The sequence below is a fragment of the Helianthus annuus genome, chromosome 4 (genome assembly GCF_002127325.2).
Source record: "Helianthus annuus cultivar XRQ/B chromosome 4, HanXRQr2.0-SUNRISE, whole genome shotgun sequence".
NCBI lineage: Eukaryota > Viridiplantae > Streptophyta > Magnoliopsida > Asterales > Asteraceae > Helianthus > Helianthus annuus.
Genome location: NC_035436.2, coordinates 201220772 through 201292860, shown reverse-complemented (window position 1 = coordinate 201292860; position 72089 = coordinate 201220772). Strand labels below are relative to the sequence as shown.

The window sequence follows — 72089 nt, the reverse complement described above, 5'->3', positions numbered from 1 at the left end:
GTTTGGTTGTTTCGGTGGTGGTGGAAAGTTGAAATGTTGGAGGTTGCGTGTACGGAGTGAACAAGTTGTACAGAGATAACAAGCTGTACAGATGGAAAAAGGTCAAGCGAGCCAAGTATAATCTAACCGTTGGGTAACATAACATTGGAGTGTAAACGAGTCCATACTCGACTAAGTTTAAGGTTGAAGAGATATGGTCCTAGACCCCCGCAGAAGCATGGCAAATCCAGACCTAACCTATATCTCAATAGCGTATTAAAATAAAGGATCCGTGAGGACCACATGCCACCTTGGAAACGCCAAACAAAGAAGCCTAGAAGGACATCCTGAAAGCGACATTTGGCCAATGATGTTCAGTATCTTTGTTCACCTTAGTCTCTAGTAGCAATTATCATAAAGGAGACCAGAATGACATCTAGATAGTGGCATATGACCAATGACGTTCCGCAGATCCCTGTTGGCCTCAGCCACCGCTAGCGGTTATCATAGAGGAAACCAAAAGGATGTCGGGTGGCGGGGTGGCGACGTCTGCCCAATGACATTCCGCGAGTATCTGTCTTCTTGTGTTATCACTAATGGTTACACAGATGGGACCACAAGGACATCATGATAGCGACGTCTAGCCAATGACGTTCCGCGAATTCACGTACTCTTTTTCTACCACTAATAGTACAAAAGGGACAAAAAGTGACGTCTCCTATAAGTACTAGACTTCTCTTTTCCAGGTAATCAATTCCATGCTTCCCACTTTCACTCACTCTCACTCACTCTATATTTATACTAAAAAGGTATTTATTGTCACGACGGGAGGTGGTTACAAGTAGAACCCCGACCTGTCCTTCTCGTAACGAGTCTAACGACATCTTAGTTTTGTAGATCAGATTTTTCCCAAGAACTCAAGGAGATTGGAAGAATCTCCTACTGGTCGAACCTAGTCTAAATATCGTTTAGTTTGTTGTTTCTTTATAGGTCATCTCATTTAACAAGCGTACATGTGATCCCTATTATATTCATTGTTAAGCTTGAGCTCGTGTATATAGTAATATTACAAGCTCTAGATTGATTTGATTTTATAAGCTCTCCCTTATATTATATTTTACTTGTAACGGGGCTTGTGTAAGTTGAAAAAATGGGCCCCTAAATATAAACTTACTAGGTTATAACCCCGTGTAATACACGGGTTGAATAAATGAATTTTATATACTAAATAATAAAATAATATATCTTTAAAAACCTCCTTTATTGCACGGATTGAATAAATATAATTTTATATATTAAATAATAAAAAGTTATATCTATAAGAACCATATTGTACGGGTTGAATAAATTTAATTTTATATACCAAATAAAAAAATTATATCTTTAAAACAACATGTATTACACGGGTTGAATAATGTAATATTGTTTACCAAATAATAAAATAATGCATCTTTAAAAAAACCTCATTTATTACATAGGTTGAATAAATGTAATTTTCTATACTAAATAACAAAAAAATATATAATTTTTTTAGTAATGAAAATTTAAATATTTCATATATTAATACAAAGTTTGGTTTTCGTGATAAATAATTTGTTTTATTTAAAAATATCTTAAATTAACAATTTAAATTTTAGAATAATATTTTAAATTTAACCTTTTATTTAAAACTTGTAAATGTAACGAAGTCTCAATAAATTTAACCATTTATTTAAAACTTGTAAATGTAGAAATGATAAATAATATTAGTTAATTTTATTTTAAGTTTCGTAAAATCTATTTGATACCAAACTAAACAAAACGTTCAAATATATAGTTAATATCAAGAGTAAATTACGATTTTGGCCCCTGTGGTTATATAACTTTTACCCTTTTAGCCAAAAAATGAATCTTTTAACATCCGAGCCCCCAACATGTTTTTTTTTTTCTAACCCTTTTGGCCCCTAACACTAACCTCATCCATTTACTTTTAGGGGCCAAAAGGGTTAGAAAAAAAGACGTTGGGGTTCAAAAGGGTTAGAAAAATAGACGTTGATGGCTCATATGTTAAAAAATTCCTTTTGGGGCTAAAAAGGTAAAAGTGATATAATCACAGGGGTCAAAATTGTAATTTACTCTAATAACAAATTAGATAACTAAGTTTGAATTTGAAGTAAATAGATAAATATAAAAGTAATAATTAAACTAAATAATATTTAGTAGGAGAATTATCTATAATTAATTAAAAGAGATTAAACTAAAATAATAATTATTTATAAAACATGGCCTAATATGATGACACGTGTCCCAAAGTTGGTTTCTTTTATTATAGTAGATAGATGTGTTTTGGTAATGGAAATACAAGTAATGGTTAGCAAACTGGTAAGACGACTACAATAATATTGACAAGGAAAGGCTAACTAGTAACACAACTACAAAAGTTGTCTACAATCATCAAAACAATCGCACTTGCCCATATATTTAAAAAAGTGCACATTTAGGGTACTATTAATAACTGGTTCTGAGTATGGAACTGGTTTTGTTATTTTTATGAGATGGAACCGGGTATTGGTACAACTGGTTTCAGTTCCGGTTATTGAGCAAATAATCATATAGGGTATAGAATCTGTTTTCAAAAAAAAAAAGAAAGAAAAAAAGAAAAGAAACGGGTACAAAAATACCATGTTTTTAGGTTTTCTAACACCCTATGTTTTCAGATACCCTATTTTCAGTTTTTTTTAATATTATTAAATATGCATCGTACAATGTAAAAAAAATTAGAATTAAATGTACTAAACGGGTATAAATCGGGTATAGTTCCGGTTCCATGTGTTGAAATAAAAATGCATACCCTATCTATACCCTATGGGTAAGGTCGATTCTAGTTTCGGGTAAAGAATACCCAGGTATAAAAACGGTTCTGGATTATCTTACAGGGTACAGTTTTTTTTGTGCACCTCTATATTTACATGATTTTGTTACCTTTAGACCACCTTAAGTTATTTCGGACTTTGAAAGAGACTCCTTTGAGCCAAGATTTAAGTCATGAGAGCTCTTATGGTTTCTTGATTAGTTGTTCGAGATTGAGGAATCTAGAGTTTACTGAAACTCCCGAAATCGGGGGTCTCACACGTTGGAGTTCTCAAGCATCCTAAACATTAACTTAACGTGTATACTAAAAGTCAACTATACTGAGTGAATTCTAGTTTTCATAAGCAACAATAAAAGAATCACATATCATAACATAACATCACGTATTGTAATACTATTTCATTCCACATGTGTTTTAGGACCAATTATGTTTCACATGTCCCGTAGGACCCTTTACGTTCCCCACGTCCCATAGGACCCATTCCATACGTCTCGTAGGACAACGATCGTTGTCATTACATTCCATAAGTCCCGTAAGATGAGTGATCATCATCACTCCATTCCACTTGTCTCGTAGGGCATGCATGTTTCCTATCATACATACCACAACAAACATCGTACATAGTTATACCGTTAGTTGTAACTAACACCCATTCATCCACATGACCATTACGTTATTTTACCGTTACATTTACATTAATCGATTTGATGTTAATCAATTCATTCATTAAGTGATTACGTTGATCATTAACAAACATTAAATATAATTGTTATGGCTATAAGCTAAAAGTATTCTTAATCATTGAACCATGCTTTACTTTAAACATTCTATTGTTCATTAAAACCTTTATGCAGTATGCACATCACCCCAAAACAGTTTAAAACTGGGAATTCTAGAAGGGTGTGCCTATTGGCACACCAAACCCTAGTAAAATTAGGGTTTATCTACGCAGTGTATTGGTCAATACGCAGCGTATAGGGTTAACACTCTATGCTGCGTATTGACCAATACGCTGCGTAGATAAACCATGGATCTCAGTGCCTGATAACCAATCATTGCACAGAAAACAAGGGTCATATACGCTGCGTATAGGTCTATACGCAGCGTATATAAACCATTAGATTTTTTTGGTCATTTTGGTAGGTTTGAGGGATCATTTTTTCACAAAGTTTAAATACGCTGCGTATTGACCTCTAAGCAGCGTATATAAAGGTCTGAAAATGTCTTTTATACCCTTGTGTTGAGGCTATACGAAGCCAACTACAAGGGCAGTTGTGTCATTTTTGTCTCATACGTTGCGTAGGGACCTCTAAGGAGCGTATATAAAGCTCCATTTTTGTATTTTTTTATTGTGTATTCCTTTGTTTATTTATAAAAAAAAGAAAATTATTTATAAAAAAACAATATTATTGGTAAATAATACAAATATAAATTATAAAAATAAAAAATAATATAAATATTATGAATTATAAAAATTAGAAAAGAAAATTATTTATAAAAAAACAATATTATTGGTAAATATACAAATATATTGTTTTGTTGTCGTTTAAATTAAATTATCGTATTCCATTGTTTATTTATAAAAAAAGAAAATTATTTATAAAAAAACAATATTATTCGTAAATAATACAAATATATTATATTGTTATCGTCTAAATTAAATTATCTTATCGTATTGCATCGTATCGCATCGTATTGCATCAAATCGTATCGTATAGTGTATAGTATATAAGTCTCGTATAGAGGCCTATACGGGTGTTATTGTATAGTATAGTATCGTATCGTATCGTATCGTATAGTGTAGTATAAGTCTCGTATAGGTTTCCTATAGGTCTTGTATATGCATATAGTATTAGACGGGACCTAAACCACACCTATACGATACGATATCACACTTATAGGCTTATACGAGGTTAATACGTGACCTAAACTACACCTATACGATACGATATCACACTTATAGGCTTATACGAGGTCAATACGCGACCTATACTACGTTATATGAAATGATATCACACTTATAGGCTTATGCAAGGTCAATACGTGACCTATACGACGCTATACGATACGATATAACACTTATAGGCTTATACGAGGTCAATACGTGACCTATGCTACATTATATGATACGATATCACACTTATAGGCTTATACGAGGTCAATACGTGACCTATACGCCGCTATACGATACGATATCACACTTATAGGCTTATACGAGGCCAATACGTGACCTATACGACGCTATATGATAAGATATCACACTTATAGGCTTATACGAGGTCAATACGTGACATAAACCACACCTATAGGCCTACACGGGACATATATATACCTATAGACCTATACAGGTGTTATATCGTATCGTATAGTAGCGTATCATGTTGCATCGTATTGTATAGTGTAGTAGCGTATAGGTTCCATGTAGGTCTTGTATAGGTTCTATTTAGGTGATGTATATGCCTATAGGCCTACACGGGACCTCAACCACACCTATCGGCCCATACGGGACATATATATACACCTATAAACAGTGTTATATCGTATCGTATAGTAGCGTATCGTGTTGCATTGTATCGTATCGTATCGTATAGTGTATAGTATAAGTCTCGTATAGGTGATGTATATGCCTATACGGGACATATACTACGCTATACGATACGATATCACACTTATAGGCTTATACGAGGTCAATACGTGACATATACTACGCTATACGATACGATATAACACTTATAGGCTTATACGAGGCTAATTCGTGACCTATACTACACCTATACGATTCGATATAACCTTTAAAAAAAACCTTCATATACGCTGCGTATAGGTCTATACGCAGCGTATATAAAGGGTCAAAAAGACCATTTAGCCCTTCATTTGGGGCTATACGAAGCCAAATGCAAGGGTAAAAATGTCTTTTGACCCTTTATATACGCTGCGTATGGGTCTATACGCAGCGTATAGTGGGAAAGACCATTTTACCCCTGCATTTGGGGCTATACGCAGCCATATGCAAGGGTAAAATTGTCTTTTTGACACTTTATATACGCTGCGTATGGGTCTATACGCAGCGTATATAAAGGGTAATTTTTATTTTTAACCACAAACTTGTGGTAAAAATATACTTTTTGACCCTTTATATACGCTGCGTATAGGCCTATACGCAGCGTATATAAAGGGTGAATTTAAAAAAAAATATTTTTAAGTATCGTATCGTATCGTATAGTATAAGTCTCGTATAAACCTCGTATAAGTCTCATATATGTCTTGTATCTGCCTATAGGCCTATACGTGACCTATACTATAGTGTCGTACCGTATTGTATCGTATCGTATCGTATAGTGTATAGTATAAGGCTTGTATAGGTTCCATGTAGGTCTTGTATATGCCTATACGCCTACACGGGACCTAAACCACACCTATAGTCCTATACGGGACATATATACACCTATAGACCTATACAGGTGTTATATCGTATCGTATAGTAGCGTATCGTGTTGCATCGTATCGTATAGTGTATAGTATAAGTCTCGTATAGGTTCCATGTAGATCTTGTATATGCCTATAGGCCTACACGGGACCTAAACCACACCTATAGACCTATACGGGACATATATACACCTATAGACCTATACGGGTGTTATATCATATCGTATAGTAGCGTATCATGTTGCATCGTATTGTATAGTGTAATAGCGTATAGGTTCCATGTAGGTCTTGCATAGGTTCTATGTAGGTCTTGTATACACCTATAGGCCTACATGGGACCTAAACCACACCAGTGGCGGAGTAGTAGCGTATTGTGTTGCATCGTATTGTATAATATATTTGTATTATTTACCAATAATATTGTTTTTTTATAAATAATTTTCTTTTTTAATTTTTATAATTCATAATAGTTGTATTATTTTTAATTTTTATAATTTATATTTGTATTATTTACCAATAATATTGTTTTTTTAAATAATTTTCTTTTTTAATTTTTATAATTAATAGTAGTTGTATTATTTTTAATTTTTATAATTTATATTTGTATTATTTACCAATAATATTATTTTTTATAAATAATTTTCTTTTTTAGTTCTTATAATTAATAGTAGTTGTATTATTTTTTATTTTTATAATTTATATTTGTATTATTTACCAATAATATTTTTTATAAATAATTTTCTTTTTTAATTTTTATAATTTATAATAGTTGTATTTTTTTTATTTTTTATAATTTATATTTGTATTATTTACCAATAATATTGTTTTTTTATAAATAATTTTCTTTTTCAATAAATAAACAAAGGAATACATAAAAAAAATATAAAAATTGAGTTTTATATACGCTGCGTATAGGTCCATACGCAGCGTATATAAACCCTTGTTTTCTGTGCAATGATTGCTGATAAGGCTCTGAAATCCGTGGTTTATATACGCTGAGTATAGGTCTATACGCAGCTTATAGGGTTAACCCTATACGCTGCGTATTGTCCAATACGCTGCGTAGGTAAACCCTAAGTGTGCAGATAGGCAAACAGGGTGTGTAGATAGTTAGAGCCTTCTAGAAACTCAGGTGCATGATTGCCTTAACACTTAACTTGCCGGTTGATCCCAACCCGAGAATCACCTAGTCAATCTGATCAAACGCCATGAGAAAATGTCATCTTTTTTTTTGTGTGAGATATGTAAGCAAAACCCTTACAACGTTTCGCGACTTAAAGCATTCGGGCAACATCACCTTTCACGTGAAGCGAAATGTACAACTAAACATTTTATGTGAAGAGTCTACATTTCATGTGTAGGATACATTTTGCGTGAAAAGTCTGCATTTCGTGTAGAAAATACTTTTTGCGAAAAGTCACATGAAATATTATCTTCTTCTCCATGAAGAAACACTAATCGGCTGCCGTTGATGGCTACACATTGCAGGCCTGGAACCACATCAAGATTTCAACTTTATGAACCCTTATGCCTCGAATAACAATCCTTGTGTGATCTCATGCATATCTATTTTTTCAAATCATGAACTTTTTGAGAGTCCTACCTAGAAACCAATGTAGTCGAGAACTTAAACTTACAACCTTGAACCCAACCAAGAATTCAACTCCTTTTCACCTTATGAGTACTTGATGATGGTGTGAAACAAGACCGTAAAGCTCCTCCTCGATCCATTTTTGTGAAAAAAGTTAAATCCACACCAAAACCCAACTTTCTAACCCCCCCCCCCCTCTAATATTTCAAATCTAAAGTTGCAAATTGAGGGCTGAACTTGATTACCTTTTCAAGTTAGGGTTTTTCATAAAAATGTACCATAATGCCCTCATATGTCTTGCATGCCCCTTCAATTCTCATTGGACTTGATATAACTATAAGTCCAAAATTATATAAAATTTTTGGGGTGTTACATTTATCCAAAGATGGCAATGGTACGGATTCAGGTAATCCTAACTCTAAACCTGATTAGATAAGCTTGTTCCAAAACCGTCGGCTTCTATTGAGTATCAGGTATACCCCGGGTTTCGGGTAAACACGTTAATAAAGTTATTATACAACCTCTAAACTTTAATAAAATTGTTGGAATAAATTCAATGTCATCTACATTTTACATCACCTGAATCACTTGGTGTTAGAAATTCGTGTTTTTGTTTTACGTTTTTCCCTAGGTTTTATGCCCCTACCCCACAACGCATGGGGCTTAAAAGTAGTTTTCATGAAAAACAAGTGATAAAAATTCATGAGCGATGATTACACCGACTTGTAAAAGAGAGTGGAGCAGAGAGAAAATGTTGTTTAATTTGGAGCCTATTTTGGAGCTGAGAGAAAAGCTTGTTCAGAGCATTCATTGAGGATGTTCTAGTATAGCAACTTATACAGACTAACCTCCTCAAAAACTAAAATTAGTTAGCTTTCATTTTAATGCTTAAAGCTAAACACTGATAACTATTTATGCAAGACAAAATTTTAGTTTCTCAAAATTAGAAGAAAAAAAAAGGGAATTGGCTTGTAATAATCCCAACTAGACCTTATTGGCCATTAATAATCCCACCTCAGAATATTCCCCCCACCAGTCCCACCTTTCACATATTTTTCCTACAATGGTCCCCTGTTAAAAAACCTTAACGAAGTTAAGCTTTTTTCCAAATTACAAACATATTTTTTAGGGCTTTTGATCAGAACGATGATACGAGTCCATTGATGTAAAACTTACTTCGAAATGGTGCTCCAAGTGACTTGATTTTGGTTAATTGGAAATTTAAACACCCGAATTAAAGCACCGTTTTCATCGTTTGGAGCACCGTTTCAAGGCAAGTTTTACATAAATGGACTCGTATCGTCGTTCTAATCAAAAGCCCTAAAAAATCTGTTAGTAATTTGGACAATAGCTTAACTCCGTTAAGTTTTTTTTAACGGGGGACCATTGGAGGAAAAATAGGTGAAAGGTGGGAATAGTGGGGGGAATATTCTGAGGTGGGATTATTAATGGCCAATAAGGTCTAGGTTGGATTATTACAGGCCAATTTCCCAAAAAAAAAACAGGTGATGTGTTTTGTTATTTTTTTTTTAAATATACATTATCATGAGAGTGCAACCACAAAACTCACAAAAACCACCAATACTCAACTAACCAGTAAGATGAGATAAATTATATCTGCAGACCACAGATAAATTTTGTTCTAGAGTATATAATAAAACTTCATATATAACTATATAAGGACTTTTCTTACATGTTTTGCCCAAATAAATGTCAACTTTGGGCTTCAAATTACAGAACTAAGTCCTAGCAATTAGCCAAGTGTAGTTGATCTTTTCCCTTTGTACAAGGACACTGCCACTAGTGTAAATTAATGTCTTTATTTAGTTACTAGTCATTTACCAAATATAGTAAGACGAAGGTTTAATCTGAATCGGATGATATTGTTTAGTTATAAATGCACGCATGCGATTAATTAACTTCATAATTAACAAATGTAATCACTCATATTCGATTAAATCTTCTCAACCATGGCAAAACCTAATCTATTATCTCTTTATTTCATCGTTTCATTGCTTTCTTTGATCATCGCGTGCAATGCCGATGCATCCAAAGGTACATTATATGCATTGTTTTGGTTAATTACCCAAAAGATGTAAAATCTGCTAACCCAAAAGAAATGCAATGGAAAATCTAGGTTAATATTTTCAAAAAAAAGTCAAACCAAGGTTTCATTTATGTTTAGTTGTTTACCATCTCTATTGATTGCAATTAGTGTCATGAAATCAGATTACATAGAAAAAAAGGTTTCTTGATATACAATTATTTACAATTGTGTGTGTGTGTGTGTATATATATATATATACTTGTTATGTTTTTCAAACTCGCAACAATTATTCGGGAGATTGTATGTGTTTTATTAACGTTATAAACTTACAAGGATTCAATGGACGCAAACAGGCAACCATGAATTCAGCTACCTAAAAGATTCGTTGAATGGACCAACGAAATGGGGATCTCTTGGTGCGCAATTCAAATCTTGCTCGGATGGGGAGTCACAGTCTCCGATTAATATCGAAGCAAAAAAAGCAAAAGATCAACCATATGACTTGAAAAAGTCTTACAAAGAAGCCCCTGCCAAACTTTTCAATAGAGACCACGCTATCACGGTATATAAGCTGATCGCCACTACCTAATAAGCTCGGAAACTGTATGTACATGATCTTCAGTGGCGGATCTAGCCCAAAAATTCAGGGGTATCCCATTTTTTTGGATCAAGGGTATCTTTTGTATAAAACCGAAAAAAAATTATATTACGTAAACAGAGTTGAAGGGTATTTTTACACTACAAAGATGGAGTTGAGGGGTAGCTCCGCCCCTGATGGTCTTACAGTTGTTTGTCGATATTGTTATTGTTTAGTTGCATTTGTATTGTGTTTAGGTTGAATGGCAAGGTGATGCAGGAGGAATAGAGGTAAATGGTACAGCATACCAGCTATTTCAATGCCATTGGCATATACCTTCTGAGCACACTATTAACGGGAAGAAGTATGTTGAATCGCCTTCGATATATACACATTTTGTTCGGTGTTAATATTCACACACCCCTCCCATCTGTCTCTCTCTACATATACATAGATATATAGAGAGAGAGACTGAGTGAAAAGGATGTGGGAATAGAATAAACCTTTGTTCACAAGTTGATTAAGTTAATTGTTGTGCATGTTTGGTTTTGTTTTTATAGGCATGATGCAGAAATACATTTTGTTCATATAGATGGCAACGATCAAAAAGCAGTTATTGGCTATCTTTACACCATCGGAAAGGCTGATCCCTTTATTGAAAAAGTACACTTTTTCTTTAAATTTTTATAAGTGAAGTACTTAAAAAAAGTACTTTTATATATTTTTAACAATCTATAAAAGATCACCTAATATGCGCCACTAAAAAGCTGTTGCGCTAACGACCAAAATTTTCGTTTGAAATTCGTGGAAAACAAACATTTTGACGAATTTCCAACTAAACTTATTTCGTCGAAAATTCCAATCATTTTCCTACAAACTTTTATTTAAAAAAAAAAGATAAAACTTTTCTTCGGAAACTTCTTACCATTTCCTGACGAACATATTTATCTAAAAAACGTGTATTGGAAGCTTCGGACAAAGGTTTATTTTGTTGGGGTTTTTTTCGTAGGAAAATCGTCGGTTTTCAAGTAGTGATGACAATGTGTCACGACATTTGAAGTAGCTTCTATTAGTACATAAAATGAACTTGCATATGAATGCTACGAATTTGATAGGTTAATTTAGAAGTTCATCATATATATTGGATTATGATCATTTAATGGTATGCAGTTATCTGAGAGCAAATTAGAAGCGATCGATAGTAATGGTAATGCTTTAGGGAAAATAAGTGCAAGTAGTGCCACAAGTGGTAGCAAAAAGTATTATAGATATCGGGGTTCCCTTACAACTCCTCCATGCTCTGAAGGTGTCACTTGGACAGTTGCAGATACAACTAAATCAATTTCAAAGGAGCAAATCGAATTGCTCAAAGGTCCTCTTGATCATGTAAGCCTTGATTTATGTAATAACTTGTGTTAGTTAACTTATTATATACCACTACCCGTAGTGGTGTGGTGCCTCTCCCATTTGGAGGGTTCTCGTTGGCCTATGAGCTGACACACAAGGTCCACACCTCATCTTCACTCTCGCGCCCGTCAAGTCGTAATGGTGTTTAACATGCGGGTGCGGACGAAGATGATGATGTGACGTGGGGGCGTGACTCAACTACACATAGCCTATAAAAAGATTGTAAAGAAAAAAATGAACAGTCAGGATTTGGTGTTTTCCTATGTATTTGTTTAGCTAACTACTTTTTTCTGGTGGTTCTAGGGATTTAAAGAAAACGCCAGGCCTGTTCAAGAACTTAGAGGGAGAACAGTTACAAAATTTGAAGACAAAGAGTAAGCCCTCTTATATTATTAATACTAGTATTAAGGCCCCTCGCGTTGCAACTGAGACGTTAACCATATCAAGTAGCACCAATGCCACTCAGAAAAACAAAATAAATAAAATGAAAAAATAACACCAAATGAAAAACAGACGTAAAACCGTTGAACCACGCATGCCTGTTGCGGCGTGTTAATGCGAATAAATTAGACTGAAACGTAAAACATAGAAAACAATAACTAAGTCGATATAGGGCCTTACGCGTTACGACAAACCTGTCAAACATAGAAAAATAGACACGTTGAGATGGGTCCGTCAATCGGGGAAAATAGACGAAAAAACGTTGAACCCCACACGCACGTTGCGGCGTGTTCACTCGCAAAATTTAGAACGAAACGTAAAACGAAAATTTTGCAAAAGATAGAAAAGTATAGGGATCAAAGTTGAAAATAAAAAAAGTGTTGGGTTAAGTTGCAAAGATAAAAAGCTTTGGGTTAAAAGTAAAAAAAAAAACAAAGGGGTTAAAATGCAAAAAATGAAAACTTTTAAATTAGAAGTAAAAAGTTAATTTTTTTTGGAAAACTCCCCATGCTTAAAATACTACTTCATGAAACAAATATATGTTTTTAATTAATAACTAGAATTACCACCCGCCCCAACACGACGGGGATTCTTTAGTTATATATCGTATTAGATGAAATGCAAATGTTTCGTACATGACCACGAGCCTGTGTGTAAAACAGAGAAAATAATAACTAAGTCGATTTCTGACCCGCGCGTTGCGACAGACCTATTAAACTGGAAAAACAGACGCGCTGCGATGGGCAATTCAAACAGGAAAAGTAGATGAAAAAACATTGAACCTCACACGCACATTGCGACGTGTTAACTCGGAAAATTTAGAACGAAACGTTAAACGGAAAATTTACGAAAGATGAAAAGTCTAAGGGATCAAAATTGAAAGTAAAAAAGTGTTGGGTTAAATTGTAAAAGATGAAAACTTTGTGTTAAAAGCAAAAAAGAAAATCAAAGGGGTTAATTGCAAAAGATGAAAACTTTAGAATTAAAAGTGAAATATCAAATAAATCAAAGGGTTAAATTACTTAACATTGAAACTTTAAACCTAATTTGCCAAATATGTAAACTTTAGAGGTAGAAATGAAAATTTCAAAATTATTTTTGAAAAACTCCCAAAGCATCATGTACAACACATATATGCATAAGTAACTTGCTAATTTATAGTATTTAAATACCATGGACAAAGTAAAATTGTTTTATTTTTAAATAATATTTGGGATTTCGTAAACCAAGAACGTGACGTTGGCAAAGTTTGATTTTTGTAAATTGCCAAAATGGTCCCTAAGGTTTGGGCATGTTTGTAATTTTCATCCAAAACAACTTTTTTGTACCACATAGTCTTTCATTTTTTGGATTTTTTTTTTGCCATTTTCATTCAAACGTCTAACTTTTTTTTTTTTGCCAAAATCGTACATGAGATTTGAGATTTTTTGTTATTTTCATCGAAATATTTGATAGAAAAAATAAAGCAAATTAGAAGTTTGGATGAAAATGACAAAAAATCCTAAAAATGAAGGACTATATTGTAAAAAAAATCTGTTTCGGATGAAATTTACAAATATAACCAAACCTCAGGGACGATTTTAGCAATTTACTCGTGATTTTTTCTTTTCAATTTTTTTTTGTATTGGTACAAATGAAATATGATATTTATTTTACATTTTCCTAAATAAGTTGAAAATAACTTGTTATCATTTATCATTATTTTTGTCATCAACGTCTTCATGATGTTTTCGTGATGGCTTTGTAGGGAAACAGGAGAGGGGAAACAATGTGGAAAGGATTCATCATCATCAATAATACATCCAAGGAATGGGATCATCATCATCTTAATTCATATATATGTTTTACTTTTATTTTATGTGGTGGCGTTCTAAGATATGATAAAAAGGTTGCAGATCAATGCCTTACATTTAAGGGGCCCAAATTTATTGTATACTAAGAGGAAGTTTAAAATACAAACTCTTCTTGACCTAGGAAATATAGGAAGATTTTTGGACTATTGAGTCAAGAAATCAATAGATAAGATAATACGTCAAAACCAAAGGAGAATTCAAGCATGAAATCAGCTGGGGCTATAATCTACCATTGTTGAACCCATTGCTTATAGCTCAGTAATTATGAAAATGAGGGAAAGACTCTTGACCGAATGGTCTCGAGTTCGATTCCTGATCCATCCGGGTTTTATCGGCTCTGCATTGTCGTGCCCTCGGGCGGGGGCAGGGTCGGGTTTTCCCCGGAACTAGCGGCATGGTGGGCTAGGGGCTCCGTGCGTGCAGGTTGGGCTGCCGCAGGCTACCTTTCGGCCAATAGGTGCCGCGTACAAAGTACCCGGCGATTCTTATGTTGGACGTTAAAAAAAAAATCTACCATTGTTGACTTTTTTTAAGTTTCTCATCCTTTTTAATGTTTATAACTATTTTATATAACATTAAAAAATGAATCACAAAAACAAACATTTTATTCTCTTTAATTTAAATATAGTTTTGCTATAGATGTTGTATTTAGGTGCCCAATTAGCAATTACTTAACGTTGCTATTAGACCATAGGTAATGGTTAATGCCCACTAAGGGGCATTTTTCACCACATCATCATCATAATGCCCTTTTAAAAAGGTGTAATGGTTAATGCTCATTTCATTTATTACTTTCCATTATTTTTCTTCTCTTTGGGCATTATTATAGAAATGCCCCTCACTCTTCATGCCCCTATAATGCCCATGAGTAATGGTGTAAGGGCATTATCAAAATCTTTCATTCCCTTATAAAGCCCCATTACATATGGTCTTAAAGTATAATCCAAAGAGTTACACTTTAAACGACGAACGAGTAACTAGTGAAATACTAGAGATATTAATTGTTTGCGAACAATTAATTTAATGAAAATAATTGGTGTCGTTTAAAAAGTTGCACGGCTAATAATTTATTATTTAGATAATAAATTAAAGGCAAATTGAATTTAAATAATCCTAACTTTCTCAATTTTTCCGATAATAATCCAAACTCAGTTATTGGCCGATAATAATCCGAACTGGTCCATTTTTGGCCGATAATAGTCCGCCGTTAAAAATAGCTTAACGGAGTTAATTTTTTTTCTGAATTACACACCGATGTTTTATGGATTTTGATCAGAACGAGGATACGAGTCAATTTATGTAAAACTTACCTCGAAACGGTGCTTCAAACGGGTTGATTTTTGTTAACTGGAAATTTAAACACCCGAATTGAAGCACCGTTTTCGTCGTTTGGGACAGTATTTCGAGGTAAATTTTACATCAATCAACTCGTATCCTCGTTCTAATCAAAAGCCCTAGAACATCGGTTTGTAATTCGGAAAAAAACTTAATTCCGTTAAGCTATATTTAATGTAGACTATTATCGGCCAAAAGTGGACCAGTTCGGATTATTATCGGCCAATAACTGAGTTGGGATTATTGTCGGCCAAATTGAGAAAGTTAGGATTATTCAGATCCAATTTTCCTAAATTAAAAGGTTATTTTATCGAATATAAAATACATTCAAAGCGTTTTGACTAATGGTTTAATTTAGCGGAGAACAATTGTTATTTGATAGAAAAGAGGAGTGATTATTATTGGATAATAATTAAAGAGAGTTGGTTTTATCATTGGATAAGAGGTCAAATGATTGGCTGGTAATTAGAAATTAATCTAAGATTAATTACTTGGAGGTAAAGTCAAAGGTTGATGGGTTAAAGTGTAATTAGTGGTTCTTTAAATAGATCTTAAACTTGAAACCCTAATTGCACAAGATACCAAACAATAGAGCTTACCCTAAAACCCTAGCCCTCTCTCCCTCTTTCCCTCTCTCCCATGCGTCGCTGACCACTCCCCATAGTCCGACCGCCGCCGTCGCCATCCGGTATGTGACATTTGTGCACTTTCAATCGTTGTACAATTTCGAACATTTTCGTGTTTAATAAAATCTTGTATTTTATAAGCGAGAATGTATAAATTGTCAATCACTATACAATTCCGGACATTTTTATTCAATAAATCCTGTATTTTATTGGTAAGAATGCAAAAAAATTCAATCGTTGCACAATTTCGGTTATTTTCATGTTCGATAAAGTCTTGTACGTTATTTGCGAAACGCGTAACCGTACAACCGAACAAACCGACATTCACGACATTTTCTGTCACACCCCAACCAATGGCGGAAACATCGGGATGAGACGAAGTGTGAAGATTGCTAGAGACATCATAACGCTATTTGTGACAATATTTAAATAATCCCATTTTCAATTCATAACTTCAAATAGTCAACATTACATAAACTCGAATGACAACAAGTTCCAAAAGTAATACATAACAACATAAGCAAAATTGACACGACATATTAAACCTAAACGTCTATATGTGTATCTAGGCATCAACGCTACTTCTTTTCATAGCATCGTCATCATCAACCTGTAACATGTTTAAAAATACAATTCAATGCAAAAGCAAAGGCGAGTATACAAGTTTGATACATACATAGCAAAAGATAAGTTGTGAACAATTCCTCATAGCAAGCATGTGATTCAAGATAAACATTTAAACATGGTATGTGTCTAACATATCAAACCAAGGAAACGCAATATGCTCATGACATTACCGAGATAAAGGGGCGGGTCGTTAATCCTATAGCGCTACATATGTCACGGTTTGGCTCGTACGAAGTTAATGATAAATTCAACACATAAGATAAATCCAAGTTTAAAGCATCAAGCCATCACGTATACAAGCATGTTATAGGATTGTTCATGTGTTTAAGCAAAATGTTCATGTGTAAGTTTGTTGATAGATAAACATGTTACACCCCAAAAGTGATAAAGAGTAAAAAGGGGGAATACGAGTATACTCACGGTGGTTGCAAGCTTTCCTACTTGAAATCCCGCGAGTGAGTTGGTGGATGGATTAATTTGGAGCACCTTGTCCTTCTACACGAGGCAAACAAGGTGTGTGAGTTTGGCGTTTACGGAAGATTATAGATTCGGAGTTTAATTTGTATAGAAAATAACATAAGTAAAAATAATCCTCTTGTACACATAACCCTTGTTCTTGACACTATTAGAACTCAAGAGAGTTGGTATGATTTCATGGATTCAAAGATCCATTAGAGTCGTAACAAGAGCATGGTCATAGATGATGTAACATATTCTTGACAAGTAACTATTAAGTTACCATCAAGTTTAGTTACTTAGGTATATATGTATGTACATAGAATAGCTTAGTTATTATATTGGTTACAAGTCTTATAATTCAAGCATGAGGTAGGAGATCAATGTCTCCATTTAGGCACCTCTTTGTGTCATAGAGTTCATACATGAAGTAGGAAGAACAAGCTTCCATTTAGGCACCTCTATTGTTCACCACTACACTTGTTGTTATAAACAACAAGGAGGGTCATGAACATACAAGTATTATAGTATTAACAACAACTAATCTATAGCAAAACATCAAGTAATGAGTGGATTCTTATGAAGGATAGCCCAAGCTAGTCCAACCATCACACATTCATCAAGTTTCATACTTGAACACTACTTGTGGGTAAAACCCTAATTAAAAACAGAAAGTTTATGAGGTTTTAACCTCTAATTTAGATGTCTCAACCATGTTTTTAAGCTTAACCAACCATAAGAGGGGTTGTAAGCATTAGGACATTGGCTTGAGTTGTGTTAAACACAAGTTGGATGAAGTTTGCATAAGATGTAACAAAACAGAAAGTTTTTGGCCAATTTCGGAGCAATTCCAGGTCTGATTTCTCCAAGGAGAAGTCAAGGAATCAAACTCCATGATTAACCAAGCAAATAGGAAGAAGAATCAAGTGTTTTCATCAAGAAATGAGCAAGTTATACCAAGTTTAGTGTAGGAGTATGAATCTGTCCGAAAATGCAGATTCTTGCCTGAATTTGGGAGTGTTTTGGTGAGATTTGAGAGTGGTGAAAGTGTCCAAGTGTTTGGGGGAGCTTGGGTATTTATAGGGAGGTAATTAGGGTTGTTTAGAGGTGTTTACAAGAGCCTAAACTCGGTTTAAACTCAAGATCCCGCTCAAAAATTGGTGCGGTCGCGACTGTTCGGGCTTCTGCCGACCAGGGACCTTACGCGGGCCGCGTAAGGCCACCGCAAGTTTATGCGGGCCGCGCGCGCACCCTTGGTTCCGGATTCATGTTTCACTTTATTACAATTTTGGCCCCTTGAGTTGCATGATTGATGATTTAAGGTGTTTTAGGGACCATATTTGCCACAAAGGCATAGATTAAGATATGATCAAGTATGAGGAGTATAAACCAAGTATAATAAAGCGTATAAGCATTAAATCAAGTGTCGTTCTTGTTCAAAACACGTTCAAAGCATAAGTTTTGTTTGATCACAAGTTTCACGCATAGTTTCCAAGAATAATGATTAAACATCGATTGATTCACAAGTTGAACATACGAGTATAATTAGAGTGTACGTAACAAAATACCCGTTTCATTAATCATCCAAGTCTCGATTTGAGAAAGATCACAAAGAAAGGAACGATTACAAGATTACAAGGTTTCAAAAAAAAATAGAATTACGAACGAAACTTCCTATAAATGGAAAGTACAAAACAGCCGGGCGTTACAGTCTCCCCTCCTTTAGGAAATTTCGTCCCGAAATTTAGGAAGACGTAGGCTTGAAAAAGTCTTGGCAATAAGGTGATTATTAAGAAATGAGTCTTTGAAAATTTGAAATGTTTTGAAAAGTAGGAAGTTTTGGAGAACGACAAGGCCTAGTACTTTGAATAAAGTGATAAAGGTCTACTAAGTACGTCTACATAAGAAATAAGAATAGGAAGACGGTTTAACAGACTTGACTGTCAATGAGGTTCGTATAAAAGACCAATATAATGAAGAATACTAGAAGTATAGAAGTGGACGATTGATTCTTAATAAACGAATGCATGTATAAGAATGATATAAGCATTAGATAGACGAAAGTAGCGTGTTAAAGATGAAGTCTCGTCATGGATAATCGGATATAATGTGTTTGTGAGTTGTCTAAGGTTGTAACAGGGCTAAATGGTCTGTAAAACACTGAATTTCTCGTAGCACGCTTTATGAAATTTTGGCAACATGGTGAAAACACTTATATATAGGAAGTACCAGCGGCGTATCCACCACGTTTTAACCACGTTGCATCTGTTTCATATTTCGTGCAATGTTACGTTCTGTGCCTTACCATACACAGTAGTACACTCTATGGTTCTCATACGGCCATTACTATAATCCCGTGTGCACCCGCGATTATACCAATCGTCGCATGATCCGCATATCTTGTACTAGTTGCGTATGAATCAAGGTATGCATAAATTTTGAAAATAAGATTGCGTGTATAGAGATATAGCATATAAGCACGCTTGTGTTCCAAATAGCATGAGCATAGTATAAGTTTAAATACGAATACGCACGAGAGCATAAACACAAAACGCATGCCATGAGTAAAAGTATAAGCATGGCGTGTATGAAAAATGAGTATATATGTGAGTACAAATTTGAGCATAAACGAATGAGCATGAGCATAAACGTAAATCGTATAAATGAGAGTATATATATAAGTACGTTGTGAAAGAAGGAAATGTTATTCTTGTTTTAAAAAGGATTTGCATTCGTTGAAGATGGTTGGCTCTTATGAAGTTTCCTTGCCCACACATTTTAAATTAAATTGACGTATTGAATAATGGTTGAAAAGGTTCTAGAAGTAAATAAGTTTGCATCGTTTTACATGATCTTGCATTTAAGAAGAAATCCGAAGTCTAGAGATTTTTTGCGACAACGTTGATTCGTAAGAAAAGGATTTTGGTATACGATCTTAGTGATTGTTGAAAAAACATCTTTAATAAAACATTTTACTGATTTTGAAAGAAATTTTAGTAAACGATTGAATACCATTGGTAGTATTTCATAGGTGTTTGCGAAAAGTTGATTTGATTCCTAATTGAAATTAGAAAATCTCTAGTTTAAGAATATGAGGTGAGCCTTTTTCAATAGTTACATTGATTACAAAATTTCATGGGCAATGGATTTATTAAACCAACCAGGTTGATAAGTAGCATTTCGTAAATTTTGAAAATCGAGGTATAAGCGTTTATGGTGAAGGTTAAGAATTTTGTGTGTATGAGCTATATAAAATAGATTGTAGAATAAGAAATTCGTTTATATAAACAGTGCATGTTGAAATAAATAGGGATTTGGCTAATGATAAACGATTTAGATATAAACGTGATCATGTTTACGTAATATAGTCTATTAAGGAAAATATTGGTAACGATCACCTAGGTAAGGGAATCACCCCTAATTCGTTGGCGAGGTCGTTGTAAGACGAGTAAAGAAACGAAGTTAGTCGTCAAGGTAAGGAAATCACCCTCATCTTGATGATGTGGCTCCATTTATTGTTACAATGGGCATAAATAAAATTATGTGAAATCATGTATGTGAGTAATGTATAAATGTATGATAATGTATTTGTACGATATATGTGTAAAAGTGAAATTTCAAAAATAATTCGAATTTGAAAAGAGGGAATAGGTGAGACTTGGTCATAATGTTTGTTTAAGAAAATGAAATTGATCACATAGCATAAAGGGTCACATAGCATAAAGATTCAAGTTGATTCGCATAGCATAAAAGTTTAAACGTCTCATATGGCACAATCATGAATTTCACATAGCATAACATGAATAAATGAAAGCATTGTAAATTTAGTTTGTTCACGAGGGATTATTATTGTTTGTGATTGCGATAACGTGCGAAATGATTAAAACGGCATTTCGAAATGAATGAACGTTCAAGTATAAAATCACATAAAAACTGAGATTCATAAAAGAGAGGCTCAATAAAACATAGGATTGTTTCGGGTAGAGAAACGTCGATAATTCCAAAGTGGGTCGAAAGTCCTTTCGATTTAGAGATATTGTGCTTTGGCCTATAAGTAAGATACTCTCGTCGAGAAGCGATTAACGGTATCTTACCCTTCCGGTTACTACACATCTCTAAATGATTGGAACATTCGGGACTTTGGCGAGAATAAAAATCAAGGAATGGGACTTAATCGACAAGATGCGGGTTTCACCCCTAATTGGCGATCTCGTACCCTAAATGTGGTTGGTACTTGTCGGCCAAAAATAAAATTTTGACACTTTGACAAGGTCCACTAGAGTTGAAATGGAAATTACCATTAAGTTGTGGATGTCACTCCTAGCTTAATGGTGAAATTTGGTGCAAAAATAGATTAAAGGTAGAGTGAGAGTCGTTTACCAAATTGTGGGTTTCACGCCTATTTTGGTAAAGTTGTCTCGTTGATGTTACAAGAGTATAAAATAGCATAAGTGTATTCGTGTTAGCCTTAGGAAGCATGCATGGTAGAGTACAAAATTTTTAAACAACAAATAAGAGACAAAGTTCCTAAAACTATAGACTAGGGCAAAAGCATAGCAATTTTCCTAATTCCCTATAGTTACCGCTCTGATACCAATCTGTCACACCCCAACCAATGGCGGAAACATCGGGATGAGACGAAGTGTGAAGATTGCTAGAGACATCATAACGCTATTTGTGACAATATTTAAAAAATCCCATTTTCATTTTATAACTTCAAATAGTCAACATTACATAAACTCGAATGACAACAAGTTCCAAAAGTAATACATAACAACATAAGCAAAATTGACACGACATATTAAACCTAAACGTCTATATGTGTATCTAGGCATCAACGCTACTTCTTTTCATAGCATCGTCATCATCAACCTGTAACATGTTTAAAAATACAATTCAATGCAAAAGCAAAGGTGAGTATACAAGTTTGATACATACATAGCAAAAGATAAGTTGTGAACAATTCCTCATAGCAAGCATGTGATTCAAGATAAACATTTAAACATGGTATGTGTCTAACATATCAAAAACGCTACTTCTTTTCATAGCATCGTCATCATCAACCTGTAACATGTTTAAAAATACAATTCAATGCAAAAGCAAAGGTGAGTATACAAGTTTGATACATACATAGCAAAAGATAAGTTGTGAACAATTCCTCATAGCAAGCATGTGATTCAAGATAAACATTTAAACATGGTATGTGTCTAACATATCAAACCAAGGAAACGCAATATGCTCATGACATTACCGAGATAAAGGGGCGGGTCGTTAATCCTATAGCGCTACATATGTCACGGTTTGGCTCGTACGAAGTTAATGATAAATTCAACACATAAGATAAATCCAAGTTTAAAGCATCAAGCCATCACGTATACAAGCATGTTATAGGATTGTTCATGTGTTTAAGCAAAATGTTCATGTGTAAGTTCGTTGATAGATAAACATGTTACACCCCAAAAGTGATAAAGAGTAAAAAGGGGGAATACGAGTATACTCACGGTGGTTGCAAGCTTTCCTACTTGAAATCCCGCGAGTGAGTTGGTGGATGGATTAATTCGAAGCACCTTGTCCTTCTACACGAGGCAAACAAGGTGTGTGAGTTTGGCGTTTACGGAAGATTATAGATTCGGAGTTTAATTTGTATAGAAAATAACATAAGTAAAAATAATCCTCTTGTACACATAACCCTTGTTCTTGACACTATTAGAACTCAAGAGAGTTGGTATGATTTCATGGATTCAAAGATCCATTAGAGTCGTAACAAGAGCATGGTCATAGATGATGTAACATATTCTTGACAAGTAACTATTAAGTTACCATCAAGTTTAGTTACTTAGGTATATATGTATGTACATAGAATAGCTTAGTTATTATATTGGTTACAAGTCTTATAATTCAAGCATGAGGTAGGAGATCAATGTCTCCATTTAGGCACCTCTTTGTGTCATAGAGTTCATACATGAGGTAGGAAGAACAAGCTTCCATTTAGGCACCTCTATTGTTCACCACTACACTTGTTGTTATAAACAACAAGGAGGGTCATGAACATACAAGTATTATAGTATTAACAACAACTAATCTATAGCAAAACATCAAGTAATGAGTGGATTCTTATGAAGGATAGCCCAAGCTAGTCCAACCATCACACATTCATCAAGTTTCATACTTGAACACTACTTGTGGGTAAACCCCTAATTAAAAACAGAAAGTTTATGAGGTTTTAACCTCTGATTTAGATGTCTCAACCATGTTTTTAAGCTTAACCAACCATAAGAGGGGTTGTAAGCATTAGGACATTGGCTTGAGTTGTGTTAAACACAAGTTGGATGAAGTTTGCATAAGATGTAACAAAACAGAAAGTTTTTGGCCAATTTCGGAGCAATTCCAGGTCTGATTTCTCCAAGGAGAAGTCAAGGAATCAAACTCCATGATTAACCAAGCAAATAGGAAGAAGAATCAAGTGTTTTCATCAAGAAATGAGCAAGTTATACCAAGTTTAGTGTAGGAGTATGAATCTGTCCGAAAATGCAGATTCTTGCCTGAATTTGGGAGTGTTTTGGTGAGATTTGAGAGTGGTGAAAGTGTCCAAGTGTTTGGGGGAGCTTGAGTATTTATAGGGAGGTAATTAGGGTTGTTTAGAGGTGTTTACAAGAGCCTAAACTCGGTTTAAACTCAAGATCCCGCTCAAAAATTGGTGCTGGTCGCGACTGTTCGGGCTTCTGCCGACCACGTAAGGCCACCGCAAGTTTATGCGGGCCACGCGCGCACCCTTGGTTCCGGATTCATGTTTCACTTTATTACAATTTTGGCCCCTTGAGTTGCATGATTGATGATTTAAGGTGTTTTAGGGACCATATTTGCCACAAAGGCATAGATTAAGATATGATCAAGTATGAGGAGTATAAACCAAGTATAATAAAGCGTATAAGCATTAAATCAAGTGTCGTTCTTGTTCAAAACACGTTCAAAGCGTAAGTTTAGTTTGATCACAAGTTTCACGCATAGTTTCCAAGAATAATGATTAAACATCGATTGATTCACAAGTTGAACATACGAGTATAATTAGAGTGTACGTAACAAAATACCCGTTTCATTAATGATCCAAGTCTCGATTTGAGAAAGATCACAAAGAAAGGAACGATTACAAGATTACAAGGTTTCCAAAAAAAAAAAATAGAATTACGAACGAAACTTCCTATAAATGGAAAGTACAAAACAGCCGGGCGTTACATTTTCAAACAAAATCCAAGTAACACCTGCCTTAACACCTTTATATAACCTAAAATTGGGTTAAAAAGGGGTTAAAAGTGAAAAAACGAGACAATACAAATCCAGGGTCCAAATCTGCCAAAATGCAAAAGTTTCTGCCCCTGCCCATGCTATACGGGCCGCAAAGGGACATCCTTACGGTCCGTAAGGAGTCCTCAGCTCAGCTGTTTTGTTGGCAGCTTCTTGTTCCATCTCTTGCTCCCCAAGTCGCGATTTTTCCAATATTTAACCTCTATTTGACATGTGTTAACACCCTCCCCTGATCATGACACATGTTGGACACTTGGATTGATCTTAGGAACTCAAAATCACTATAAATAGCTAAGAATTTCATTCGCTTTCACTTGCTCAATTCTCATTTATTTCTCCCACACAATTGGAGCTTATTTCCAGTCATTGGAAGCATCCTACTATGAGTTCTTATATTGTTCTTCAACACAAGTAAGCACTTTTCCTAGTTCTTTCATGATTTTGGCATTTTTAAGCCAAAAGTCAAACAGTTTGATTTTATGTTTGACTTTCGGTTCTGACCATTTTTGGTCAAGTCAAAGTTCAATTGAACTTTGCAACATGATCGTAATAACAAAGGTTATAATCCCTTGCGATTGCACCTTCTGATTACCACGTTTACTAGGCGAAGTGACGAATCAAAGTTTTGGTCAAAGATGCGCATAAGTGCATTTTACGACGAAATGGTTTTCGGGTTTTAAACCTTAAAGTTTTGACACCAAATCAGTTTTTATAACTTAGTTAGACATGTTTCAACATGTCTAACTCGTCACTTCTAGTTTAGTGCTTTATTTGGGTCGTAAGTCGAGCAGTTTGACCACCGCTTTGACTTTCGAATCCGACCCGTTTGGTCGATCTTAGGATTCGACCAAGCGCATTTTTATGACCATAGTTATACAGGGAATAACCCTCTGAGGTTTATACCTTATGGTCATAAGGTTTGGTTAGTTATATGATGAGTCGATTGCTATATACTTTAAAACGACCAAAACGCCCTTTTTGCGCATAAATTGAATTTTAGTATATGTAACCAAAGTTTTGACATCTAAACTGATGTTATAACATTATCAAACTTGTTTTGACATATAAGACTCATCATAGGACATGTTTGACTATCCGATTAACTTTCAATTATTGATATTTCTTTAATCATTAATATATTAATATTATTTCCCAACACATAGTAGATTTGAAATAAAATTTCATATTTCTTTGTTCAAAAATTTAAATGTTTAACCCGTGAGTATTTACGGATGATAACCTAGTAGATATATATAGAAAGATAGAGTGAAAATGGTGTGAGAAAAAGATTTTAGATGGGTGAGAATAAGATGACCTTAATTTACACACAAGTTAACACACAAGTAATTAGGTTTTATACCAAATTTAATTTAAAATGTGTGCAACTTACGAAAGCAAGGGAAACAAATTTAATTAATTATGTAACTTACAATTTAATGTGTGTAACTTACGAAAGCAAGGGAAACAAATTTAATTACTTGTGTAACTTACGAAATTGGTTCGTTGATATTGACCATTAACTATAAGATAGTAAACACCCAAAACTGTTGTTTCTTAATTTTTCCTATGGTTTTTGAGGTAAAACAATTTGAGTGATAATTGACACGAACTCATGTCAAACACTAATCCATCATCACTTCTCTTCATTTATCTTATGATCATATCATCACAGTCCGTCATTTTGATTTGCAAAGCTGATGCATCCAATGAAACCGGTACGCATGATCAATCAATCGATATTTATTTTGTTTTGTTTCGGTTTGATGATTACCATTTTGTCAATATTTATAATTTGCTTAACCAAAGGGAGACGGATGCTTGTAACACTACTTGAAAACTATCGCGTTTCTGACCAAAATTTTGGACAGAAATGCATAGTAAACGGCCAACTCCAACGAATTTATAACAAAAATAAGTCTTCGGAAAAAACTCCTGGAAAATATTTTCTGACCAATTTCCTGCCAAAGTTATTTTGTTCTTCCTCGATCGATCTTCCAGGGCTTCTTCATCGTCTCTGGCCAGCATCGAAGAACTACACGCCCCATGCCACTTTAGTTGATAATCCTAAGAAAACTTTGAACAAACCTCCACTTAGAGGGATGCAGCCAATTTCAAAAGGTAATTTGATTCTAACAATAATTTGTTTGATGTTAATCACATGTTTGTAACTTCATTAATTTTTTTTAATTTAATTACATTCTTTATATATAATTTTTAAAGTATACATACATGCCTCCCATTATGTAATAGGTGAGGAATTCAACTATTTAGAAGGGACTCCAAGTGGACCAAAGAATTGGGGAAATCTTAACCCGGACTGGAAAACTTGTGCTGATGGAAAATCACAGTCTCCGATTAATATTGATGTCAAACGTGCACACGTTATGCCAGGCGATTTGAAACGGGCTTACATCGACGCACCAGCCAGACTTGTCAATGGGCATGATAATATTGGTGTAAGCTAAGCTCCATCTCTTTGTGCGCGTTATTGTTATCATTATCATTATCATTATCATTATCATTATCATTATCATTATCATTATCATTATCATTATCATTATCATTATCATTATCATTAAACTTAATAAATTGTTATTGTTTTCTTTTATTCAAGATTGAGTGGCTAGGAGATGCAGGAGGAATACAAGTGAATGGTTCAACATACAAGCTACATCAATGTCATTGGCATACTCCTTCAGAGCACAAAATTGATGGGAAGAAGTATGTATGTGTTTGATTTGTAAAATGTTTCAAATTAGCTAAGCTGCATGGGTTTTATGTACATGCTTAGTTTCTCTAGGGATGGCAATCAAACCCGAACAGACGGGTAAAAGTTACCATATTTAATATTAATTAGGGATGGCAATCAAACCCGAACAGACGGGTAAACCCAAAATATTTGCAACGGGTATTCAGTTATGAGATTAGTTTGAAAAAATTTTGTGGGTATGGTAATTACCCGATGGGTACTGGGCCACTTATGGAATATTGTTTTATAATCGGGTATGAGGTTGGGATTACCAGAAGCCGTTTCAAACCGGGCCTGTCGCCATTGCTAATCTTAATAGCCGTCACCGACTGTCACTACAATGTATAAAAACATTAGAAAAAAAATAAAAAAAAAATAAAATTTTATTCCTACCTTCATCAAGGTATGTAGTGATGTATTTACAGGTTTGATGCAGAACTACATATTGTTCATAAAAATGACAAGGGACAAAAGGCAGTTATTAGCACTCTTCATACCGTTGGACAATCTGATCCCTTTATTGGAAGTGTAACTACTCTCTCTCTTTCTCTAAGGCGCCATAGCGTCGTTTCCTCTATAACTCGATAAATTTATGTACGCAGCTGACGAAGAAGATCAACATGCTTGGTACAAAGGAAGAAATTGATTTGGGAAAAATAAGTGCAAGTAGTATAAAGCATGAAGGCAAAAAATATTACAGATATATTGGTTCCTTTACTACGCCTCCATGCACAGAGGGTGTTATTTGGACAATTGAAGAAAAGGTTAGATCAATTTCAAAGGACCAAATCAAACTGCTTAAGGGACTTCATCAACGTGTAAGCATTGGTTAACAATTATGTGTACTTTTTGCTTCAGATTAAAATAATTTAATCTTATTATTATTATTATTATTATTATTATTATTATTATTATTATTATTATTATTATTATTATTATTATTATTATTTCATGAATACATAAGTAATTTAATCATTTTCATGCATTTTAATAAAATGTACCAACATTTTCCATGTGTTTACTTGGTTATATCTTGTAGGAATCTCGACAAAATGCAAGGCCACTTCAACTACTTGGAGGAAGACCAATTTGGATATTTGATATACCTGAAGAAAAAGGGTAGACTCATTCATGAAATACGTATTTATATTTAGAAATGTGATAACGTATTTCATGATAACGTAATTTTTTTCTAAATATAAATACGATATTTGGAACACCTTCTTAGCTTTTTTGCACCACGTACATCAGAATTCTTAACAGTGCTTATTAAACCAAAATTCACATTGTTAGAACACCGTTTGCCAGTTTGCTAAAATTTGATATTAGACCGATTTCCTAGTCATTATAGGCAACCATAGTAGGGGATGTATAACTTTTTTTTTTTTTTTTTTTTTTTTTACTTTGGGCTATGTTGGCTTGACTATCTCAAACGGAAAGAATCATAATTTCCTAAATCCGCAAGATATGGTTATTAACTACTACCTCCGTCCCACTAAAAGTGTCATATTTTTAATTTTCAAAGTCTTTATTTATAAACTTTGACCTTAAATAATTTTGTTTGTGTTAGATAATACTTGATGAAAGTTAGATGATTTAAGTGTGTTTTACAAGTGTTTTTATAGGGTTAATTTTCATCAAGTTTTATATAACACAAAAAATATATAATTAAAGTCAAAGTTTATAAATAAAGACTTTGAAAATTCAAAATAAGACACATTTAATGGGACGGGGGAGTATTATATTTTCACATTTATTTTACATGGAACAAAAAGATTTGTAATTTGATGTGTATGTGTATGTGTGTGTATATAATAAACAAATAAACCAATGGGATGGTGGTCCATTGGCAAAAGCAATGCATTTAAACACCTTGGGAAGAGGAGGTCTTGGATTCGAGTCCCACAGACGACAGGAGTAAAGAAATTTGCCGTTCAAAAATATATATATAATAAACAAATAAACATACACATCAAATCTCACTCATAGTTAAAGCGACTCATAGTTAAAACAACCGGTAGGATTTGAGGATGGTGTGATGATCGCCGAACATTTCCACTATCTTAGAGAGACCCCGCTTCAAAATTATTGTTTTTGATTTCTTTATTTTTGACATGTAAAGTATAATAAAGTATAGTAGTCCAGATAACATATAGTATTGTTATAGGGAATCAACACAAACAGGAATACATAAAGTGCTAGTAACTTAGTAATAATTAATAGTAGTACCCTCCTAATAACTAAAGTAGTGAGTTAATTATAGTAATAGCATATAAACAAGCAAAGTTCAAGAGAAAGTAGCACATTCCCTCCTTAAAATACATATATGCTCCCTTAAAAATAACACTGCAAAAGAAAGCATATACAAAAGTAAAGCAAGGAAAAATAAGTGTAAGAAAGCTAAGGTCTCAGGACAAAGCTAAGAAAAATCTACCCACTCCCCCTAAAAGTCCATAATCTTTATTATCAGACATCTTCACGAACTCGTATCCCCGAGAGGTGTATTTCTGGTAACTTCTGTCTTCGCTCATCTCATGTCACTTTGGCATGCCTATCCTCCCCTCTAATGTGAGGGTTTCCAGAGATCTTACTAGAACTATCATTTGTCTCCTTTACACGTGATCAAATCTTCTCAACCTTCCCTCCCTAATCTTATCTAAGCTACATGGCCATGCCCAGACTTTTTCTAAACATTTCATTTTTTATCCGGTTTATCATTGAGTGTCCACACATCTACCTAATATGGCTCTAAGTTTGAGTAATTCTCAAATAGTTAATCATGATATAAAACACCCATAATAACACTCGTACCTCAAAAAGGTAATAGAGCAAGGGTGGCTAAATCATACGATTCTAATTCTCAACTAAGCTTAGATGTGATGATCCTCGAAGGGATTTGCAGCAGACTTATGAAATGGTTTTGATTCCATGATAACAGCGAATGAATAACAAAACGTGATAATTGTGAGTGAATGGACAATTGGACTGTTAATGTTAATTGTCTTGGTGCCGAGAAATGTTCCCGGCAAGAAGCATATATACATGATGATGAACGGTTGTGAGGGTGGTTGAAATTGGCAGGAATAACCGCCATTCGAAATAAGACCAACAACCGACACACCCATTCATCTATACCGTTACATACATACATAATTAATAGTAATATACCTAAGTTTAATACATACGAATATACGAATTATGTTTATTATTGTCTAATACTCTCCCCTAAACATAATTGTGTTTAAGAGAGTGCTTGAGAACGCTATCATTGGCATCATCAACAGCAGTTTTTGCCCTGTTAAAATCAAATCGTCTCCTTGAGTTGAGTCTCTTGTTTTCCTTCCAGCTGTCTTCGTGATCCGATGGATTTTCAGCAACCACTTGACTGACTTCATTCCTCTTAATCTGACCTGCATCTTGTTCAGCGTCATCTCCTTCACTTCGGCTGCTTCTTGGATCCAACTTTCTTCCCAGCACATCCTTATCTTCTGTAATTTCTTTGTCTTGAACATTCAATTGAATGGTTTTAAACTTGTGGTAATAGACCAGAACATCTAAGTACATTGCGTACATTAGACGCATTAATTCACCATCACTATACTCGAAACCTATTTCTTTGGCTATCATTGGCCAGAGGTTATTATCTGTCACTTGTCGATGTCCTCCTTCTCGTTCTATTACCAGATACAGATCTAATAAACACACTTTACGATTGTTTGAGGCATATGTCGGGATTGGCCTCGTCGTCACTCCTAGTTTCTTGGTTAAAAACCAATTCACCATCTCCTCAAACTTTACTTGCACTATAAACTTATACTTTCCGACATATTCATCATCATCCATCATGTGGAGTAAAGCCTTACAATCTAAAAATTCCTTGAATTTCATTGTTTGAAGTATCATCACATTCCAGTCTGGTTCATCGGATGATACATCCAGTGCTTCGAAGTAATCATTCAAGAATTTTGTTTTGAACTTCATAAAATCAGGCTCTTTGTTCATCATCGATTGCTTTTCCATTACACCAATCTCTTCTTCTTTCGTCATTCCAGATGTTACATTTCTGATATTATTTAGGGGAACACTAAAAGTTTGAAATAGTTTACACTTGTCACCGGTGAATTTCACCGTGAACCCTTGTGTTATTAATTGATCAAAACTTAAAACGTTTCTGTCTATGTCTTGTGTATAAAACACGCTTTGTATACGGATTTTCTCCGTCCCAGAAACAACATCTACAACTCCTATCCCCTAATGAAATAAAACTGATTTTCACCAGTTTTAGTTTCAACATCGTTCATACATTTAATACGCTTAAACATATCCAGATTTCCAGAGAAATGGTGTTTCAGAGTTTTGCTTACATACCACATTTCCGACCAAAAACCCCCATCGGTTCCGTTCACCAGATATTCCATCTTCTGATCACTTCTCTGATCAACAACTTCATCATGTTGTTGTTGTGTCCCCTTGTTTATTGCGAGACGAATTAGTTGAGAATCTTCATCGTCTTCTTTCTTCTTGCAGTGTGAAATTTGGTGCCCTGGATTGTTGCAGTAGTAACAACGCCTTATCAGCCACCTTCGTTCTCGTCTTTCGTCTGAGCAATGTTGGCATGGTAATGTTGTAGAACTTGCCCTGAGATCAGAATTGCCTGGTGCTCTGATACCACTTTGATGATCCTCGAATGGATTTGCAGTGGACTTATGAAATGGTTTTGATTCCATGATAACAGCGAATGAATAACAAAACGTGATAATTGTGAGTGAATGGACAATTGGACAGTTAATGTTAATTGTCTTGGTGCCGAGAAATGTTCCCGGCAAGAAGCATATATACATGATGATGATGAACGGTTGTGAGGGTGGTTGAAATTGGCGGGAATAACCGCCATTCAAAATAAGACCAACAACCGACACACCCATTCATCTATACCGTTACATACATACATAATTAATAGTAATATACCTAAGTTTAATACATACGAATATACGAATTATGTTTATTATTGTCTAATAAGATGAGGGATCTTGGAATGAGACTGAGTCTCAATATCCTTATCATTTCAACATTGTTGAGGATCCAAGAAATTTTGATGATGCTATGGCATCACGTGATTTTGCTTTCTTCAAAGAAGAAAAAACGGATGAGATGGATTCTATCATAATACTTGGAAACTAATGGATTTGACACCAGATGTAAACCTTCAAGTTGCAAAAGGATCTCTAAGAAAAATATGAAAGTAATGGTACCATTGATAAGTTCAAGACCAGAATAGTTATCAAAGATTTTAAACAAAAGGAGGATATTGATTACTTTGATAGAAATGCTTTTGTGGCTAGAATATCTACTATTAGATTGTTGATTAACGATTACTCTAGCAACTATAAAAACCTTGTTATTCACCAAATGGACGTGAAAACAACATTTTTGAATAGTGAATCGTATGAGGGGATGTATATGAAGCAACCGATGAGGATTTGTTATGCATGGTATTAAGCATAACATGTTTAAGCTGATAAAGTAAATGTACAATCACCCACACGTACAATGGCATCAAAAGTTTGTTGACATTGACTATCAATGAAACCAAGTTGACAAGTGTGTTTATAACAAATCTGATCATTCTCATAAAAGAGTTATAATTTGTTTGTAGGTTAATAAGATGGTGATCTTTGGCATTAGTGAAGAGCAACTTGATAAAACCAAGAAATTATTGCCATCTAACTTTTACATGAATGATCGGGATACGCTGAGGTGATCCTAGGCATTATTATCAAGCATGAGAAAAGATATATTACCATTTCTCATTCCTATTACATTGAGATATTATTTAAGAAATTCTGTTCTGAAAATTGTTCTCAATTTAGCAATCATATGGATCCGAATGTGAAGTTTATGTCTAACAAAGGTGAAGTTGTATCTCAGCTCGAATACTCAAGAGTTATTAGTTGTTTAATGTATGTCATGATTAGCACAAAACAGGATATAGCTTAGGTTGTTGGAAAGCTAAGATAGTTTACCGTCAATCCAAGTACACACCATTGGCAAGTTTTAAGGATGGTATTTAACTATTTAAAAAGTATAGCATATGGTTTAGCTTAGGTTGTTGGAAAGCTAAGATAGTTTACCATCAATCCAAGTATCAAACCAAAAACTGTCAATCTAACCAAATAAACCGAAGTGATTAACCGAAAACCGATAGTTAATAAAATAGATTAACCGATGACTTTGGTTTCGGCTTCGGTTGAGGATAATAAACGAACTGATCGAACCATGCATAGCACAATGAAATTGACTAGCCGATTACTTCGTTTTTCATGCATATCTATCACAATGATCCCACAATAAATATTATATAAATTAGAAAACGACCAAAAACAAGTATCGCAATATTATGTGTCGTTTCCGCTGCATCGCGTGGGCATCCGGCTAGTAATATAATATAGATAATGGTTCATGGCAAAAATAATTAACCTTTTATGAATGTAGTTAATTACGTACAAGAATTCATTAAATAGTAATTCTCTTAAAAAATACCAACGGCAAGTTTTCCCCTTTTGAAATCTAGATGCTTTTCAAATTAGTTGTTTTCAATTGAGTTCATCCAAAATCACCTTTATTAAAACACAAAACTCAACCATGACTTTCTCCAACCTCATCAATCATTCACCAAAAAACAATTGCAACCAAAATATGTAAACGATAAGTCACAAAGATTTTGAATCTTGTTTGACATTGTATACATGATCATAGCACTGCGATTAAGGAAAACAGTTAGCCCGAACCTTGTCTTCAATTTAGCAACGATGTCAAACCCTAATCTATCACCATTTCTATTCATTTGTCTTATGATCATATCATCACACTCCATTTCGATTTGCATGGCTGATGAATCCAATGAAGCAAGTACGTATGATCATCGATCCATCTATATATTATGTTTTGTTACGTTTCGTTTTGGTTTGATGATTACCATTTTGTCAACATATATATTGGTCCTAACCATATATCAATCAATCAATCATACACGGTATATAATCTCATCCGTAGCAAAGCTATTGTTAGGGTCCTAATCATATGTGAAACTTAATTGGCATACGCGTGTAATTTTATTCATATATATAATAATAAAATGTTATATTGTTCTTCGCTGTGCGATGGATCTTTTAGGTATTCGCCATCGTCTCATGCCTGGAACATCAAAGAATGACATGCCTCAGACCACCTTAGTTGATGATCGTCGGAAAACCCTGAACAGAATTAACGGGGTTTTGCGGGACACAGACACAGGAGGTAACATTTTTTCAAACAAAAATAATATGTCTTTCCAACAGCTAGTTTTTAAAAGACTTAGTTTTGCTATTCAAAAGGGGGTAGCGGCGCAACTTGTTGGCCGTTTACCTTCTATCTTAATGTAATTTTTTTAAAAAAAGTAGATTGTTAAAAACACATATCGAATTTTTCCTACAGGAATGTTTCTTAATTAATTAAGGTTGTTAATCGCATGTTTGTAATTATACTAACGACGTAACATAATTTAACAGGTGAGGAGGAATTCAACTACATAGAAGCGACTGCACTAGGCCCAAAGAATTGGGGAAGTCTTAAACCGGACTGGAAGATTTGTGCTGATGGAAAATCACAGTCTCCAATTAATATCGATGCCAATAGCGCGCAAGTTATGCCAGGCGACTTGAAACGGGCTTACATCGACGCACCAGCCGTACTTATCAATGGAGTTAATAATATTGGTGTAAGTTCCAACTTCCATTGATCTTTTTGCATGCATTATGAATAAATAATAATATACCATTAGATTATCATTATTGTTGTTGGTTTTTTTTGGATTTTTTAAGGTTATATGGAAAGGAGATGCAGGAGGAATAGAAGTGAATGGTTCAACATACAAATTAGTTCAATGCCATTGGCATACGCCTTCGGAGCACACTATCGACGGGAAGAGGTACGTATGTGTTTGATTTGTAAGGAGTGTTGTATATAAACCCATATGTTAACAAAATAGTTAAACTGCAATAATCACTGAGTTTTATGGACGGCTTGATCTACCACCGAATCGTCAATAATCACTGACGGATCACAAAGTGTCAAAAAGAAAAAAAAAATGTCTTCAACAAGGTTTGTAGTGATGTTTATACAGGTTTGATGCAGAACTACATTTGGTTCATTCAAATGGCATGGGCCAAAAGGCAGTTGTTGGCATTCTTCAGAACATTGGACCACCAGATCCTTTTATTGGAAATGTAACACCTCCCTCTCACTCTCTTTATATATACATATTGCTTGTTCGTTTCAAAACCAATAATATATTGAGAATGCGATAAGCCGAAAACCACTTTAACCTTTACATTATTTTTTATATTAATTTGCATATAGATGTTCAATATGTTTTATCAAAATATGGTGTTTATAGATTTTTCCATTTTCGCATGCGCTTCTCTCGGTTCTCATCATAATATTAGTTTTGAAATGAACCTGTCCATATATATAATATGGATCTCTCGGATGCACCGTAGCAGTGGCGAAGCTTGAGATTTCCGACCGGGGGGTCGAAAACGTATATACCTAAAAAATTATATACGAAAACTACATACCAGACACTAGACACTACTGAGTGAAAAGTTTGGGGGTCGGGCGCCCCCCCCCCCCCCCCCCCCCCGGACCCTTCTATCCTGTGCCCTTGCACCATAGTGTTGTTCATCCTCCATAATTTGATTAATACAAGTATGCAGCTGACAGAGGAGATTGATGTACTTGATACAAACGAAGAGATAGATTTGGAGAAAATAAGTGCAACTAATATAAAAGATGGTAGCAAAACGAATTATAGATATTTTGGCTCCTTTACTACTCCTCCATGCACGGAGGGTGTTATTTGGACAATTGAAGCACAGGTTAGATCAATTTCACAGGGCCAAATCAATCTGCTTAAGGGAAGTCATCAACGTGTAAGCATCGGTTCACAATTTTGCGCTGTGCGCATATAATGTATATATGTGTGGGCTCTCGGGGGGCAAAAGTGAAATTGCACTAATTTTAACGTTATTCGTGAAAATAACGTTAAAATCGACGGACGGTTGATCATGTATCATGTGGTGGCGCTGATAGCTGAAAGACATAGGGATACATACACTAATTGGCCTTTGTCCCAATTGCCGAGTGTCATGTGCCTTATGTCCAAGGCTTGATGCAACGCTACTATCGAGCCGGGGGTCTCACTGGAAGCAGTCTCTCTATTCCTATGGGGTAGAGGTAAGGCTGTCTACATCTTTACCCTCCCCAGACCCTACCTTAGTTTTGTTATTGGTGGAATTTACTGAGTATGATGATGACGACGACGACTTGAAATTAAAAATCGTATTATAAATATTATAAATTAAATACATAACTTATTTCATCGCTTTAATCAAATCGGCCAACTTTTTCCATGTATTTACCGAGTCTTGTTTGATTATCTTTTAGGAATTTCGAGAAAATGCAAGGCCAATTCAACTACTTGGAGAAAGACAAATTTGGAAATTTGATTTACCTGGCGCAACAGAGTAGACTCATTCATGAAAAACGTATGTATATTTAAAAACAAAAACAGATCATTCTATTTCTGTATAGTATAATCTCAGAATATAAAATCATGTTTTCTCCTATATTGTCATCACAATTTTATGTTAAAATCTTAATTATTATTCACAATTGATCCTGTATATAAAGGGTTAGAAGATTGACCTATTCAAGGTATCATAACTCATATAAAGGGTTAGCAAGGTCGTCTTCGTAAATCACTAAAAAAGTTTTAAGTCTGCTTCATTTAATATAAACTCATCAGTCACTTAAATTTAGAGTGAATTGCAAGTTTTGTCCTTTATCTTTAGACCATTTTGCAAGTTTTGTCCTTTATGTTTAAATTTGACGAGTTTTGTCCTTTATGTTTGAAAATCAAGCACGTTTTACCCTTTGGGGCAAAACGTGCTTGATTTTTAAGGACAAAACGTGCTCGATTTTTTAAACATAAAGGACAAAACGTGCTTGATTTTTAAACATAAAGGACAAAACGTGCTTGATTTTTAAGGCCCAAAGGGTAAAACGTGCTTGATTTTTAAATATAAAGGACAAAACTCGTCAAATTTAAACATAAAGGACAAAACTTGCAAAATGGCCTAAAGATAAAGGACAAAACTTGCAATTCACTCCTTAAATTTATGTAGATGTAATTTAAATAGCTATTTTTAGCTAAGTTTATGAAGTAATTTGTTAATTAAAGAGAAAGATGCATTTTACAAAATTAAGCATTAAATGCCACTAACAAAAAAACCAAAAAATAAACTAAAATAAAAAATTTGGAGACGCCACGATTAGAACCCACTTCTCCATGTTGTTTAAGCAAAGCAATAACCACTAGTACAAGAGCTCATTTGTGTTATCTCTTGATTCAGTGCATATGTATTCTATCTTAGACAAAGTAAATTCTATACAAAATTAAAAAGATTTGGGACCTCGGAGGGTTTGGGCCTTGTGTCATCGCCCACCCCGCACCCCCTACGGGCCGGCCCTGAGGGTTCGGTTACAACTAATTTAGAATATACGTAAACCTCAATTTATAACCCTATAGTTAGATCCTATTATCACTATAGACGCCCCTAAGAAACCTTTGTTTATTTATATCCTCAACGTTTCCAACACGCTACGCTTTACAACCTTCTGTGAGTTGATCGTTATTTGTTATTTTGACTGGTACATAGACTATTTTGCTCGTTTTTCATGTCAATACACCTACTTATGATTTAAACTTATTCTCATATTACAACCATGCGTTTTACCAAAATATTTTCCCTCCAAATTCAAATATCATAATCACAAATACCATACAATTACCATAGAAAATCACCTAGTTTATCAAACGAAAACGAAACCTATATACATCTATCTATTCTAATATACTAAAGCTAATTTTGATTATTATACTAAAGCTAATTTTGCTTATGTGTCATTTATACATAAGCCTACTCTATTATATTGACAAGTGTCATCCTTCACGTTTCATTATTTAAACAAGATTTACCCTATTATACTCAACTAAAATTTAAAAAACCATGATTTAAGGATCTTAATTGTTTCCACATTAACCCAAAATGAGTAATTTGCAGTTTTTAAACTTTTTAATTACGTTTCATTTAAAAAATAAAACCATTTTTTCTTGAGAGTAAAATTCTGTAAATGTAATTTTACTAAAATATATATCTAATATTATAAATCAAGAAAAAATTAATTTAATTTGAGAACAAATAAATAAGTGAAGAAAAAGAAAGTCAAACTTAGACTTAAGCCTAGAAAGACTATTAATTTATAATTTAATAAAATAAATAGTTGTATGACTTTTAGCTTTACTTTTTTTAAATTTTCACGAACTTTTAAAATTTAGTACTAAAAGTAGGAGTTCTGATCATCTTATTTGCGTGTTATAGAAATGTTATAGAAACTAAAGTAATGGTAATTGAACTTTCATTCCTATAATTTCTTTAACGCACTATCTGACAAGAAGACTCCATATAAGTTTAAAAGAAGACAATTTCCTATAGTTGTATGTTTTGCCATGACGAAAAGTCAAGGTCAGTCATTATCCAAAGTAGGTCTGTTTCTCAGACAACCAGTATTTTCTCATGGTCAGTCTTACGTCGCTTTTTCCAGAGTTAAAAGAAGAGATAAACTCAAACTCGTAATTGTTGATAAGATGGAAAACTTACGAATACGACATTGAATGTTGTATATAAAGAAGTTTTTAGAAATTTGTATTTGTATCTATATATTTCTTAGAGCATTCAGATCCTGTCCACCAAATTTTGTGAGAAGCTCTCCCATATTATAGATAGTGGTTATGAGGGGTTGTGAGTGAAAGAGAGAGAAAATGTTAATGTTCATCTGTAAATATGAAAAACGTTGTTCACCTTATAAATTTTTTAATTTTTTCAGAAAGTGTGTTGTGACTAGAGGAGAGAGAAAAAATAATGATAAAGATATATAAAAATCTATACTATATAATAAAAGAAACCTATTTTGGGACACTTGTCATTCTCTCATTTAATTGATTAAAATTATTAATAATACTAATAATAATAATATTTAATCTAAATTAATACAAATTTTTATTATTAATAATATTTAATCAAATCTAAAATCTAATCTAATACAAATTTTTATTATCAATAATATTTAATCAAATTTAATAAGAATTCATACGAATTCCAAAATAATAATAATATTTATGAATAATAATTCCTTTCATCTCATCCTGTGCGTATGCACGTGCATGTATATTGACTTAGAAAAAAAAAACTTAATTTCCTAGCCCAATTGCCACTTAATGATTATCGGTTCAACTCCTTTTGAGGACCAAATCGTCCCAACTCTCTTGTGTTCAACTGTTGGCGCATGCATGTTATTTGATCTGATTCCTCAAAACAAACTTCCGAACTTAAGGCCCTAATTCTCAAACCGCCCCAACTGCCAAATTAGTTTATAAATTACGTGAGAGCATGTTGTCTTCTTTATAACTATCCAAAACTCTCATCAAACCTTACCTGCAAGTATACTAATATGCGAGTATAAAAAATCTCTCTCTACCTCCCTCGTTGCGGAATCGGTCCCAAGATCACCACGCAATCGGTTAGCACAACTCACTCCGCAGTTTTTAATTAAGTTTTTGTTGCTTCGGTTTCGCTTTCGGTTCGATCTCGGCTTTAGTTTTAGGTGCATTCGTGACATGAACTTGACTTGGTATGAAACTGTGACTTTGACTTGGTACAGAAACTATGCTTATATGTACGAACACATGCTACTTGGTATAGAAATTGTAATGTGTATGTTATGTGATGTGCTTATATATGATGCTACTGTCATTATAAGGTTTTATGAATGGTGCGAAAATAGTATTAACCTAATTTAAAAAATAATAAAAAAATCCATTTTGACTTAGAAAGATTTTTTTTAACAATAGATAAACTTGTGTAATACACAGGGTTTTTAATGATATAACATTTTTTAATTATTTGCTATATAAAATTAAATTTATTAAACCCGTATAATACACGAAGTTTTTTTTAAGTATAACTTTTCTATTATTTAGTATATAAAATAAAATTTCTTCCACCCGTGAATACACAGGGGTTTTTTTAAATATAATTTTTTTATTGTTTGATATATAAAAGTACTTTTATTCAACCCGCACAATACACGAGGTTCTTAAAGATATAATTTTTTATTATTTAATATATAAAATTATATTTACTTAATACATGTAATAAATGAGGTTTTTTAAAATATATTGTTTTTATTTATTATATAAAATTATATTTATTAAACCCGTGTAATACACGGGGTTCTAATCTAGTATTACTTAATTGAAAAAGAAAGAATTGTAATGATTTTTAGTGTAATTTTAGAGATGAAAATGATGGATACGATGTGAATGCTCTTAGTTGTGAATGTACATCTGATATGTAATTATAGATTAAAAATTTGCAAATACGATATCTATTTGTATGTTATAATTTTTTATCTATTTCAATTCTTTTTGTCACCCAACCCCGTGTACCACACGGGTTTTAACCTAGTATATATATATATATATATATATATATATATATATATATATATATATATATATAGAGTTAGGATCCTGTAAAAAAGGGCCAAAGTGTGAGAAAGGTAAGAAAGAATCTCAGCCATTAGATCTTTTGATCTAATGGTTGAGATCAATAGGGACCAAAATGTAAATATTTTTATTAATTTGGATTGAATTGAAATATCTAGGGGCAATTGTGTCTTTTTATCTTCATTTTGTAAATCAAAATCCCTACAATTTCGTTCTCTCTCTATCATACGTTCCTATTTTCTCTCTTTCTCTCTCTTTCTTCTTCCTCCCTGCAAACAGAAAACGTAAACATCAATCAGAGAACGGACGGTGGATATTAGTTCTGTTCTGTCATCCGGCAACAATTAACACTGGTATGCGGTGATGTTTCATTTCCATCCCACACAACCAAATATTCGATCATGTATAATGATCCAAGTCTATGCGGGAATGGAATTGCGGATTCCGGAATCTCATCCATCCGACCTCCATACGGTGTTAACACCAAGAGCGCCATTCCGGCTTCTATTTGATCATTGTAAAACCGCCATATCCCTTCAAACTCGTCTTCCGAAATAGGATTCGTCGCAAAATCTGATTTCCCTTTGAAAGAATTCTTCGGCATCGCGGTTCTGTTTAACAGAATCTTCAAAGGTTCTCCGTTTGTGAAACAATCTCCCCGTAATTTATAGTTACCCGGTAAAACCGAGCGGAGGAGCGAGCAACGGAGCCGATCACCGTCTAATCATTGGCGAAAATTTCCGGCGAAAACAACAAATCTCACCGGCATGTTCATCTCCATCTGTTATTTTCCTTTGTTAATGGTGTTTTTTCTTTTCTGAATGGTGTTATTTTTCTTTTCTTAATGGTGTTTTTTTCTTTTCTGAATGGTGTTTTTTTCTTTTTCTGAATGGTGTTATATTTCTTTTACTGAATGGTGTTATATTCTTGTACTGAATGGTATTTATTTTATTTACTGCTGAATGGTGTTATTTTTGTGCTGAATGATGTTATTTTTTGTGTGAATGGTGTTTTTTTTTGTGCTGAATGGTGTTATATTTTGTGCTGAATTATGTTATTTTTGTGTGAATGGTGTTTTTTTTTTTTTTTTGTGTTGAATGGTGTTATGTTTGTGCTGAATGATGTTTTTTTTGTGTGAATGGTGTTTTTTTGTGCTGAATGGTGTTATATTTTCTGAATGGTGTTATATTTTTTAAAAACACCATGTATGAACATGCTCTGAATGGTGTTATTTTTGTACTGAATTGTGTTATATTCTTGTACTGAATAGTGTTTTTTTTTATTTACTGCTGAATGGTGTTATTTTTGTGCTGAATGGTGTTATATTTTCTGAATTGTGTTATATTTAAAACACCATGTATGAACATGCTCTGAATGGTGTTATATTTATGGACGGTTATAAGTCCTAAAATCCAGGTTTTTCTCTCTCCAAATCCTTAAATCAAGGATTACCATATTTGAATTTGTTAATGCATTTACAATCCTACCCTTTTCAATTAATTTTAATCTAATGGTTGAGATTCTTTCTTACCTTTCTCACATTTTTGGTCTTTTTTACAATAACTCCACCCTATATATATATATATATATATATATATATATATAAATCACCTACATTAACCCATTTATATAATCACCTACATTAACTCATATACACATTAACCATATAACCATATCATATATAATATTAGGCTAACGCCCATTACACACCTAGATACCGCTAAAAGAAAGACACTCATGTTATTGCGTTTTTATATCTTTATTTAATTGTATCTCTTTATAAAAGAAATGAAGAAAAAAAAATGTGAACATAATACACGGTGGTGGAAATAGAACAAAACTGCATCAATGGAAGCTGACTTCATTCATGTATGTACGTGCTCCAAAGAGACAATATTTGACTTCGTCTTACATAGTTGGGGAAATTGTTTATAACATGAGTTGTACATTACTACATTGATTAGCTTGTCGAGTCAAGTCGGTACAATATCTATCTTCAACTTAAATCTAATCCACTTCTATTTTTATACGACGTTCACCACACGACTCAAACTCTAGACATCTTGAAAAGAAGCATCGTTTTACACACCTGGATAAACCAAAGGCCCTTGGGTAGAAAATACATTAATCCATGAGTGTTAATATAACAATTAACAAGTGAACCTTATACTCTATTTAGGAGAGAGCTATTGGACAACTTAATGCAACTTTAGTTTTGTATAAAACAAGAACTTATGTAGAAATCAAAATTTTCACTAGAAGAATCTTATTTATCTTAAAAAAGTTAAATGTCATTTTAGTCCATGTGGTTTGGGTCATTTTGTCAGTTTAGTCCAAATGTTTCATTTTTCGCCTGTGGGTCCTAAAAGGTTTCATCGTTGCCATTTTAGTCCACTGGGTTAACTTTATCCATTTTTTCTGTTAACGAGAAGTGCAATTCAGTCATTTTATATGCCCTTCTAGTTAACAGAATTACATATAAAATGACCTAATTGCCCTTCTCGTTAACATAAAGAATTGATGAAGTTAACCCAGTAAACTAAAATGACAACAATGAAACCTTTTTAGACCCACAGGCGAAAAATAAAACATTTGAACTAAGCTGGCAAAATGACCCAAACCAAAGTGACTAAAATGGCGTTTAACTCATCTTAAAATATAGTCCAACAAAATTGGTTTTTAAAACAATTCAATCTCGGATTTAGTACTCCTATCATCAGGTTGTTAAGTCCCTACTATATGACTACATGGAGTTTGACACTTTGTGGTCACTATTGCATTGTTTAAAAATTTGTAAGATATGCATGTCCTATTTCGTCTACCGCCCCGACCCACTCCTTAGATGTATCAATTTCACCCAAACCCAGGCCACAACAGAGTACTAGGATTGAGCTCGTAGCGATCAACAACTCATATGTGTAAGATTAAATATATTATGTATTAATATTTAATCTATAGCCATTATATCATTTACATAAATCAAAATATATTATAACCTATTAAATAATTAGTTGGTAATTGTTGATGGACCATATTACCCTTATTAACTAATTAGGTTTCCTCCTGTGTGCTTATATAAGGAGAATTATGTGAAGGTTAAAGGGTTGCTCAATTACACAATTACACACACCCCATTAGTCATAACATCATAATTCGACCTCCTCTCCTAACCGATACCCTTTTCGGTTTTTTCTAAGTCCCCATCATCAGTCACCACCCTAAGGAGGAACCACGATGACAAGCATGTCGAACTCCATTACTGGATTCTCCAACGCACTGTCTGCTGTAACAGGTATGTTTTAATGTTTTCCTTCATGAACAAACAGAACTAATCAAACAATATGTACCATCACCAATTATTCCTCAATTTGGGATTTCAGACATAACGGGCACATGAATAAACACAAGAGACGGCAGTTAAAAGGCGAACCCAAGCAGCATCCTTAACTCTTTCCATTTCAAATTCTGCAATTCCCCACCCTCGACCTACCAAGATAATAAACCACCGTCTCTAAGAAAGCATAAGTCTCATCATTAAAACGTAGATAAAATGACATCACGCTAGTTCAGAACGCTGCAACCACAATATAAATATGGCACAGGTGCATCACACGTTTCTAATGCATGATACTAAAAACCATGCATTTTCATCTGATCCAAAAACGAAAAGAAGATGAAATACACCCACCCAACAAGTCCTTTGGAGTTTTTAAGGTACCATGTTCATAAAACATGCTTTAAAAGCAAGCTTACGGATTAAGAGCTTGAGCATGGTGACGAATGTGATCGTCTATGAACGAAGCTATGAAATAGTAAGAGTGATCGTAACCGGGCTGCATGCGCAACAGTAGTGGAGCTTTAGCGTTCCTACATGCCTCGTCAAACTTGCTTGGCAACAGTTGATTTTCATGCAAAAACTTATCATCACCACCCTGCACAGGATTGTATGATTAAACAGTTATATCGCGTTTAGGGCTGTAAACGAACCGAACGAACACGAACAAGGCCATGTTCATGTTCGTTCGTTAAGGAAATTAACATGTTCGCGAACTGTTCACAAACGCATATCGAACATAAGTTTATGTTCATGTTCGTTCGTTAAGGAAATTCAGTTGTTCACGAACAGTTCGTGAACACTGGTCTCGAACACAAACGAACGCAAGCGAACATAAACGAATGCAAGCGAACAAAAACAAACGCAAGCAAATAAAAAAGAACGCAAACGAACATTTAACTTGAAAATAAAAAAATAAAAATATTGTTATCCTTAAACATTGGATATAAGTAGTTAAATACAATCATCAAATGATAAATCAAAACACAAGAGGTCTAATACACCACCAAACGATGAATCAACTTTAACTAACTTATACATAATTATCCCCAAAAAATGTCTTAGCATGTCCAAATTTTAGCTAACTTAGAAAAAAATAGGGTTTCAAGTTTTCAGTATGTTCAGATAAAAGGTTTATTATTTATTATTTTTTAATATAATCAAACGAACACGGACGAACGTAACCGAACATATTACCGAATGTTCACGAACGCAGTCGAACGACGAGACCTATGTTTGTGTTCGTTCGCTAAGCTAGCCGAATGAAACTTTTTGTTCGTGTTCGTTCGTTAAGCTAATCGAACGAACATAAACGAACTTCCGTCCGAACGGTTCACGAACGGTTCGCTGTAAAGCATATCCAAACATTATAATGTGTATGAAACAGGTCGACTTTACCTGGTCAATCAAGATTGTAGCGGCAACATCATTGAACTTTGATATCAGACAAGTGGCATCATACTCCTGCATATAATGAGTTATAGTTATGAGCACGTGTTTCGTAATTACCAAACCGAACAATTAAAATTACAAATATACCTCCCATGCAGACTTATCGTCACCCAAATAGTTTGTGAATGCCTTCTGGCCCCACGGACAGTTAATAGGATTAACAATAGGTGCAAATGCTGACACCGACTGTAAAAATCCAAAGTTAGATGAAAAAACGGAAAAGATGGGCATAGCAATCACAATAAACATCAATAGGGTGCAAACGAGCTGCTCGAGATCGGCTGGAAAAAAGCTTGAAACGAGCTCGGCTCGGGCTTGAGCTTAAAATAAAGCTTGTTTATTTATCAAGCCTGAGCTCGAGCCTGGCATGTGAAGCTCGTCGAGCCTTAGTGTAATATTAGTTTTTATCAAGATTTAATAACATTTACCCCTTATTTAAAGTTGTCTAGTAAACTAGCCGAGCCGAGCCGAGCCCGAACCTAAAAAAAGCTTGTTTAGTAAGCGAGCCCGAGCTTCACTTATCGAGCTCGCGAGCCTAAACAAGTCTATTATTAATAAATAGATAACAAACGAGCCGAGCTCGAACTCGAGCTCTCATAAGTTAATCGACCTCGAGCTCGAGCCTGGTCGAGCTCAAGCTCGGCTCAGCTCGTTTGCACCCCTAAACATCATCATCATAATAGTATTAATAGCTATGAGTTAATAAATTATGCAAGTTCCGGCAATTATTTCGTAAACATATGAAAATACCTTGTATTTGTCAAGGTTTTTCAGATAGATTGTAAGTGCCCCATGTCCACCCATGGAGTGACCGCTTATGGATGCGCGTGACGTATCAAGCTGTGGGAAGTTATCACTAAGTAGCTTCGGAAGTTCCTTTACTACGTAATCATACATCCGCCAGTTCTTCCACTTCTCCACAGTAGCATTAAGATAAAACCCAGCACCTGGTATAAACACACACCTAGAGTAATGAGCGCATTATATAATTGTCAGTTTGACTACTCGGGTATGTATTTATGTGAAAGAAGTCAATCCAACACAGGTGGTTTCTGTTTCCATGTAACAGTATAACATACCAACACCAAAATCATAGCTGTCTGCTTCACCCTCCACATTCAGGCCTCCTGTTTCAAACAGAAAAGAAGCTGATCAGTAATATGGTTCGATGTTATATAAAAACAAAATGAAAAGTTTCATATATAGACAAAAAAAAATTCATTAAGACCATGGGGTATGGTGGAGCGGGGGTTTGGGGCATGGGTTGACACGTGGAGTTCGAGCCCCCCCGCTGGTGAGTGACGTGTCCGTGGGGTATGGCGGGGCGTGGCTAGCCCGGCGTGGCTTGGCCATGTGTATTAAAATAAAATAAAAAATCTAAAATTAAAAAATACACACAACATTTAAAAAAAAAAAAAAAAACTTAAATTTTATTAAAATTTTCTAAACATTACAAAATTCTACAAAAAAAAAGGATTACAAAATTAAAAAAAAATAAAAAAAAAAACCTAAAGCGTTAGGTAGATTTCGAAAAGGGCGAGCTTGTCAAACGGCTTCCGCTCCTTGCCCCGGAACTCGATGTTGGCCACCGCCACCCGGTCTTCGTGACTTATCTCACCGCCCGGGACGCTGTCGTAGTAGGCTTTAAAACGATCGAGTTTCGGTCGTAGCTCGCGCCACTTGTGTTGGCACGCGTTTAAATTGTGCCGGTCGTTTCCCACGTTGTGCCGGTAGCTTGCGAAAGCTTCTGGCCAGTAGGTGACTTGGGTTGGGGTAGCGATGGGACAGCCGGTGGGGTTGGGGGTTATATAGCGATGTGGACAGTTGGGGTGGGTGAACCGTTTGGCTTGGCCAACGGTTATATTTTAAAATTTAAAATGGCCAGCTATGCCCTAGCCAACAAGCCAATAAGAGCCGGCCACATACGATCGCTAGCATGCCCCACGCCCGGCCTTAAACTCCCGCCCAAGGGGCCACGCCCAAACCCAAGCCCACCCGGGGTGGTGACTTGGGCGTTTTCACCCAACCCACGCCCCAACCCCCGCCCTATACCCCATAGTCTAAGTAGTATCAGCGCGCCCAAAAGGGCAATCTACATTACGGCTCAGTTCAGCTCGAATACTTTTTACTTGTTTTATATATAAATAATTTTATATACACAAATATATAATTATTTTTATGATTATCACCCTATTGAATATTGGAATTGTAAGTGGATTTAGCCCAACACTCAAATCTAAGTCACTAAACCCGATGGTTGCTTGATTTTGTTGGTGAAGAAGCCGATGGCTGCTTGGAGTTTAAGCTTTTTTTTGTTTCTGAATGAAACAATTTTATATTTGTAATTGTTGAACTTATATGTATCTCGAGTGAATGACAATTGAGAAGTAACGAGCAACATTTTGAGTGAAACAATGGTGACATTCAAATTTGAAGTCTTTGTATTAAAATTTAATTTAAAACTGAGACTGAGTGTAAACGAGCAAAACCGAGCTGCCAGGTTGTAAACCAAGCGAGTTCAAGCAACATTTTCCGCTCATTTCCTTAAATTCGAACAGAGTCGAGCCGCTCGGTTTCAATTCGAGCAGACGCTCGTAAGGTTCAGTTCGGTTCGGCTCATGAACAGCCCTAATCTACATACAGAAACAAACAAGTGCTTCAAAAAAAATAAAGAGTAAATTACGATTTTGGCCCCTGTGGTTACATCACTTTTACCTTTTTAGCCCAAAATAGATTTTTTTTAACATCTGTGCCCCCATGGTCTTTATAACCAACTATTTTGGCCCCTGAGCCTAACTCAACCCATTACCCTGAGTCTAACTACAGGGGCCAAAATCGTAATGGGTTGAGTTAGACTCAGGAGCCAAAATAGTTAGTTATAGAGACCACGGGGGCACAGGTGTTAAAAAATTATATTTTGGGCTAATAGGGTAAAAGTGATATAACCACAGGGGCCAAAATCGTAATTTACTCAAAAATAAATTTTAAACTTCAAATTGAAAGCTAAATGCATGAAAAGGTTTTAAACTTGAAATTGAAAGCTAAATATATGACAAAGTTTCAAACTTTAAGTTAAAAGAAATCCCGCTTACTTGGAGACGTATCTGGAACAACCAAAGCAATGCCTTCGGTGGAAGCAACCCGCTGTGCACCGGACTTGATTATGAAGTTTTCATCGGTGCAAGTTAGCCCAGAGAGCCAGTACAGCACCTAACACATAACCAAACATTAAACTTAGGGGTTGTTTGTTTAGCTCTTAATGGTCCGAACTGTTTCGCGAGCAGATGTCTGAATGGTAAATGGTTTAGACATTTGCCTCTACATTGTTAAGCATTATACTGAGTCTGAATGGTTAAGACTTCTAATCTGAATTGATCAGACATTTGCCTCTGAACGGTTAAACATTATATTGACTCTTAATGGTTCAAACCTCTTACTGGTCAGCACTTAATGAATCAGACGTCTTACTGGTCATCACTTAATGGTTCAGACGTTTTACTATTGGTTCAGCACTTAACCATTCAGAAGTTGCCAAACAGCCCCTTAAGAATATAATATTTGCCCCAAAGGTATTTGATTCCTTGAGTAAATTACGTTTTTGGCCCCTGTGGTTATATCACTTTTACTATATTAGCCCAAAATAAAAATTTTTAACATATATGCCCCCATGGTCTCTATAACTAACAATTTTGGCCCCTAAGTCTAACCATTTTAGCCCCATGGTCTCTATAACTAACCATTTTGGACCCCATGATCTCTAGACTTAGGGGTCAAAATGGTTAGTTATAGAAATCATAGGGGCAGATATGTTAAAAATTCTTATTTTGGGCTAATATAGTAAAAGTGATATAACCACAGGGGCCAAAAACGTAATTTACTCTGATTTCTTTGTTAGTTTGACTTTGGATACAGACAGACCACATGATTATTCAGGTTAAAGTTGGCATGAACCCTAGTTAGACCAAAAGTAGTACACATAACACATGTGAGAATAACAAAAGTTAGGCTTCAAATCGGTATAACGACCGTATGATCGTGCAAGATTACAGTTATTGTGGTTCATAAACATCTGATTGAAACCAACATCAATGAAAGTGACAGATATTACTAAAAATAAACAAAACCCCAAAATTAAAAAAAGAAAACCCTAACCCTCGAAATTAAAACAAGGATCCATAAGATTCACGAAGTAAAAATGAAGAAACTTACGGGGAATTTTTGGGATGGGGAAGTGGAGGGGGGGAAGTAAATGTGGAAGTTCATGGAGCAATTCAAGGTGGGAGAATGATGTTTGTATCTTTTGTTGAATCCTTCGAACATTTTGGTGCTGCTGATTTCAGTGGGTTTTGTGTTCTCCATTTCTGTTTCTGCGTTTTCGATTTCTTGTTTTGATTTGAGGAAGTGGGGGGTAGGAAAGGGGTTTTTGCAAGTGTCGATTTGCACCACAGAAGTGTTTTTGCTACTGTTTATACTGATAAGGGAGGGGTGCCCCGTGCTTCACGATTTCATATTTACATTTTATTCACAAATAGAAAATTCTATATTGTTTGTCAACTAGTTGATGCTCCGTCCGTGTTGCGAGACGATAGTCGAATAATGAGCGAGTGTTAGGTAGTTTATTGACACGAAAAACAATTAAATCGAGTCAATCAATTAAGAAAACACTTTATAGGTTTGATAAAAAAAAAAAACTAAAACAATGGCAATATTGTAATTTTTAACTGAGGGAAAGTTGTAATTTTTTACTGGGGTAAAATCGTAATTTACCAAAAACTAAAGTGATGGTCGTACTGTAAATTTGAACCAGGGGCAACATTGTAAATTTTTACAGGGGCACATTTGTAATTTTGAACTTGGGGTAACAGCGTAATATAAATTTGAACTAAGGGCACAATCGTAATTTTAAGCTGGAGGCAAAACCATAATTTTATTTTGAACCGAGGGCAAAATCATATTTTTGAGTTAGGGGCAAAAGCATAATTTTATTTTGAATCGGGGAAAAACGTAATTTTTAACTGAGGGCGAAATCATAATTTTTTAAACAGGGAAAAATCACATTTTTAAACAGATGGCAAAATCGTAATTTTTAGTTGGAGGCAAAAGCAAATTTTTATTTTGAACTGGGGCGAAAAGATAATTTTGAGCTGAGGGCAAAACCATAATTTTATTTTGAATCAAGGGAAAAATCGTAATTTTGAGCTGGGGGCAAAACCGTAATTTTAAAGAGGGGCAAGAACGTAATTTTAAAATGGATATAAAATAATAAACTGGTTTGCCAGGAAAAATAGTAATTTTGAATTGCGGGCAAAATCGTAATTTTGAGATGGGGAAAAAACGTAATTTTATTTTGAGCTTGGGGCAAAACGGTAATTTTAAACAGGAGAAAAAACGTAATTTTAAAATGGATATAAAATAATAAATTGGTTGGTCAAATGGTGGAGTGTCAGTCAGCTGCCTGGCACTATTCCCCCGTTTGGTAAATGTATGTATAGGAGAAAAAACGTAATTTTAAAATGGATATAAAATAATAAATTGATTGGTCAAATGGGGGAGTGTTGCCTGGCACTATTCCCTCATTTGGTAAATGTACGTATAGTAAATGGTTTTGTTGGGGGAGTTGAGAAAAAATGGTGGTGTGAGTAAATGTAAAAAGATCATGGGAGTGAGACAAAAGAGCAGCTGATTAGTGGCAATAGAGATGGCACAAGGAGGTTAAGGGTGGCAACAATTCGTGATAGGTGACAAAATAGGCAGCAGGCTGCTACAAGCTAAACTTCTGCTGTCAGCGTACCCTTTGCGGACTGCAATAGGTATGCGATACGGTCCGCAGGGACCTTGGCACGCAAACCGTTTTAAACACCCTTACGGACCACGAGGGGTTTAGAATACGGTTCGCAAAGGACCTTTGGCGGGCAAAACTTTGCCTTTTCGATACTTTTAGCCCCTTAACTTTATATTTTTGCCTTTTTTATGATTTTAACCTCTTTCCTTACCAGTGACACACCACATTGGCATGGTGTCAAAATAGTCAATCCATTCCAATCACTACTTAGAATTCCCCCGTTGCCATAGGTATCAAGTCAACCAAGTAATCCTCACCATCAATAATTAATTTGCAATCCCGGTACACATCACAAACAATGAAATTTTTATTATTACATGCCTCTACTTCTAAAGGCATGGGTAGTTTTATTAATATAAATGAAGGATGTTGAATAAATATATGTGAAACAAAATATTTATTCGCACCTATATCAAATACAACATGTGTGGGAATTAAATTTACGATAAAAATACTTATGACCACATCGGGTTCAGTCTTTGCCTCGGTCGCGGTTATTTGGAAAGACCTTGCCCTCGAATTTGTGACTTCTGTCTCTGTGTCGGCTACATCCTTCTTTCCCACCAACTCCGGACACTCGGATTTCTTGTGACCCAGTTGGTACCATTGGTAACACACCGACATTTTTCCGAGGCAATTTAAAACCCCATGTCTCGTCGTCGCGCATATAACACATGGCTTTTTTATAGTAACATTCGCCCTGATGGGGACAATTTTCACTTGCTTTCTCAACTCTATGTCGCGCTCTCGCGCGAAATTTATAATCTCCGTAAGATTTCTATAATTCGAGGGGGTCATGAACTCCCTGTACCGGGCACTTAGCATATTGTGGTATTAGTATATCCTTTGCTCTTCAGTGTGAACCAACTCACCACAAAATGTCAATTCCCCGTGATCTTATCAATTGTTTTGCCTACCGTAAGATTTCTATAATTTGAGGGGGTCATGAACTCCCTGTACTGGGCACTTAGCATATTGTGGTATTAGTATATCCTTTGCTCTTCAGTGTGAACCAACTCACCACAAAATCTCAATTCCCCGTGCTCTTATCAATTGTTTTGCCTTTGGAATAATGGATTTTAATAATCCTAACTATTTGCCATTAGCCGGCAACGGTCCCAACTTTGAAAATAACCCGTGGTGGTCCCACCTTTTCACAAATTGTAAATCAATGGACCTTTACTAACAAAACCTTAATTTCTTTTTGTCCCCTTTTCCTTTTCTATTAGCAAAGGTCCATTGGTTTACAATATGTGAAAAGGTGGGACCACCACTGGTTATTTTTAAAGTTGGGACCGTTGCCGGCCAACAGCTAATAGTTGACATTATTAAAGTCCATTATTCCTTTGCCTTTTTTGCCTCAACTGCGTAATGCAGCGAAAAACACAGACACTACAAGAATGTGCAGGGTTTGATTGGTTTGGCTCCTCAAATAAACCTGAAACGAGAGTTAATCGATTAGTCTATTTTATTTTATAAACCAATTTGTTAGATTGGCGGTTTCGTTTCTTTTAATTTCGGTTAAAAGCCAAAACTATACTTGGGCTAAGACTTTGGTTTATAAATAAATGCAATTGAGGTATAAATACATCAAACAGATGTATAAACAAATGAAATGGAAATGGATGTATAAAATATGAATACATGAACTGGATGTATAAAAGCTAGAAATATAGAAATATGAATTGTTCGGTTTGATTCAATTAATTTTGGTTAAACGGGGGTATAAAATCGATAAATGCTTTTCGATTAATCGGTTTTCAGTTAATTCAATTTTGGTTGATTTCGGTTAGGTTTCCTCTATTTTCGACTTTTGGTTAACGATTCAATTATTTGTCACTCTCAGACACTATTAATCACGTAAAACAATTATAGCAATGTATAATCAAATTAAAGATAATAAAATGCTCGTTTCTATGGTGTAATTTAAAAAATATATATTAATGTACGTAAAATTTATGGTTGTTTAAAAAATTGTGTGGTAGTTAGTATTTATATTTATAAGTAGAATAACGTGTATCTACTAACTAATTATTTATAATTTGTTAAAGATGAAGGAATGAAAGTGTAATTAAGATGATATGATTAAAATATAATTAATGTTTGAAAGATTAACTTTTGAGTATTTTAAAGTGTCCCTCCGGTACACTAACGATTAGCTAAAAATATAGGAAGGATTAACTAAAAAATTGTTATAAACCAGACATTTTAGGCTCAACCCAATACTTATGGGTTTTAGGGTTTACACTTGTGTTTATCTATATATTGTAATGTTGAATAGAATGAATGAGTAGAATTCAGTTTTGTCTATATTGTTCTTTGGTTTTTATCACGTTATCAGCACCGTTTGACTCTCCACTGGGATTTTACCGATAATCTGCAATCAATCACAAGGAATCAGTGTTTCATATCTTCGACAACATCACCGATTCGTCTGTACTTGCTTTGTTGTTCACAACATTTTCTGTTCATCGCACCTGGTACACATCATTACAATCTCTCATATTTATTGCATATGTGTATGTGTTATTCTCGTTCACATAGTGTGTGTATACATCTGCATATCAAAAAGAAGATACATAACTTTCAATTTTTGAAACATCTGTATATTAAAAAAAATAAAAAATGATATACAAAATTTCAAGATTTTCCAAGTGGTAACTAGAAAAGAGTTTTTTATTCGCTTCAATTATGGCATTCTTTTCATAAACAACAAAAACAGAGAAAAAAAATACACACATGTGGCGAACGATTTTCAAGATGTTTTTCATGTGGATCTTAGACCAAACTAGGATTTTTTTTTCTCTTTATACTCACAACAACAATAAAAAACCGTATTTTGTTACTTCCTCTAAGAACACCGGTAAGATAAACTTACTCCGACGACTGTCCTCAATTGCCAACCGGCACAACGAAGGTCACTGCCGCCACTAGCAACCAAAACAAAACACATCATACATAAATTTTCTGACCTGATATTTTTCTCCGGTAATTGGCGATGCGAGGCCGACCAACCTCTAAATCCGGCACGACGGAGATGCACGGCGGACCGTATGTAACTTGCAAATCCTTGTTTGGTAACCATTAACACCCAAACCAAGCACCCACGCTGTTGTTCTTGTTCGGGTTTCCGACAACAAATCGACTCAACCCAAAACCCGATCGGCATCTTGTTCTAGTTCTCTGTTACCGAGCACCAAAAGACTTGTTCTTGTTTTTTTTCCGGTGGGCCACCACTGTGAAACCCAAACCGTTGACGATTAAATCGAAGGTTCTTGTTCTCTGTTCACCAGTCGATCACCACCCTAGAATCGGACACAACCAGAGATCTGATGGGTAGTATTTTTGGTCCAATGATCGGCGATTGTATTGGTGGATATGTTGTTGTTTTTCCTTGATTAAATTAGATATGCAGAAGGAAGGATACATATACATGATTATTTCATCTTTATTAAATATTAAAAGTGGTTAACACAATTTGCGAGATACATATACATATTAAATGAAATAATATACAGCTGTTTTAATATTATTAGATGACATAGGATACAGCTGTAGCCTTCAATATGTTTTAATATATATAGATAAATACAAACTTATTAAATATTGTATATGTATATTCGAGTTTGTCTCGGTTAATATGAATTTTAATATACAGATCGATCAAGGGACGGTCAACATTAAGATAATCATAAATTCATTAAATACTAAAAGTGGTTAACACAATTTATATTTACAATATGAAATCACACAAGAGTTTTTAAAATTCCTACTCTATTATTATAACGGCGTAAAGTATAGAACCTGCAGTTCTAGCTACAGAGAACCTGAAGTTTCTCCTATAATATATATTGCGGCTTGATTTTAAATCAATGATTATTTCGCTTATAGATAATATGTCGAACTTATCAAATCTTGAATTCACTGCACTTGAAATCTCGGGCAATAACTACCCCTCGTGGGCTTTTGATACTAAATGTAACACCCCGTGTTTCGATGGTCAAAGTCAAAGTCAAGATTGAAGTCAAAGGAAGAAAAGATTGCTAATTGCGATCTGTCACTCCTTGCTCATTTCCTGTTTTGACTTCTTTGACTCATAGATAATCTAATTTATGCTTAACGTTAGTTGTATTATGTGGAGTATCTATTAATAATCGAGGTTTATCGCATATGCTATGCTTTATCGCAATCGCACTCGCAACTCGAATTACGCGCTTTGGTTGCTATTATATGTGTGTGTGTGCCTTATGTGTTACTTGTGCATGTTTAATTACATTTATGTTGTGATGATTAATCGAAACGCAATCGAAATTCTAATCTCAATCAAATCGCAAACGCTAAACGCAAGTGAAATAGGATGATTATATGTTAGATATAGTAGTTGGGATTAAAAGTAATTTGAATAAGAAACTCTATCGCATTCGCATCGCTCGCAATCGCAATCGAAACGGTAAAACTCGTCGCACCGAACCCTCGAACCAACTGGCCAATCGACCAGGTGACCACCCGACCAGGCTACCACCCGATCGACCAGTCCCTTTCCACTTTGGGAAACTCTATAAATACCTCCTGTCACCATCAAACTTTCCACTTTTGCTCTCTAACATCCGACCAGCGCTTCAACCTTACTTTTTCTCCGATTTCTCTCAATTCCGGTAAGATCTCAACCTAAATCTTGTACATCTTTGATCTACACTCGATTCTACACCTTTCTATCTTTTGAATCTTAACTTTTAACCGTGAAATCACTAGAATTGAGGTGTTCTAGGATGATGTCATCATGGTGTTCTTGAAGAACTTCATGTTTTGGCCTCAATCCACCGAGAACAACTTAGATCTAACCGATTTCCACATAAACAAACAAAGATCTTTCACAGATCCAAACATATTCACGGTAAAAAGGATTAAAAGATGGTTTCCAACTTTCTTTTAACTCTTTTACACTCAATACACTCAAAGCCGATAGAATCGGAGCTTGTACCGACTTCTTACTCATTCTTGTGGTTGTGTTGGTCCAAGATCTGGATTCTATCCATGAGGTTACCGATTTCGGGTTAGGCATGAAACACCGTCTCGAACAGTTAACTGGTCGGAATTGGGTGATTCCTGTCCAATCAGGTTACTAATCTTAACAAGGTTTCTGTTGCTTAACACGTTATCAAAACATCTCGATAAAATGACAAACTATCAAAATAACCAAGTGTAAGACAAACGGAACGACCAGGACGGAATGCCGTCCGATCGGACTGTCACCCGAACGGGTTGTCACCCGATCGATCTACACCTTGGTCCCACACTTAACTTTTGTTTTCAAAACCATGAAGGATGAACATTGAACGAAGGGTTGACCGATCGGGTTACCAATCGATCGGACCACCACTCGACCATGTAATGATCAGACTTCAACACTTAAACAATTTTCAGCATGTTCACGCACAAGGATTGCCACCCGATCGGATGGTCATCCGATCGAGTGACCGTCATGCTGTGAACTTGTTCTCACTAAAGTTTCCAACCAATCGGGTAGTCATCCGATCGAACGTCCGTCCGATCAACCGATTTGAAAGGTAGTGATACTTCTATGTTTTCAAAATGCTACAACAAAAAACTTCAAAAGTCAAGCCATCATACACAAACACATCCTTCTCAAAGGAAGAAACAATCCACTCGAAAGGTCATCCGATCGGATGACCATCCGAGCGGACTGTAACTCGAACAACTAGCTGTCCGATCGAACTACTATCCGATCGACCTGTTGTCTGACCCACTAACACTTGTATCGTTTTACGCGTCGCTTATCGTTATGCTATCTTTCTGATCAGGCTAACCTTACTCTCTAGCGCTCCCTTCAATCCACCAATCGTTGTGAGTATACTCGATCCCTTTTTGCTTTATGCACATTTGGGTGTTACATACGTTACTTATTCTAAATCACATCGAACACACTACGCAATACTTTTAACGCTAACCGTTACCGCATGTTATACGAGACTTAATGAATGCTTGTTTGTTATGTTTACACATGGAATGCTGTCTACCTGCCTTAGCAACGATAGTACTATAGTTTGGACTCAGCACTTGTTCACTCAGGGGTTGTTAAGGACAATTAGTTACATGGCTCACAGTGGTGAGTGTGTATCGCGAACTGCCTTGGGCAGTCAACCCGCAGTCTTCGGTATCGATAGGTTCATGTCGATAACTAACATGCCTCATTTCACACTGTGTACGTGCTGATTATGCGTAATCGATTTCGAACTCTATTATATCTATTAAACTTGTATGCTCACTTGTACACTATGTGTACTGACTTTTACTTTAATGTATGTGACAGGTGCTTAGGATGCTTATTTGCTTACGTTGCTGTGAAATCGAGGCTAGGAAAGACCTTGTCAACAATAAACAACTGTCTGTGATAAAAATCTGAGTTGTCAGAACAGAACAATTTGACTAGATCTTTTCTGTAATAATTGTATTATCATTTATGACATGGTATGGGACATGTTGCTTTCTATATTTGGTAAATATAGTTGTTATAGAAACTTCTGGACAATCTGTTTCGCTCAGTGCCGCGCCCCGATGATTCCGCCATCGGTTGGGGTGTGACACTAAAACCCATCTAGAAGCAATGAGTCTGGGGGAGACAATCATTGATTGGAATAAAACGTCCTTTCAACATGTAACACCCCAAAACTCGAATTATTTAGTTGATAGAATGTTACCACATCTAAAAGAAGGAAATGTAATAACTAGGTTATTAAACCTAGTTAAATGCTTTGTTAAAACAAATAAGGATATGAATTTGGGTTAAGTATGAACAAGGGACAAACATGAGGGGTTGAAAATGGGCAAAGTGAAAGGAAAAATATAAAACAAAAATTAAAAATCACAAAACCCATTCTGGGCGTATGTGTGTGTGTTCGAGCAGAGGAGAAGAAAAGAGGGGGAGCCCTTCTCAAACCCTAAATCAGAGAAGTAGAATGGAATTCAAGGCTGGATCTTGTGCATGGACCTAAATACACGATCATCTAGCCCTAACAAATACATGGTAAGTTGTAATTTTGGATTTGATGATGTTTGTATGAATTGGGTTATGATCAATCCACGAAATTGTGTGAAATTAAGCATGATTATATGTTAAGATTATCGTAGCTTACGGTGGAGGTCTGGTGCAAAAAAGTAATGTTTATGTAATTCTTCGTTTTTCTTCAAATTCGAACCCCGTGAACCCATTCCAAGACTCGTTAAGTTTTTATAATGTTCCTCATCCCTACCAAATGGCTTGGTAAGTTACGGGTGAGTATAAAACTAATTTTCAAGATCTGAAACATACCCGAAAGAATATTTAAAAAGCGATCATGACGTGTGAGTAAGAACGGGATGTGTGAGCGAGTATTTGGGGTAATGAAATAAGTATGTGGGTATGTATGTATAGATCTAACTTCATTCCAATAGCTGTAACTTTTAAGTGATCATGAATAGGAGTGAGTATGTATATAAGATTGTTCGTACATGTCTTATTACATGGTGCTTTGTAATTAGGATACGTTATTAAATCATATGGAATTATTTAAGTTGTATGTGAGAGCTTGTTTGTATGTTCGTATGTATGTGTGTATTTATTATGTGACCTAAAGTACACATATGGATGTATGTAGGCACGAAGTAGTATTTCTTGTACCCGAAGGAATGAGGCTTGTATATACGTATACATAGCTTCAATATGTTTGAGTACTAAGTTACTAATCATGTGCCTTGAGAATGAAATGAGATTTGCAGGTATACTATTGAAGTCCATTGTGAAGTTTTGAGGAATTGGAATGCAAGATTGTATTCGGAAAGATGATCGAAAAGACTTGCACAAATAGAAAGATTGCGGCGTGGTCATTTAATTATGTATGATAGATTATGAATGTGGATTATCAAATTTTAATGATGCGCATGTTTGTGGTGAATGTAGGTTACACGGGCTAACATCGGTATAAAGCATTGGAGGATTGAAGATCGAGTCAAGGGCAAGAATTGTACGGGAAGAGTTGTCACGGCCCCCGACCCGGTTTGACCCGTTTCGGGAGCCGCGGGACAGAAATCCTGCGGTATTTAAATTTTAGGTGACAGCGGAAGTCTTTTTAAAACAGGATCTTTTAATAATTCAAACTGCCCATTTTATAACTGAGGGATAAAATACCATACTTTACAATAATGTGATTTCTCCGGGAAATCTTTATTTTCAAAACATGTTTCTTTTATTTATTTACAATGAGCCACTTTTCTAAGCTGGTAGTGCTTTCTGGCACTTTTCTTTGCTCACAACAGATCACCTGAAACATGTTTGAAAAAGGTTTTGTCAGCGGGGAAATACTGAGTGAGTTCATTCAGGTTTTAGGAAATGACCCATAGTTATAATTACAGCATAAGAGCGATTACAATGGTTCCTATCCTATCTTTATCTGGCTTTCTGTCACAATGGTGACAAGTCACAATGGTGACGATGGTCATACCACTATTAGGTCAATGAACTCTAATAGTGACGTTCCTCCCTAGTAGGTCAATGAACCTAACTGGGAGAAATAGTAATGTGCACAATACCCCACTAACCAATAAATCAAGATATCCATGACTTAGTCCCTGTAATTATAACTTTTTGAAAATAAATTTGGAGTATTGTAAAACAGTTAATAAAAAGAGAATGACTCACATTGCAAATTTAACGAGCAGAGTATAAGCCTTACTGATTTGCCTGTGATTAATCTAATTTAAATAACAATGCACACACACAACCGGGTTAGTGATCAATACAGCATTTACGATAACTGACGAGATCAAATTCTCACAACGAACGACAAAGTGCAATACTTAAACATCCATCGATTTAACGATGAACGACAAAGTATAACCCTATGTGGGCGGCACTTAAACATCCATTGGATATATTGATCAGTCGGAAAATGAATCGTAATAGCGATTGAGTTATTACCCTGATTGCGGCAGCACTTCGTGAATCGTGTGTGTTTGTGAACGATTTCTATGATATCTCAGAGCATAATTCAAATTTTAACGTCGTTTCAGTGTCAGAATTCAAGTCCCAAGGCCCTCTATTTATACCCAAAATTTGCATCTCCCGCGTGTCGCGGAAGAATTCGTGGCACCTCCCGCATATCGCCTGGGGTGTCATTTTTAGGGTAGGTACGTGTCCAACTAGCTCAGGTGAGTCGACAATTTCGATAAATTCAATTTAGACAGCGATTTTTGATGATAATTATCAATTAGGATTTACCCCCCCTGAGTTTTAGGGGCCCTAATCCTGTTTCCGATTGTTCTAAAAATTTTAGGGTTTATGCGGAATTACTTGGGTTCCTCAATTAGGGTTTCCTTAATAGATAATTAACATACTAAGTATTAATTTTAGTGAGAGTTGTTACATCCTCCCCACCTTAAGAAAAATCTCGTCCTCGAGATTTACTGAAATAGATGAGGGTATTTTCGCTTCATCTCTAATTCCAGTTCCCAAGTGTACTCTGGTCCTCTTCTGGATTCCCATTTGACTTTCACTAGCACTAGTCGTTTGTGTTTTGAAAAAACTTAATCTTCCGGTCTTCTATTTGTAAGGGTTTCTCTATGAATTTCAGTTTTTCATTTATCTCTATATCTGGAAGAGGTACTACTAGGGATTCGTCTGTGAGACATTTCTTGTGATTGGATACATGAAACACATCATGTACTCCTGCTAACTTTTCTGGTAGTTGTAAATGATAAGCTACTGGTCCTATTCGTTGGATTACTGGAATTGGTTCTACGTATCTTAGACTTAGCTTCTTTTCTTACCGAATTTATAAATTCCTTTCCAAGAAAATACTTTCAATAGCATTTTGTCTCCAACTCGAACTTCGACGGCTCTTGTTTATTATTTGTATAATTCTTCTAACCGTCTTCAGCCTTTCCTTCGTGATACTAAATATCACAATCGTAGTCACTGAGGATTTCCTTTTCCTCATGTTTAATTCTTGTTGCTCAAATGTGTATCTTAAATTCTTATGACCCATATGGATAGTAAAGTTGCTTAGATAATGTTTCCTAATCTTAAGGGTAACTTGTGGCTTCTAATTTTTTAAGTTTACAAGTGGTATGACTTTCTTCGTGCTTTTGCTATTGCCTTGATGCATACATAATTACCTCTTTGTGTTGCATTACCATACATTCAAATTCTAGCTTTGAAGCATCACCGTATACTTTAAAATCTTCTGTTCCTTCTGGTAAGGCTAGGATTGGAATATTTGTTAATTTATGCTAGAGGCTTCTTTTTTTTGTTTAGGTTCTTATTTAGAATTAACTGTTTTAGCTTAGTTAAGGATATATCTATCTAAGAGAATCCTTAATAAACTGCTTATAGTATCTGGCTAAATTTACAAAATTCCTAATTTCCATTTAGGGATTGCGAAATCTTCCATTTTAGTAATTTGCTGCTATCTTAGCAGGATCTAAGTGAATACCTTCATGATTCATCATGTGACCTTACGTGGTTTATTTCCTGTAATCATAAATACCTCTCCGGCGGGTGCCTGGATTTTCTATAAAGTTCTTATTACAGAGAATTCGAGCATGGTTGGCTTACTAACCAATCCATTTCTAACACAACATCAAACTCGGCTAATTTCATAGGAATTAGATTAGCGAAGAATTATATGACCTGAGAGTTCTATATTTTCCTTTTTGCCTATTTCGACTGTAAAGATTTGCCTAAGTTTGATTAATGATAAGTTAAGAGTTTGACAGAATGAAGTATTTATAAAACTTTGGTTTGCACCAGAGTCAGATAATACTTTTTGTGTAAACGTTGTAACCTAGGACGTACCAGCTATTACATCTGGAATGAGCTCTGCTTCCTGAGCAGTCAATTGAAAGGCTCTTGCATTCCTTTTTGCTTCTTCTGCAGGTTTGGCTTTAGTGTCAGATGGTTTGTTTAGTTTTGGACAATTTGGCCTAAGATGTCCAGTTTCTCCACAGTTGTAACAAACTGAAAATTTCTTCCTCCTGCAGTCTTCTTCCTGATGCCCCGGAATTTTACAAAAATTGCAGTATCCTTTGCATCTTCCAAAATGCTTTCTTTTGCAAAAATTGCAAAATGGACTAGTGAAAGATTGCCCATTCCCTCCTTTCTTGAAATCGTTATGGTTACCCGAATGGATTACCTGGGTAATCTTTTGGGCTACTTCCTTCCTTCTATTTTCTTCTCTTGTCCGTACTAGTTCGTCAGTCAGAGTATTGGCTAAATCCACCGCATCATCAATCGTGCGAGGTTTCGCAGCTTTGACGATGTTACGGATTTCAGAAATCAATCCCCAAATATATCGAGAAATAAGTACCGGCTCTGGCGAAGCCAGGGTTGGTACTACTCGAGCATACTCGAAGAATGTCGTAGTATAATTTCGACAATCTACATCCACCATCCGGTGGGTTAGAAATTTGTTTGTCATTTGTTCCTTTTCATATTCGGGACAGAATTTTCTTTCTACCAAGCTCTTAAATTCTTCCCAGTTCATAGCATACGCCATCCCTCTTCCTTTTGATTGTAACACCGTATTCCACCATTCAAGCGCCCCTTCTTTAAAAAGATTTGACGCGTACATGACCTGATCATCCTGAGCACATTTACTTATGGCAATTACTGCCTCAGTTTTCTCTAACCAACGTAGTGCCGCAGTCGCTCCTTCATTGCCTGCAAACTCAGATGGTTTACAAGCAAGAAATTCCTTGTAAGTGCAACCAGGCGTTGCAACTTTCATTTTCTTAGGGAGCGGCGCTTGTTGTGGTTCATTATCATGATTAACATGATCATTACCTCCATTTACGCTATTACTGAAGTTATCTTCAGAAATACGTTTGCTAGGAACGAGTTGTTGTGGTTCTATTGGATTTTTAACAGCAGCAACGATTGCTGGAATAGCGTTGGCTATCCCTTGAGCTATCATTGTTGAAATAGTGTTGGCTATCCCTTGAGCAACGATATTTTCTATATCCTGCCTAGTCATATATTGATCCCCCGGTTGTTGCTCAGAATCATTAACCTCATTAACTGGTTCATTATTAGCGTTTTCCATTTGATAACTAATTTATAGATAAATAATTAGTATACAAGAAATAACCCAATATCACACTTAATTGCACATAATCACGTATACAAACAAAATTTGTGAATTTTCTAAAATTTCATGCTTCTATATACAACCGTTTTATTATTTATCTTACACATACTGATTTTACTATTACTATTACACAACAACAGTTTCATAAATCCCCTATCCTTTGTCAGATGATATTTTAGTAACGGCGTTCCCTCTCATCGTAGTTCCAGGAGATCTGTCCCCCAATCTCTTGGATCCTATTCCCAGTATTCATTAGTTCTTCACCAAGGCGAAGTTCAGCCGTATTCTTGTTACTTATTGGTGGATTTGGTAAAGCTTTTGAATTGAACTGAGGAAAAAGCTTATAGGGATGGTTTTGAAACTGTATTTCGTTAATCAACCATTCGTCTATTTGCGAGTGGATTGAAGGGTTTGGAATAGCTGGTTCTAAGTTCATTGGTAGTTGTGTTTCAAGAGAGCGATTAAAAATATTTTCATTAACAGACTTAATAGTATTATAGCTTGCCATTATAAAATCTAACTCTTCCTGAGATGGTAACTTTTCAATTTGTCTAGAACTTTCCCCAATTTCTATTTCCTTGGGCTTGGGTTTCTCGAGAGGTAAAACATCGAATTCTATAGGTTCTTCTATGTCTGGTATATATCTATTGAAATCTCTAGAAACCTCTACTCTTACTGGATAGAGATTTAAATTCTGAAGGACCTCAGACAAGTTACTCATGCTGTTTAGCAAAATAGACATAGTCAGAATTCATAAAATTTATAGAAAACTTTTTAAATATTAGTTCCTACTGGGTACTATTAAAATAACTGAAATTTACATCACACGAGGTTTTATTTGTAAATTTTATGATTTTCTTGATAAGACTTCTAGACCGTAGATAATAAAGGTACTAATACTTGAGTCAAATTATTTAAGAATTTGCATTACTTGCTACATTGACTAGCATATAAAGATCTGCTCATATTGTACACAATTAGTCAGACAAATAAACAAATAATCCCAAAATAGCAATTAATGGAAATTAAGTATTTTCTAAATACTTAATTGGCTTAAATCAGTGGCTTGAGAAGTGGCTCTGATACCACCTTTTTCTGTCACGGCCCCCGACCCGGTTTGACCCGTTTCAGGAGCCGCGGGACAGAAATCCTGCGGTATTTAAATTTTAGGTGACAGCGGAAGTCTTTTTAAAACAGGATCTTTTAATAATTCAAACTGCCTGTTTTATAACTGAGGGATAAAATACCATACTTTACAATAATGTGATTTCTCCGGGAAATCTTTATTTTCAAAACATGTTTCTTTTATTTATTTACAATGAGCCACTTTTCTAAGCTGGTAGTGCTTTCTGGCACTTTTCTTTGCTCACAACAGATCACCTGAAACATGTTTGAAAAAGGTTTTGTCAGTGGGGAAATACTGAGTGAGTTCATTCAGGTTTTAGGAAATGACCCATAGTTATAAATTACAGCATAAGAGCGATTACAATGGTTCCTATCCTATCTTTATCTGGCTTTCTGTCACAATGGTGACAAGTCACAATGGTGACGATGGTCATACCACTATTAGGTCAATGAACTCTAATAGTGACGTTCCTCCCTAGTAGGTCAATGAACCTAACTGGGAGAAATAGTAATGTGCACAATACCCCACTAACCAATAAATCAAGATATCCATGACTTAGTCCCTGTAATTATAACTTTTTGAAAATAAATTTGGAGTATTGTAAAACAGTTAATAAAAAGAGAATGACTCACATTGCAGATTTAACGAGCAGAGTATAAGCCTTACTGATTTGCCTGTGATTAATCTAATTTAAATAACAATGCACACACACAACCGGGTTAGTGATCAATACAGCATTTACGATAACTGACGAGATCAAATTCTCACAACGAACGACAAAGTGCAATACTTAAACATCCATCGATTTAACGACGAACGACAAAGTATAACCCTATGTGGGCGGCACTTAAACATCCATTGGATATATTGATCAGTCGGAAAATGAATCGTAATAGCGATTGAGTTATTACCCTGATTGCGGCAGCACTTCGTGAATCGTGTGTGTTTGTGAACGATTTCTATGATATCTCAGAGCATAATTCAAATTTTAACGTCGTTTCAGTGTCAGAATTCAAGTCCCAAGGCCCTCTATTTATACCCAAAATTTGCATCTCCCGCGTGTCGCGGAAGAATTCGTGGCACCTCCCGCGTATCGCCTGGGGTGTCATTTTTAGGGTAGGGTAGGTACGTGTCCAACTAGCTCAGGTGAGTCGACAGTTTCGATAAATTCAATTTAGACAGCGATTTTTGATGATAATTATCAATTAGGGTTTACCCCCCTGAGTTTTAGGGGCCCTAATCCTGTTTCCGATTGTTCTAAAAATTTTAGGGTTTATGCGGAATTACTTGGGTTCCTCAATTAGGGTTTCCTTAATAGATAATTAACATACTAAGTATTAATTTTAGTGAGAGTTGTTACAAGAGTAGTCACATAACTGGGGATCGTATATGTAATTGATGTGATAATCAAGAATAAATGTTGTAAATCTTTTTAATAAAGTGTGGGTTATTCTAGAAACGAACTTACATATAAGTTATATAAGTAATAATGAAAGAAATTTTTGACTTCATCATTCCGCTGCGTCGACATTTAAGATAAAACGTGTTTGGGCGTTACACAACAAAAAACTAAAGCTATGGCATTCCTTCGCCTTCATCTTCATGAAGACCTAAAGAGGGAAAACCGTACTGTCGAGGACCCTCTCGAGTTATGGAAAAACATTCAAGAAAGATTTGACCACCTGAAGTTGGTCTTACTCTGTAAAACTCGCTACAAGTGGGTTCATTTAAGGCTACGAGATCATAAGACTGTTAGTGAATACAATTCTGCCCTTCTTCGCATCACCTCTGAGCTTAAATTATGTGGTGAACAAATCGCCAACAAAGATATGATTGAGCAAACTATCTCAACGTTCCATTTATCCAACATGCTCCTGGCGCAACAGTACGGGGAACGTAATTTTAAAAAATATTCTGAGCTAATATCATGTTTGTTGGTCGCGGAACAAAACAACAAGCTTATACTACAAAATCATTAAATGCGTGTTATGTGATGATTTTTTTTATACTATGTTTTTTTTCTTGGTTTGGATTTTATTTCAACTCTAGTGGTATTTTATGTTTTGAACTATTATTATGGTTTCATTTAAAACCTAGTGATGTTTGATTTATAGTTGCATGATGTTTTTATCATTCTCAAACATGCAATTTCTTATACTTAACGTGTTTTATTATTTCCAGAAGAAATATGTATACTAGCTCCAGTAGAGCTATTATTGGTGATGAATGTCTGGTAGATAGCGGTAGTACTAACACTATTCTCAAAGATATGAAATTTTTCTCTGGGTTGTCTCCGGTAGAGACACCGATTAGTACTATATCTGGTGTCAGTAACCTTATCGAAGGCTCCGGCAGAGCACACATAACATTATCTTCGGGTACCAAATTAACTATTGATAATGCATTATATTCTAGTAAATCCAGAAGAAATTTACTTAGCTTTAAAGATATTCGAAAAAACGGTTACCACCTAAAAACAATATCTGAAAATAATATTGAATATCTTCAAATTATTTCAAACAAAAATGGCAAAGAAACAATTGTTGAACAATTAGAAGCCTTATCCTCTGGATTATATTGTACTAATATCAATCCTATCGAATCATACATGGTGAGTAACCAAAAGCTGTTAGATAAAGACACATTCAATATATGGCATAACCGTCTAGGTCACCCTGGTAGCATAATGATGAGATGAATAATCAAAAGTACAACCGGGCACCCTCTCAAAAACTTAAAAGTTTTGCTACCACAAGACTTATTATGTGCAGCATGCTCTCTGGGCAAACTTATAACTCGTCCCTCACAAACTAAATTGATACATGAAACCCCATCATTTTTAGAAAGAATCCAAGGGGATATTTGTGGGCCTATTCATCCTCCGTGTGGACCATTCCGTTATTTCTTGGTCTTAATAGACGCATCCTCAAGGTGGTCACATGTGAGCCTTTTAGCTACTCAAAATGTAGCATTTGCCCGACTTTTAGCTCAAATCATACAATTGAGAGCCAATTTCCCCGATAATCAAATTAAAAACATCCGGATGGATAATGCGGGAGAGTTCACATCTCAAGCTTTTAATGACTATTGTACGTCAATTGGTATCAATGTTGAACATTCAGTACCTCATGTTCACACACAAAACGGTTTAGCCGAATCTCTGATTAAACGATTACAAATAATCGCTAGACCACTCTTAATGAGATGTAAACTACCATCTTCTGCATGGGGTCATGCTATTTTGCATGCTGCTACACTGATTAGATCGAGACCAACTGCTGATCACGAATACTCCCCATTGCAACTGGTCTCCGGCAAGAACCAAGTTTGTCCCACCTTATAATTTTTGGTTGTGCGGTATATGTACCAATACCGCCACCACAACGTACTACAATGGGACCCCAAAGAAGACTGGGTATCTATATTGGTTTTAACTCTCCTTCCATAATTAAATATTTAGAACCAATAGCTGGAGACATGTTTACAGCACGGTATGCTGACTGTCATTTTGATGAAACAATGTTCCCAGTCTTAGGGGGAGATAAGGACAAAGAAAGACTTGTAACACAAGAAATAACGTGGAATGCATCATCGCTATCAAATCTCGACCCTCGAAGTGGTCAATGTGAATATGAAGTCCAAAAGATCATACATTTGCAAAGAATAGCGAATGAATTACCAGATGCATTCACATACACGAATAGAGTGACAAAGTCACATGTACCAGCATCAAATGCACCTGCTCGAAATAAAGTAATCCCAGAAGCGATTACTATACAACGAAAGCATAGGAGACCAATCGGTTCCAAAGAAAAAAACCCACGGAAACAAAAAGAGCAAAGTATCGCAGTTGGTGAAAACTCACAAAAGATTATAAGTGAAACCCCGGTAGAGGTAAATGTCCCAGAAGAGACAACTATGAATCTAGAGGAGAATGAAGTTTCCGAAGAAATACCGGTACCGAACGAAAATGAGATCTCTATTAATTATGTACAAATGAATCCAGAGGAGAATGAAGTTTCCGAAGAAACACCGGTACCGAACGAAAATGAGATCTCTATTAATTATGTACAAATGAATCCAGAGGAGAATGAAGTTTCCGAAGAAACACCGGTACCGAACGAAAATGAGATCTCTATTAATTATGTACAAGATAGTACAATGTGGAACCGGAATAAAACATGTGTTGATGATATATTCGCATATGCTATAGCAACGGATGTAATCAATGAAAATGATTACGTTCCTAAAACTTTAGAAGAGTGCATGCACATAAATGATTGGCCAAGATGGCAAGAAGCCATAAATGCCAAATTGAATTCGCTCGAAAAGCGACATGTTTTCGGACCTGTAGTCTGAACGCCCATAGTCGTTAAACCAGTAGGTTATAAATGGGTATTTGCAATAAAGAGAAATGAAAAGAATGAGATTGTACGATATAAGGCTCGACTTGTAGCACAAGGGTTTTCCCAAATCCCAGGAGTTGATTATGAGGAAACGTATTCCCCTGTAGTGGATGCGATAACCCTTAGGTTCCTAATCGGCGTCACAATCTCTGAAGGACTTCATACAAGACTAATGGATCTCGTCACCGCATACTTATACGGGACACTTGAAAATGACATCTACATGAAAATCCCTAAAGGATTAAAATTGCCTGAAGCATTAAAATCAACACCTCGAGATATGTGTTCTATAAAGCTCCAGAGATCTTTATATGGTCTCAAACAATCTGGTCGTATGTGGTACAATCGACTTAGTGAATATCTCGAAAAGGAAGGATACAAGTCTGATGCAATCAGTCCATGTGTCTTTATAAAACGATCACTCTCAAATTTCACTATAATAGCAGTCTATGTTGACGATATTAACATCATCGGATCTCCTGAAGAGATAGAGAAAGCTGCTCAGTTGTTAAAGAAGGAATTTGAGATGAAAGATCTTGGTATGACAAAAGTATGCATCGGACTACAATTTGAGTATCTGTGCAATGGCAGATTTGTCCATCAATCAAACTACACCCAGAAGATGTTAGTACGTTTCAATATGGATAAAGCACATCCGTTTAGCGTACCTATGGTTGTCCGACCGCTAGATCCACACAAGGATCCTTATCGCCCTCAAGAAGAAGGCGAAGATGTACTTGGTCCAGAAGTACCGTACTTAAGCGCGATCGGTGCCCTTATGTATCTCGCAAATAACACAAGACCTGACATTGCATTTGCAGTACATGTACTAGCGAGATACAGTTCAAATCCAACACGTAGACACTGGAATGGTGTAAAACATATATTCCGGTATATTTGCGGGACACAAGACTTAGGTCTTTTCTATCAGAAAGATCAAAAGTCCCAGCTTGTTGGGTATGCTGATGCCGGATATCCTCACAAAGCAAAATCTCAGACAGGTTATGTATTCACATACGGTGGCACAGCAATTTCTTGGAAGTCAACTAAGCAAACACTTACAGCAACGTCATCAAATCATGTTGAATTGATAGCACTATATGATGCTGGTCGAGAATGCGTGAGGTTGAGATCAATGATTAATCACATACAAGAAGCATGCGGATTAGAACAGATCAAGAAGAAGCCGACAGTTATTTATGAAGACAACGCTGCTTGCATAGCTCAGATCAGATAAGGTTACATCAAGGGTGATCGAACAAAGCACATCTCACCAAAGTTCTTCTCAACATATGACTTGCAGAAAGAAGAGGAAATTGATGTTCGCCAGATCAAGTCAAGTGAAAATTTAGCTGACCTGTTCACAAAATCTTTACCAAGAAGCAGTTTCGAGCAACTATCACACAAGATCGGTCTCCGCAGATTGAAAGATGTTTGTTGAATTCAGGGGGAGAATTATACACACTGTACTCTTTTTCACTTAACTAAGTTTTGTCCCAATGAGTTTTCTTAGTAAGGTTTTTAATGAGGCAGTACAACTGATCCAGTTGTATCAGTTTATTTATTCAGGTCCTGAAGTACCTATTTAACATCATCCTGAAGTATGTTGTTAAACTGTGTATAATTCTAAATGTCTGAGGGGGAGTGTTATAAACCAGACATTTTAGGCCCAACCCAATACTTATGGGTTTTAGGGTTTACACTTGTGTTTATCTATATATTGTAATGCTGAATAGAATGAATGAGTAGAATTCAGTTTTATCTCTATTTCTCTTTGGTTTTTATCAAAAATAAAGTATGTGCAAGTGATTTATTTTTGTTATAGTTCTAAAATGTTAAAAAGCATTATATGTGCCACTTAGGGGTGTGCACGGTTCGGTTCGGTTATTAGCATTATCCGTAACCGTAACCGAAGTCATCGGTTAATCGGTTCGTTAATCCGTCGGTTTTCGGTTCGGTTCGGTTAAGTTAATTTTCGGTTAATAACCAATTCAAACAAGGGCTAAATTTTTTGCTTAAAAATACATGAAAATAGAGGTACAAATACATGAAATGGATGTGTAAATAAATGAAATGGAAGTATAAATGCCTAAATAAATGTTTAAATAAATGAAATGAAGGTATAAATAAATGAAATGAAAGTATAAATAAATGAAAGAGAGGTATTCTTACAAGAAATGAAAGTATAAAACATGAAATACATGAAATACATGAAATAAAAGTATAAAAGCTAGAAATATATAAAAAAATAAATGATTCGGTTCGGTTCGGTTAATCGATGGTAAAAAAAAATATCCGTTAACCGACTTTCGGTTAATTCGGTTTCGGTTAATTTCGGTTTGGTTTTGTCTGTTTTCGGTTCGATTTCGGTTAATGATTCGGTTTGCACACCCCTAGTGCCACTTATTGAATTAGTAGGAATTCATATTGTTTTCTTTTTCGCCAATATTACTGTTTACACAAAGTCATAACAGTTCCCACTTCGAAACCACCATTACATCGTCGTTTCTCTAATGTCCATGATGTTTTAAGGCAAACAAGATAAAAATAAAATATGAAAAGGTTGCCAAGAAACGTGTCCTTAACAAACCCTTTTTTATCGTTTTCTCCTTTCAAACAAGTATTCTAACAAATGTTATTTATTAAAGAAATTTATTGTTGTATTTTTTTATCAATACCAGGTTAGAAACTCATATATTATACACTAGGTTATTGCCCCGTGTAATACACGGGGTGAATCATAATTATAATGTGAAATAAAAAAAATATATATTCATAATATGATCTAAGTATATATATAATATAGAGTAATATGCGGACCAAATACGAAATAAATATTGAAGTTTGTATAGCCAT

At 35.1% G+C, this 72089-nt stretch overlaps 4 protein-coding genes across 4 annotated transcripts; 3 read left to right on the top strand and 1 right to left on the bottom strand.

Annotated features, from left to right (window-relative positions):
• Positions 1-9817: 9817 nt before the first annotated feature.
• On the top strand, positions 9818-14235 carry LOC110935284 (alpha carbonic anhydrase 4). The gene is made up of 7 exons (XM_022177734.2): positions 9818-9902; positions 10248-10456; positions 10729-10835; positions 11032-11134; positions 11642-11857; positions 12182-12252; positions 14067-14235. The coding sequence occupies exons 1-7, from the start codon at positions 9818-9820 to the stop codon at positions 14191-14193; spliced, it is 918 nt and encodes a 305-aa protein (XP_022033426.1). The 3' UTR covers positions 14194-14235.
• A 12382-nt stretch (positions 14236-26617) lies between these two features.
• Positions 26618-28390, top strand: LOC110935285 (dioscorin dioA3). The gene is made up of 4 exons (XM_035989530.1): positions 26618-26636; positions 26769-26974; positions 27133-27243; positions 28307-28390. The coding sequence occupies exons 1-4, from the start codon at positions 26618-26620 to the stop codon at positions 28388-28390; spliced, it is 420 nt and encodes a 139-aa protein (XP_035845423.1).
• A 6037-nt stretch (positions 28391-34427) lies between these two features.
• Positions 34428-36275, top strand: LOC110935286 (alpha carbonic anhydrase 4). The gene is made up of 5 exons (XM_022177736.2): positions 34428-34563; positions 34815-35023; positions 35127-35233; positions 35429-35531; positions 36021-36275. The coding sequence occupies exons 1-5, from the start codon at positions 34428-34430 to the stop codon at positions 36273-36275; spliced, it is 810 nt and encodes a 269-aa protein (XP_022033428.2).
• Positions 36276-44244: 7969 nt separating this feature from the next.
• LOC110937961 (S-formylglutathione hydrolase) lies at positions 44245-50241 on the bottom strand. Its single transcript, XM_022180427.2, has 8 exons — positions 49929-50241; positions 48812-48929; positions 46799-46846; positions 46470-46666; positions 45807-45905; positions 45666-45731; positions 44687-44865; positions 44245-44419 (listed from the first exon to the last, which is right to left on the bottom strand). Exons 1-8 carry the CDS (start codon positions 50076-50078, stop codon positions 44392-44394), a joined length of 885 nt encoding a protein of 294 aa, XP_022036119.1. The 5' UTR covers positions 50079-50241; the 3' UTR covers positions 44245-44391.
• Positions 50242-72089: the final 21848 nt, after the last annotated feature.

Coding starts and splice junctions, on each gene's coding strand:
- LOC110935284 (XM_022177734.2), top strand. CDS start 9,818: ATGGCAAAACCTAATCTATTATCTCTTTATTTCATCGTTTCATTGCTT. Junction 9,903..10,247: donor CAATGCCGATGCATCCAAAG/GTACATTATATG, acceptor GGACGCAAACAG/GCAACCATGAATTCAGCTAC. Junction 11,135..11,641: donor CTGATCCCTTTATTGAAAAA/GTACACTTTTTC, acceptor AATGGTATGCAG/TTATCTGAGAGCAAATTAGA.
- LOC110935285 (XM_035989530.1), top strand. Junction 26,975..27,132: donor ATGGGCATGATAATATTGGT/GTAAGCTAAGCT, acceptor CTTTTATTCAAG/ATTGAGTGGCTAGGAGATGC. Junction 27,244..28,306: donor AAATTGATGGGAAGAAGTAT/GTATGTGTTTGA, acceptor TATATCTTGTAG/GAATCTCGACAAAATGCAAG.
- LOC110935286 (XM_022177736.2), top strand. CDS start 34,428: ATGGATCTTTTAGGTATTCGCCATCGTCTCATGCCTGGAACATCAAAG. Junction 35,024..35,126: donor ATGGAGTTAATAATATTGGT/GTAAGTTCCAAC, acceptor GGATTTTTTAAG/GTTATATGGAAAGGAGATGC. Junction 35,234..35,428: donor CACACTATCGACGGGAAGAG/GTACGTATGTGT, acceptor ATGTTTATACAG/GTTTGATGCAGAACTACATT.
- LOC110937961 (XM_022180427.2), bottom strand. CDS start 50,078: ATGGAGAACACAAAACCCACTGAAATCAGCAGCACCAAAATGTTCGAA. Junction 46,847..48,811: donor TGTTCCAGATACGTCTCCAA/GTAAGCGGGATT, acceptor TGTTTGAAACAG/GAGGCCTGAATGTGGAGGGT. Junction 44,420..44,686: donor CATGCTCAAGCTCTTAATCC/GTAAGCTTGCTT, acceptor TTATCTTGGTAG/GTCGAGGGTGGGGAATTGCA.